Below are 72,089 nucleotides of genomic sequence, written 5' to 3' on the forward strand. Positions count from 1 at the left end.
ACTCCTTCCACTATTGGCAACTGCATTATAATCTTCAATTCAATTAATTTTGGATCCGATTATAGTCATTATTAACCATTTGTTATTCAATTAAGATTGACTCCAAAGATTATTTAATCACTTTTGGCGCTGTTTGGACTACAAGAAAATTTTTCTAATGGAAAATCTTTTCCTCAGAAATATTTTTCTTTCCGAAATTTAGAGGGAAATGATATGGTTTTGGTTAATTTAGAAGGATATTATTATAAATTGAAAGTGGTCTTAGCAGGACACTTTTTAAGATACTGCTGTTGGATCAAATATCAAGGACGGTATTTCTACCGTACCACCAATACCAATCTACATGTGCATTCACCATACAATTTCTCGAAATTTTAGCAGTTCTCGATTTCTTGGAGGAAAGAGATGAGCTTAGTGCGTGTCATAGGCTTCAGGTAGAACACGTCAATTCCAGTCTCGATGAAGAGCTGCTTCTCGCTCCGCGAGTTTCCGCTCACCCTCACAATCATGCTTCAACTACCTGTTATCATAAAATCCTCATTGCCTATCACATAAAATTTTTTTTAATATTTAAAGAGAAAATATATATGGAGACACGATTATCATCTTCTATCAAAGTTAACCCAAATAGCACTACTAATATTGAAAAGTACACTAAAGCACGGGCATATTTGTTATTTTATTAAATAATATGGGCACTTCTGTTGTAGAAAAATGCATCTTCGAAAAGATCGAAGATATGATAGAGAGGAAATTTGTGTCACACAAGTATCTTCTTTGATGTGATGGAATGACAATTTTGCCCCATAACCAAATGAAGATCGCGCCAACAAGGATGAAATGACAATTTTATCCCTACAAGAACTAGAATGCTTTACATGCGACCCATCAATGATAGGCATCTCCATGTCGCTGAGGATGATCAAAGACCATTCCAATGGCATTGCCTGGCCATTCTCTACCAACTTGATTCCCACACAAAGGCAGGTTAAAGAGCGTCTTGTGGATGCGATTAACTTCTTCTTCAGCCTTAAACATTGTCTCGAAGAGGAAGCACCAAGCTAAAAGAACCCAAATTGAACGACATTTTCAGGAATAAAATTGATCTCGTATTCAGAGAAGTTATTGCTTCTCTCTCTCTCTCTCTCTCTCTCTCTCTCTATATATATATATATATATATATATATATATATATATATATATAGAGGAAAGTGTTTCTACTCGGTCCCCTAGATAAGCTTATCTACTCCTCCCTTTAAAAAAATACAGTGGGCCCACGCTGTTTGGATGATCCAAAGCATTCATTTGATAGGTCTTAACATAGATAGGGTGTGCCCAAAAAATCAGCACCAAAGGGTCATCCTAGCCCTTCGTTTTGTAGTGCCTTGTGGTGCCCAGAATGGACACATATAAACGTCCACGTTTATATGCGTCCATTTTGGACACGGTGTGCCCAACAAAACGAAGGGCTAGGATGACCCTTTGGTGCTGATTTTTTGGGCACACCCTATCTATGTTAAGACCTATCAAATGAATGCTTTGGATCATCCAAACAGCGTGGGCGCACTGTATTTTTTTAAAGGGAGGAGTAGATAAGCTTATCTAGGGGACCGAGTAGAAAACACCTTCATGGAAAGTTTTAGGTGGCGTTTGGATAGGCAGATTTTAGACTTGTTGATTTCTTCAAAATTCTAGAAGGGAGACGAGAGAAGAAAGAGACCAGCCACCTTTTATGATTTCTTGCTCTTCTTTCCGACAACAAGAGAGCAATAGATAATCCCATTTTTCCAGGTTTTAGAAATCTCAGGATGTGGGAGAGATTTCTAAAACCTGGATTTCTTACTTAAAGTCCAAGAAATACTGACATGACAACCTCCAGCAGCTTGATCATGAACCCTCTTTTACCCTCAAAATACCCCGAACCTCAGACTACCCTCCAATGCCTTATTCGCAGAAAAAACCCCTCACTCCTCTTCTCAGTGTTTTGATAATGACAACCAAGATAACAACTATCTATCTATGGTACCAAAATTGCCAACTGATGTAAATCCCTTAATATCTGGGAGATATTTTGTTGGTAGGAAGTATATAGGAGATGTTTTAATGTAATGTATTTGTAACTATATATACACCCATCTAGTCATTGTAAATATACTGGAATTTATTCTATGTAACTTCATTGGAATTCATTAGTTATTGACCAAATTAAGGAGACTATGTAGTTGTCCCCATGTTCTGTATTTTTCCCATCCCTATTGCAGTTCCAAAGCTACTGCAATGCACCTAGCTGTGGAGGCTCATCATGTCGATTACTACGTAATTTGTAGTCACTCCATCAAGATATCATGTTCTTCCAATTTCTTTCTACTTCTTTCGTATCAAGCGCAAAAGTGGAAATATACAAAAAAGTGGTCCTGCCAAAGGGTCTGAAATATTTATCTTCACTTTGCCTAAGCAAGTAGTTGTCCAATGCTTATTTAAGTATCAGCATTAGTATTAGAACTCTTTGACGTATGTGATCAAAAGACATGCTTTCAAAACAAATCCATAGGTCTAAGGGTAATGTGATGTGAAACCACCTAAGTTAGTCACAGGCCTCATCAACTCCTTCCACTATTGGCAACTGCATTATAATCTTCAATTCAATTAATTTTGGATCCGATTATAGTCATTATTAACCATTTGTTATTCAATTAAGATTGACTCCAAAGATTATTTAATCAGTTGTGGCGCTGTTTGGACTACAAGAAAATTTTTCTAATGGAAAATCTTTTCCTCAGAAATATTTTTCTTTCCGACATTTAGAGGGAAATGATATGGTTTTGGTTAATTTAGAAGGATATTATTATAAATTGAAAGTGGTCTCAGCAGGACACTCTTTAAGATACTGCTGTTGGATCAAATATCAAGGACGGTATTTCTATCGTACCACCAATACCAATCTACATGTGCATTCACCATACAATTTCTCGACATTTTAGCAGTTCTCGATTTCTTGGAGGAAAGAGATGAGCTTAGTGCGTGTCATAGGCTTCAGGTAGAACACGTCAATTCCAGTCTCGATGAAGAGCTGCTTCTCGCTCCGCGAGTTTCCGCTCACCCTCACAATCATGCTTCAAGTACCTGTTATCATAAAATCCTCATTGCCTATCACATAAATTTTTTTTAAATATTTAAAGAGAAAATATATATGGAGACACGATTATCATCTTCTATCAAAGTTAACCCAAATAGCACTACTAATATTGAAAAGTACACTAAAGCACGGGCATATTTGTTATTTTATTAAATAATATGGGCACTTCTGTTGTAGAAAAATGCATCTTCGAAAAGATCGAAGATATGATAGAGAGGAAATTTGTGTCACACAAGTATCTTCTTTGATGTGATGGAATGACAATTTTGCCCCATAACCAAATGAAGATCGCGCCAACAAGGATGAAGTGACAATTTTATCCCTACAAGAACTAGAATGCTTTACAAGCGACCCATCAATGATAGGCATCTCCATGTCGCTGAGGATGATCAAATACCATTCCAATGGCACAAAAATTGACAGTTGCCTTTCTCTACCAACTTGATTCCCACACAAAGGCAGGTTAAAGAGCGATTAATCCTATTTTTATCCACAATGAGGGCAGTTAACTTCTTCTTCAGCCTTAAACATTGTCTCGAAGAGGAAGCACCAAGCTAAAAGAACCCAAATTGAACGACATTTTCAGGAATAAAATTGACTCGAAGAGGAAGCACCAAGCTAAAAGAACCCAAATTGAACGACATTTTCAGGAATAAAATTGATCTCGTATTCAGAGAAGTTATTGCTTCTCTCTCTCTCTCTCTCTCTCTCTCTCTCTCTCTCTATATATATATATATATATATATATATATATATATATATATATATATGAGAGAGAGATGGTTAGAATTGAATCATTATTTGGATCAACCCTCTGCACTGATTCAACCTACTTATCTGGAATGGTCTGGAGTATTTAAGCTTGAAATTAGAATGTAGGTTAGTTGTCATTTTCTAGGCATTTGGCTAGGATCATCACACGCATTTGACTTTTAGGCTATTGTCATTCATAGTAAACTGAAATCGATCAACGATCCAGACTGTATGATTACTGTGAATTATATATATATATATATATATATATATATATATAGAGAGAGAGAGAGAGAGAGAGAGAGAAGCAATAACTTCTCTGAATATAATGCTTTACATGCAAGTAGTTTTCAGTTAAATATGATTGTTTCATTGTTTGCATATAATGGTTATAATAGTTTGAGCAATGCCATTAAATGGCCCCTTTGGAAGCCAAAGAAGCCATACTGTCCTATTTAGAAATAAGAAATTAAATGGTGGCCGGTCTCCCGTGGCTTGAATGTCAAAAGTACCACCCTTGATGTTTGATCCAACAGTAGCCTCTTCAAAAAGTGGGCTGCTGTTGGATCAAATATCAAGGGCGGTACTGCCCACACAGGACTTCACACTCGGCCACCATATAAAAATTCTTTAGAAATAAGATTAAACTAAAAGTAACTTGTGTTAGTATATCAAATCTAGTAAATTCTGACCATTGGATCTAGGGTGTTAGATGTTGTAGATTGGGCAATTAAGCATTAAGGAATTATATTAGGATTATCTTTCATTAGCTTTTCCATCTATGCTTATCTTTTAAGGACATAACTAATTGACTTCCGTAACCTCTTTAACCTATTACCTATCTAATCGACTAAAACCCGAGCCCAATCCTTACCCTAGATGTGGCAGATATCCCTTTCCCTTAACAGTCCTACTACATCAATTGGTAATAAAGCTGCAATACCTATTGTCTTCATTTTCCATCCTGCATTACATTGGAAGTGCATGCTCTGGCTTAATTTGTAGTTCATCGGGCTTATATTTTTTTCCATTGTGTGAAGGTATTCTTGCGACTATAGTCAAACTCCATAATGAGTAAATAATTTCACCGATATGATGAATACTTTTATGCACAAATAAATCTGTCTGCCTACTTAAATGTGATTAATATGTGAAAGAAATATGATGATGCAAGTTAGGATCTGATCTTCCCAAAGAGCACATACTAACCCATCCAGGTAATCCAGCAATTGGCTTACCTAAAAATTAGATGGGGCATATCATTAAGCTTCATCTGAGATTATCTCTTCTGTTCCATAGCTTTGTTGAAATTCAAAGCTTACTTCTCGAAATGTTTTTGAAAGAAAGACATAGAAGACATATTTTTCATAAGAAATATTGAAATTTGAAAGCAATAAACAAATCACCTTACAAAAACTTAGCAAATTTCTCAATGGCTGGAGAAGCAATTGCAGTTTTAATCAGATCATCCAACAAGTTGAGTGGAGTACACTATGTTTTCCTCTTTAGCTCTTTAATTACATCACACAGTGTCTTGCCATTCTCCAAGAAATATAATCATATGGGTTTAGAGAATAGCAATTGCCGTGCACCACCTGTTGACCAGCAATTAGTAAGTTAGACAAACACAGTATTAACAAAATCAGTGGAACTTTTGACGTACTGCCTACGCTCTTATAATTCAGATAATATTAAAAAAAACAAAGAAATCGATACTCCATCCACATATAAAGAGCAAATAAGTTTAGACTCGTACCTCTGTTTCCTATATCACCCATTCCATTCAACATGTTAATCCTGTCAATTGAGACTTACATATAAGTACAAGGAAACAAAAAAAAAGACAATGGTATTTTCATCTCTTGTTATGGTTACTCATACCATTACTCTTTTATTCAAGCTCGTTTGTTAAGTCTGAATCTAGAGTCTGATGTGAGGTGAAACTATTAGTGATGGGTTTCCACTTCAAAATTTAGAGGCAAATAATATGAAAATCCTATCTCAAATGGTAAATGGACAGACTTAGTTGAATTGATTGAATAAAACCCAATAGGAGAAAATGAAAGGCCCTTCCATAGATAGGGTGTGTACCAAAAATCAGCCCGATAGGAAAGTGATATTTCTGAGATCAGTATTGGTGGTACCACCCTAGATATTTGATCCAACAACATCACACTTTGTAAGGTGCTGCCGGAGGATCAAATATCAAGAGCGGTACTTCTATCGTACCACTAATACCGATCTACATGCATGTTTACCCTCTTCATTTTCATGCTTTCTGTTAGCGAGAAACAAAAGGGGTGGAGATAGGACTTACACTCATGTAAGCATGTTTATAATGAAAAATATTGGATGACTTAGTTGAATAGATACTCATCTTTCGGGTAAAAATGAAAATACTCACCTTCTCAACAGGCATCCCCGTCTTTTTCTCTTCCTCATCTCATCCGCTTTTTCCTCCCTTCTCTGACAGCCCTAATGTGGAACAAGAGGAGACGAGGTGTCTTTTTATAATCTTCTAGATTGCAAATTTGATAACGCCAAGATTAATGACGTTTGAATTTTCCAAATGCGACTGTGCCCATAATATCATTTCTATTTTTGTACTCATCAATATGGTAAGACCAAATCTATTCTTATAAGTGGAAAGACAACCAGGACATTCAATGTTAAGTTCCGTGTGGGAATATCATTTCTATTTATAGTAGCACTCTTATAAGAGAAACAAAGTGGGCCCACCACATCTAAAGCATGATGTGTAAAATTGTGGGCACCACCATGTACATGGGCTCCTGTGGTCATTGCACCTACAGACCGTATCCATGGGCGTGATTGAGTCCCAGTTAAACTAGGAAATGGACAGACTTCATTGAATCGCTAATAAATCCCTGTCGTTTTTTCTTCCTAACTCCGCATCTCGTTTTCTCCCACTCTCTTAGTCCGAATCTCAAACAAGAGAAGAGGTGGAGGTGTACTTTTATTGTAGTCTTATGGGAAGTGATATTTCAACTCCCGCCACTCATATTCACGCTTTTAGTTACGGACAACAATACGGGTGGAGATATAATTTTTTTTATAATGAAAGTATTGGACAGTAATTAATGTGCAGTAACTCACCTCCTTGTTTTTCATGGAAGTTGCAAACCAGATTCAGAAAAGGATTTTGCTAGCGAAGCGTCCTAAGGGAATATTTTGATGTAGGTAAAGTTTTCATCAGATAAAACTTTCCTCAATCAATTCTAGAGAGTTAAAGGACTTGAGCCAAACATATTTTTTTTATGACATAGGTTATCCCCACCCCTTTTTTGGGTGGGACTAATCCCTATGGATGCATGCAATCACCTGTAAACTACATGCATCGGGTAACTATGAGTGGGACATGAGCCAAACATTAAAATTTAAAAGTCTTGAAAATTGAAGTATGTGAACCAGACCACAGAATTTATTCCAAAAAAAATAGAAAAATCCTTGTTGGGAAGTTTTACTTTCCAAGAAAGAACATTACCTACATCCAAACAGGCACTAAGAGTTGGTTTTGATGCCTGAAATGGGTGCACGAAAATGAAGTTTTAATACACTTGGCAGGATGAGAGAGCTTCCACATGGAAAAGAAAACGCTTTTTCTAGTAACGCCGAATGAGAGTAATGAGAACTATTTATCTGATTTTGTATCACTTATCTTCTTACTAACTATTAACTATTACCTATGAATCTTACCTATTTTGTAGCTAAGAAGGAGATTTATCTAGGACTCTTATTGAGTAGGAAAGTTGCTGATCACATATTAGGATTTAATAAAGTTTTAATTTTCTATTTTGAAGAAAATGAAAAATTATCTATTTCTCTCCATATTCTCTAGTGTTCTTCCCTAGGCATGGGAATATTTGAGTCTCTTTTTCAAGCGTCGCATAAAGGGATTAAAGTTTCTCGAAAATTGTGTTATCTTGGAGAAAACAACTTCAGAAGGGTTTGACTCTTTTCGTCTCGTACAATGAAAGTTTGCCATACGCCAACTAGATGTCTGCTAAATTTTTTTATTGCAATTTTTAAAATCATAAAGTAATTTTTTTGTATTTTTTCTGATTTTTGCCATATGCCAATCCAAAACCAACCCGACCCAATTTCAAAATTCAGGTTAGATGGGTTGGATTAGGGTCGAGAGATTTAGAGGCGGGTTAGTTATGGTTGACCATTCACAATTGGCCTCTTATTGTTGATATTAAAAGTGTATTTTTAGTGGGTGATGGGTCAAATATCTCTTTTAGAAATCAGGCTAGATGGGTTGCCTTCTATTGTTATAGATTATAGAGCATCAATTATTAGAGTTGCTACTGTACTCAAAATTAGAAAATTGAAATTAAAGACTTATACGAGGCATAAATGAGATCTAGTTAATAATTAACTACTAATTAATGTTATTATTTACAAATAAAATTTACTTAAAATAATCCTATAGATAAATAAAGAATAATCCACATTGCACCCAAAGAGGCCCTAGTACTCTTAGCATTGATTTGCACTTGTATAGAGGTTTTGTTACTGAGATAAGGGAAAAATACAGATACACCCCCTCAACTTTCTAACATTTTCAACGATAACCTTGACTTTTCAAAGTTATCAATGACACCCCATGACTTTTCACCGTCCATGAAGAAGACCCCCTGACTTTTCACCCAATAGTTAAAAATTCATCAAAGACACCCTCTGACAATTTCTTCTTTCCCGTCCACCCCGTCACGTAACAAGCATTATCGAAAACTAAGGATGTGTCATTGATGACTTCAAAAAGTCAGGGTTATCGTTGAAAATGTCATAAAGTTCAGGGGGTGTATCTGTATTTTTCCCTTGAAATAATGCAAAAATAAAAACAAAGAAATCTATCTATTCCAAATATAGAAGAGGAAAAAAGTTTAGACTCATACATCTTTTTCCTTTCTTTATGTGGGAAAACAAATTTTCTAGATTGCAAATTTGGTAACGCCAAGATTAATGACGTTTGAATTTTCCAAATGCGATTGTGACCATAATATCATTTCTATTTTTGTGCTTATTAAGACCAAAATATCCTTATACGTGGAAAGACGACCCTCACATTCAATGTTAAGTTCCACACAATATCATTTCTATTTATAGTAGCATTCTTCTTCTTTTTTTGAAATAGCGATTTGTATAAAATGAAAAGGGAGCACCTGAGAAGGGGCAACCTAGAGAACAAAAACAAGAAGGAAGAAATAAGAAAGAAGAAGAAAAGAAACAACAAAAATTACAAAATTATACGATGGGGGAAGATGATCGAACCAGAGAATACTCTCCCCCCAACTCCCTACTTGGCTAACACATCCGCCTTTTTGTTTGCCGACCTCCAAACGTGTAAAAAGACAATAACCGAACCCGCAACAAAATCCTCAATTTCATCAAATAATGCCAAAAATCACCAAGGAGGAGCTACTCCACCCTTCAACCACCGAATGACATTCAATGAACCCCTTCAACAATAATATGGTCCAAGACTTCCCTACTCAACTTCATGATCCCAAAATAAGCCGCTTTGACTTCCACCTCCGAAGAATCACACACACCAATAGGGCCAGAAAAAGCCCAAAGTATCTCACCAAACTCATCACGACAAAGTCCCCCCACTCCCACTGGACCCGGATTTCCAAAACAAGCACCGTCAAAGTTGATTTTCAACATTCCTAGCATCGGAGGCTCCCATCTTTGGATTATGTTAATTTTCCTCTCACTACTAGAGTACACTTCCCTCCAACCTTCCCAAAGATCAAAGGCTGATACAAAACAAAAGGATGGAAGACATCTAACCCACGATATGACCAATGCTATAATCCGCATGTACAGATAATAAGGTGATTTGGCCAAACCCTCAAACACCCTAGAGTTTCTTTCCTTCCAAACCACCCACCATGTAGCTAGCAAACACACATTCCACAATAATTTCCCTTTCTTTTTCCACGGCACAAACCCCCATATACTCAAAAGATTCTGAATAGTTCTTGGGAAGACCCAAGTGATTCCAAACCTCAGAAAGATACATCTCCATATGATCCTGGTGAAAGAACAATGCATGAACAAATGATCCACATATTCCCCATCATTAAGACAAAGAGGCCAGTGATCAATTAGCAACATCCCACGGTTTCCCAAGAAGTTAATGGTTTGTATCATTTGACGACAAACGGCCCAACCGAAGATACTAACCCGAGGTGGGCAATGAAAATTCCATACCTTTGCTGAAAATGCAGGAACAGAAGGAGGCATCAAACCCTTATAGAAAGATTTGACAGAGAAAATGCCGGATGATTCCACTGTCCATATTCTTTTGTCTTCACCCCCACTTTTTATATAGCACTTATTAAGGAGCCGCCGCAACCGAGATTCGTCCTCACTTTCCCACTCAAAACAAAATTCTTCTAAAGGCAGGACACCATATCAACTTACCACCACTACGATCAAAACATTCACAAACTAAGGCTTCTTTGTTAATAGCCATCCGATACAGCCTAGGGAACAAGATACTTAACTGCTCATCTTCACACCACACATCACTCCAAAACTTAATTCTATCACCACCATAGACCCTGAACCTGACCTTTAGATTAAAGGAGCAAGCTAGTTTCAAGATATCTCTCCACGCAGTCAACCCCTTTTTCTTATATTCATCCTTTGATTCCCACCCACCCAGAATACAGCCATACTTACTACAAATCACCTTAGCCCATAAATTGGGCTGCACTTCCCCAAATCTCCACAACCATTTCCCCAATAAGGCATGGTTAAACTCCCTAAACCTCTTAATGCCCAAACCTCCAAACTTTATAGGTACACATATATCCCTCCAGTTTACCAAAGTGATGCCTTTCTTCTCCTCATTCCCACCCTATTTATAGTCGCATTCTTATACGAGGAACAAAGTGGGCCCATCACATCTAAGCATGATGTGTAAAATTGTGGGCACCACGATATACATGGGCTCCTATAGTCATGGGACCTACCGACCATATACATAGCCGTGATTGAATCCCAGTTAAAATAGGAAATGGACGGACTTCATTGAATTGCTAATAAATCCCTGTCGTTATTTCTTCCTCATTCCGCATCTTTTTTTTTCTCCCACTCTCTCAGTCCCAATCTCAAACAAGAGAAGAGGTGGAGGTGTCCTTTTATTGTATACATATGGGAAGTGATATTTCCACTCCCTCTGCTCATTTTCATGCTTTTAGTTACGGAAAAACAATACAGGTGGAGATATAATTTTTCCTTATCATGAAAGTATTGGACAGTAACTAATGTGCAGTAACCATGATTTGAAATTTCAGTTTTGGCATCAATTTCGACCTAGCCGAAACCAAAATTGAATAAAGAGGCACGGAATGTCGTTTTTTGGGACCGAAATTTAGGCTGAAATTTGGTACGGGAATAAAAAATTAATATTTTCTCCAAAATTTCGACAAATTTACCAAAATTTGGACAAATTTGCTGAAATTTCAACCGAATTTTCCAAATTTTTCGTTATTTCGACAAAATTGCCGAATTTTCTGCTGAAATTTGATAGGTTCCGGGCATTTCGGTTTCGGTACATTTCGGTGTCGCTCTCGATGGAAATCCGAAATTTCGGTCGAAATTTCAAACCATGGCATTAATTCACCACCTTGTTTTTCGTGGATGTTGCAAACCTGATTCAGAAAAGGATTTTGCTAGTGAAGAGCCCTAAGGGCATATTCTGATGTAGGTAAAGTTTTATCGGATAAAACTTTCCTCAATAAATTCCAGAAAGTTAAATGAAATATTTTTTATTTATGACATAGGGTATCCCCACCCCATTTTAGGGCGGGACTAACTAATCCCTATGGATGCACGCAATCACTCGTAAACCACGTGAATCAGGTAACTCTAAGGGTGCGTTTGGATTGCCGGAATCAGGAGTCGGTATCGGTATCTGATACCGACGTAGGTGATTATGGCGTTTGGTTATGTTTTCTCAGTGGAATCGGAAACGCCACTTGACTCGGAGCGGAAATAATGTGGGAATATAGGGCGCAATTTGTTACCCCCGCCAGAGGGTGGTATTCTGATTCCGGGAATCAGAGAAAACACGCCCCCAGTCTCATCTTGATTTTTGGTTCTAATTTTAGGTTTTAAGATATCTTCTCCTCTCAAGCTTCTAAAAATGGCCTTATCTTCAACACCTCTTTCATCTAGTTCCCTGCAAATCAATTCTCTCTCTCTCTCTCTCTCTCTCTCTCTCTCTCTCTCTCTCTCTCTCTCTCTCTATTTCTGGGCTTTACAGAGACAACTCTTTCTCTCTATGTTTCTGGGCAATTAAAACCCTCCCTCCCTCTATCTCTATTTCTGGGCAATCAAACCCCCGCTCTTTTGTCTCTGCTTTTGTGATTTACAGAGACAGCCCGGTCTCTCTCTCTCTCTCTCTCTCTCTCTCTCTATCTTTGTTTTTTTGAAAGGTCTATATATGTTAATTAAGATTTAAAAGATTTGAAGTTGTTATTTGTTTAATGTATTAATTTTTTTTATGTATTAGATGTACTCCTTTTGACATCTTTTATTTAGTTGATTTTGTGCCTCTTGGATCTTCATAGAGCGGAGAAAATCAGATGATGGATCCATTTCCAAGCTGTGAGAAATGGGATTGAATCCTTGTTCTTTGTCTGGAACAGTCAATCCTCATGTATGGTGCTTGTGGGGTCACTGACCATGCTTACAAGATGATGCTTACAAGATGTTTGAGAGAATGTCACCAAGAGACCTTGTGACTTGGAACTCTAGTATTAATGGGTTTGTTTTAGGCCAAATGAGGCTTGACCCACTTTAGGCAGATGAGTCTGGATGGCATTGAATGAGGTGACTTCACCTAGCACAATCATAAGTTATCATTTTGATGAATAAAGAAAAAACAACTCTTATTCAGTGGGACAATATGTAAAATTTATTGAAAAATTGAGTCCATTCCGGCTTTGGTTTTATGGGTACCAAACGCTAGAATTGGAATCATTATCCGTTTACAAGGGGAATTGGAATTGGATTGGAATTTGATACCAATACCGATTCTTGATTCTGGCAATCCAAACGCACCCTAAGGGGAACGTGAGCGCGACATTAAAATTTAAAAGCCTTGAAAATTGAAGTATGTGTACCAGACCACAGAATTTTAAATTCCAAAAAAAAAGTAGAAAAACCCTTGTTGGGAAGTTTTACATTACAAGAAAGAACATTACCTAAGTCCAAACATGCACTAAGAGTTGGTTTTGATGCTAGAAATGGATGCATGAAGACAAACTTTTAAAACACTCGGCAGGATGAGAGAGCTTCCACATGGTGAAGAACATGCTTTTTTAATTAACGCCGAAGGAGAGTGATGCGAACTATTTAAATTTTTATGACTTATCTTCTTATTAACTATTACCTAGTTAGAAAATGAATATTATGTAGGAATCTTTTCATTACCTATGACTCTTACCTATTTTGTAGGTAAGAAGGAGATTTAGCTAGGACTCTCATTGAGTAGGAAAGTTGCTAATCACCTCTTAGGATTTAATAAAGTTTTAATTTTCTATTTTGAAGAAAAAGAAAAATGATCTATTTCTCACCATATTCTCCAGTGTTCTCTCCATATTCTCTAGTGTTCTTCTCTAGACGTGGGAATATTTGAGTCTCTTCTCCATGCGTCGCATAAGGGAATTAAAGTTTCTCAAAAATTGTGTTATATATCTTGGAAAAAAAACTTCAGAAGGGCATCATTTTGACTCTTTTCGTCAAGATGGCATTGTACAATGAAAGTTTGCCATATGCCAACTAGATGTCTACTAAATTTTTTATTGCAATTTTTAAAAGGGCGATGATTTTTTCACCCCCCTAAGGATTATGCACCCCCGGCCTTTTCACGTGATTTGACGTCAAAAAGAGTTTTCTGCCACAATTCACTTGAAAAGGGGGGCGCATAATCCTGCAGGGGGGATGTGAAAAAATCACCTCCCTTTTTAAAATCATAAAGTTGTTTTTTTTTGTATTTTTTTCTGATTTTTGCCATACCCCAATCCAAAACCAACCTGACCCAATTTCAAAATTCAGGTTAGATTGTTTGGATTAGGGTCGGGAGATTTAGAAGCTGGTTAGGTTATGGTTGAGCCTTCACAATCCGAGCCACAGATTGGGCCGGGTTAGGGTTTTGATAATACCTCTTTTTCCTATATCACCTGTTCCATTCAACATGTTAATCCTGTCAATTGGAATTTACATGTAACCATCAGGAAAGATAAAAAGACAATGATATATTCATCTCTTGTTTTAGTTACTTCTACCATCTCTCTTTTAATCAAGCTCAGCAGCTTCAATTAAGTAGTTAGAATGAATGAAAGAATTTTGGGAGAGCAGTGAAAGAATTTTGGCAAGGCTAATTGTCTTTATAATACATTTTTAACGGAAAGTGATAGTTCAGCCTTCATTTTATTTTCATTCTGTGTTAGGCTCCGTTTCTTTCGACGGGAAAATTGACATATCTTTGTTTATGTTCATTTTTACAATGTAAAACAAATTTAACGTCCATTTTTACGGTGAAAGAAATGAAGCCTTTGAGAAAATATTTACATGAAAATTGAGTTGACTAAATGCTGGAAAATCATTCTCCAATGAAAATTTTCCCTCTAAAGCTGCCCCTTTAATCTTAGGCATTCCACACAAAGTGGTATGCTGATTTAAATGTGATGTGCCTGGTACAAATATGTCCCAAAAACTATGATAATCAAGCAATTCAACCATCTAAAAATGTGTTTCTTTTTTTGGTGATTGAACATGAAGGGCTTAGAACTACAAACTTGAGTGCACTACGATTTTATCGTAAAGGCAAGGTAGTCTTTCTTGTGATCTGCTTTTCTAACTTGATTTGTCCCTCAATCTCGTGACTCATGATGTAAGTTATTTGATTATTCACAAAGGCCCTGTTTGGATTGCGGGAAAGATTTCAGGTGAAAACTTTTTACCAAAAAAATTATTTTTGCCTCCACGATCGAAACTGATAAAACTTGAACTGCTGCGGTTCAAGTTACTCTTTGGAAAAAAAAATTCTTTCCCGAGATTCTCCAAAAAAAAAATTCAGCAATCTAAACAGTGGCAAAAGGTTGTACTTTTTCTGAACAGATTTACATCATTATCTCCAGAATATGTTTCTGCACTTTCTAGAAAATTTTAATCTAGAAGGCTATCAAGATCCTCACAAGACCAATTCCTAAACCAATGAGCTGCACATAATTATTCTAGAAAATAGCGAGGATCAGAATATCAATACTCATACTAGTACTAATACTAATAGTGATAGCGATCAAGCGGATTTTAATCTAGAATATGTTTCTGCACTTTCTACAAAACTATTCATTCACACGTGAATAAGAAATTTCCAAGACAAAGAAAAATGAAAGAATAGATGAGAGATTAGAGAAAAACAGATACAAAATATTGAATACCAAAAACCCTAGGTCTAACACTCGGAATAAAGGAGAACGCAATAGGAAAGAATAAAACCTTATCTCAAATGGTAAATTTACAAATTAGTTGAATAGCTACTTGAGAAAATGAAAAACCTCACCTTCTCAAGAGAACTCCATCTCTTTTTCTTCCTCATCTCCTCCTCTTTTCCATCTCTTCTCTTTTTTTTTTTTTTTTTTTTGAAATGGCAATAATAATATATAGCAAATTTAGGAGGCCGAGATGGACCACCCATATCTACAATAGGAAGCAAGAAAGACACAGGAACGAAGAAAAAACAAAATACAGAGAAAACCCTTATCAGGGAGGAAGGTGGTCGAACCACAGAATAGAACCACCGGAGACACCACGCTTAGCTAGCGCATCCGCTTTTTCATTTGCTGATCTTCTAACATGTTGAAAGCCGATAGCGGACCCCGCAGTTAAGTCCTCAATCTCATCAAAAATGGAAAGAAATCTCCACGGAGGAGCCACATCACCTTTCAGCCAACGAATCACATTTAGCGAATCACCCTCAACAATGGTCTGATCCATCAACCTTCTATCAATATTCAAAATGCCACAATGTGCCGCCCTTACTTCCGCATCTGAGGAATCAGACACACCAATAGAGCCGTAGTATGCCCACATAACATCCCCCTTATCATTGTGACAAACCCCTCCCACTCCTGCCGGACCCGGATTGCCGGAACTTGCACCATCGAAATTAACCTTATACATGTTTTGAGCAGGGGGCTTCCACCTATGCAAAATAAGATCTCTGCGCTCAACACTAAAGCACACCTCCCGCCAACCTTCCCAAAGATCAAAAGCCGATACAAACCGAAAGGATGGGAGGCATCTCACCCAAGATATAACCAAGGTGATGATCTTCAAGTAAATCCAATGAGGATTCATGGCTTTCCCCTCAAAGACTCTAGAGTTCCTCTCCTTCCATATAGACCACCACGTAGCAAGTAAACAAAAATTCCACAAGGTTTTTCCTTTTTCCTTCCAAGGAACCCCTCCCCATTGGTGCAATAGCGACGGAATAGATTTTGGAAAAACCCAACAAATCCCAAATCGCATGAAGATGAAATGCCATATGAGCCTAGTGAACGAACAATGCATAAACAAGTGATCCACAGATTCCCCATCATGCAGACATAGTGGGCAATGATCAATAAGCCACATACCACGGTTTCTCAGAAAATTGATAGTTTGTATTCTATCACGACAAACCGCCCAACCAAAGATACAAACTCTAGGTGGGCAATTAAATTTCCATACCTTTGCCGAACATGAAGGGTTAGAAATGGGCATAATACTTTTATAGAAAGATTTAACTGAGAAAGTCCCAGAAGGTTCCTCAATCCAAAGCCTTTTATCCTCCCCATTCCTTTTAATGTAACAACCCGCAAGAAGGGCCCGCAGGCTAGAGACCAATTCCACCTCCCACTCAAAAAATGATCTTCTAAACCCAGGGTTCCACACAAGAACACCCTCATTCCACTCAAAGCAATCGCTAACAAAGGCCTCCCTATTTGAAGCCATATTGAATAATCTCGGAAATCGACACTTAAAGGACACATCCCCACACCACACATCCTGCCAGAAAGATATTCTATCACCCCTATACACTCTAAATCTAACCTTTAACTTGAAAAGAGAAGAGATTTTTAGAATGTCTCTCCAAACCGACAACCCTTTTTTTTCAAACAAGTCCAAGGATTCCCATCTCCCCATATCACATCCATACTTACTTCTAATGACCTTGACCCACCAACGATCATGCTCATCCCCAAATCTCCATAACCATTTACCCAAAAGCGCATGATTAAAATCTCTAATTCTCCTGATACCCAAACCACCCAACTTGATGGGTATACAAACCTCCTCCCATTTGACCAAAGCAATTCCTCTCTTATCCTCATTCCCACCCCACAAAAATCTCCTCTGAATCTGTTCAATCCTGAGGGAGACACTAACAGGGCATTTAAATAAAGACATGAAGTATATAGGTATATTGGACAATACTGCCTTAACCAGCACAAGCCTACCACCACGAGAAACAAGATTCCTTTTCCATGAACCTAATCTTCTCTCGATCCTCTCAACTATAGGAACCCACATGTCTTTATTCGGTCTACCAACCCCTAAAGGAAGGCCCAAATATGAGGAAGGCAATGTGTCCAGCTGACATCCCAGAATCACAGCAATTTCCAGAGCCCTCTCCTCAGGAATATTCAAAGCAAAAATTTTAGACTTGTGGAAATTAGATTTTTGGCCTGAAATAAGCTCATAGCATCTCAAAATGGCTTTTAAGTTTCTCACTTGCCCAATCTCCGGCTCACAAAATAATAATGTATCATCAGCAAATTGCAAGTGGGAGACCTCCACCTCCTCCAAGCCGATCCTGAATCCTCTAAAAAGATCAAGACCGCTTCCCTTCGCCAGTAACCTACTAAGGGTTTCCGCCACAATGATAAACAAGAAAGGGGATAAAGGATCCCCTTGTCTAAGCCCTCTAGACGACTTGAAGAAACCCTTTGGAGATCCATTAATGAGAATAGAAAACCAAGCAGATGACACACAATTCTTCATCCACGAACGCCATAGACATCCGAATCCCATACGCTGAAGAGAGTAATCCATACATCCCCAATCCACTCTATCATAAGCTTTCTCCATGTCCAACTTACACAAGATGCCTTGCTTACGAAGTTTGCGATATGAGTCAATAGCCTCATTTGCAATCAAGGAGCAATCTAAAATTTGTCTTTTTTCTACGAAAGCACATTGATAATCCGATATGATTGATGGAAGTACCCTTTTTAAGCGATCCGCTAAAACTTTAGCCAAAACCTTATAAAGGCATCCCACAAGACTGATAGGCCTAAACTCTGATATCCTGCTAGCACCTTCCACCTTAGGAATTAGAGTAATGAAAGTAGCCCCCGAACCTCTATCCAACTCCATTCCTTGATGGAACTCATGAAAAAATACCACTAGGTCACCCTTGACATATTCCCAACAAGATTGGAAAAATGCCAAACAAAAGCCATCCGGCCCGGGAGCCTTATCTCTACTCAAAGAGAAAACAGCCCTCTCAATCTCGTCGACCTCAAACGGATCCTCCAATTTCCTACTCTGATCACATTCTAAATGATTAAAATCCACCCCCTCCGGAATAGGCTTCAATATACCATCTGATGTATATAAGGCATTATAAAAGCTCAATATAGCACTCGAAATATCTTCCTTTCCGGAAACCACCGCCCCGTCCACCATCAATGAGACAATCCTATTACCCCTTCTTCTAGCACTAGCCATAGCATGAAAGTAAGCTGTATTTTTATCACCTTCCTTCAGCCACTTGACCCTCGACTTTTGCCTCCAGGATATCTCTTCATGTAGAAGAATACTTTTATGTTCTTCACGAAGACGCCCCAATTCCTCCCTAGAAACAATGTTCCCCAATCCCTCTTCCTCTAAATCTCCTAGTTCTACAATCCTACTTTCCAACCAATTCTTTCTGCAAGAGTCAGACCCTCTTTTCTCCTTAATCCATTCCTTCAACATCTTCTTAACAAATCTCAATTTTCTCCCTATTCTAACGTCTGCAGGCCCCTCAAAATTTTCAGAGGCCCACCATTTTCCCATCCTTTCTTCCATATTCGGATCCTGGAGCCATGCAATCTCAAATCGAAAAGGTGGGGGCCCCCAAGATTCTAACCTCGGATCCAGAAGAATAGGACAGTGATCTGAAACCGAATGAACCAGGGATTTTTGTATCACCTCAGGAGTCAAGCACATCCACAGTGGACATACAAGGAAGCGATCAATCCTACTATGACTCTCCCCTCTATTCCACGTGAAACGAGCCCCAGATAATGGAAGATCGATTAACTCATGCTTAGAAATGAAATCAGCGAACAAGACCATATTTCTATTAGACCTCGTGCAATCCACCCTTTCACACGCAAATCTAATTTCATTAAAGTCTCCACCTAAACACCAAGGATGGGACCATCGCGCCCTAATCCCATCTAACTCCCCCCATAACAACCTTTTCTCCACCCTTTGAGAAGGCCCATAGATCCCAGAGAAAACAACCCTCACCGTGTCTTCCACCCTTTCCAGAACAACAGACAAGGAGAACCTACCCTTCCATTCCTCGACCACATTCCAATAAGACTCCTCCCAAGCAACCAAAATCCCCCCAGAAAGGCCAATTGAACCCACAAAAGAGAAGCTCCACTGACCTGTGAGACCAATACTCTGAACAGTAACCTTATCAATAACCTCTAATTTGGTTTCTTGTAGACATACAAGACTCGGTTTACATCTTTTAACCATTTCCTTCACTTGAGCTCTCTTCGCCAAAGAACCCAATCCATTTACATTCCATGATAACGTCTTCATAAGGAAACAATTTTCACGTACTTTCTCCCCTTTCTCCCTGACTTGACACTCCTCAATGGAGAACTCTTCTCACCTCCCTCACTCTTCTTACCTCCCTCACTCTTCTTATCCCCATAATTAACACCCGATTTCAATCTAGCCAACTCTCGGAGTGACTTCTTCGAAGAATCACCCCTGTGAGACTCGTTAACCTCTCCCCCAACCATATCCCTTAATTCAATCGACCGAATCATACCACGAAACTCCGGTAATGGTCCGAGGTATCTTAACCCCACCTTCCCACTAACATCTATCACCTTATCCACTGCCCTCTCCAGTAGCTCCATGTTACCCTCAGACCCCTCAACCCCCTCTATCTCCTCGGGACTATTGGAATTTTCCCGGCCCAACAAAGATCTCTTATCAAGATGCGCATAACAAGAAGGAATAGGAGAGGATAGCAAGCAATGGTTTGGGACATCCATACCCAAAGACTCACTGATTTCGTCCTCTACATAGAAACCCATTTTTGTGCCCTGCATATTTGGATAAGGAAAAGACACCTCATTGCCACGAAATGAAAACAAAGAGTTGATACCTTTGGGGGAGTTGAAGCCAAGACTACAACCATCGCATTCCAGTTGTGATTGATTGACTTGAAATATTTTCATTAACCCACCAATACCTGGTAAGATAGGATCTTCTACGGCACTTGTGGTGCTTTTCTCTCCCGCTCGGTCCAGGCTGAACTGTACAGAGTGCTCTGAGTTACCCAACCCATCATTAATTCTCCGGAAAACCAATTCTGAAGGGATAATCCTCCGAGAGTATTCCTCACACCCTCCCCTCAAAGCAATGTTAGAATCTTCCCTACGACTCACCGATGTTCGCCTTAACTCAGCGTCACTTGAAGAGACACTATCCACTGCTCTTGAATCAGCCCTCCATTCTTCCAGGCTAATTTCATTGCCAGCAACACCATGCAAATCTGCCCCAAAGTTTATGCTCCCTTGATCTGGTGACATGTCAATCAAGGGCGGGCCATCAGCAATGTTGCAAAATTTCCTAGTAATTGGCATTTGTCTTAAAGGTGTAACAGGCCCACAACCTCTCCCTGAGTTGTTCTCCACCAGTCCAATAATATTCTCCACCAGCAGGTTCAAATGTCTTCTAAGCCCATTAATATGTCCACTGATTTGATCATCTGGCAAGCCCACCATCCTAGCGTCAATCAAGTCAACCCCCCTACCTCTGTCAACACCAGACGTCTGACCTTCCAGAAACTCCAGCCCACTCCCTTCCACTCTTTCCTCACCACAAATTTGGGAAATTTGATTTGCAAATTCTGCGCTATCGTGCGCCCCCCTGCTATCGTGTGCCTCCCCGCTATCGTGCACCACCCTATTCCTTCCAGCCCAATCCATGCTAACCTGCTCCTCCTCCCCACTACCAGACTGTTTTTCCGAACATCCATCAGCCCCAAACCCATCCTCATCATCATCCGAGCTGAATTGAGTGGAATATGTCTTCCCCCCATCCACCTTTTTGCGCGCCGACTCCATTTCGCATTTCACCCACATTGTTGCTCCGTCGATGCCTACCGGAAAAGCCACCACGACTGGGCAGCCAGAGCTTGTGGCAATCCGAACTTTGGCCCACTGATATCCTCTAGCAGCTTTGCAGGAATCATCCATCTCAATTACCCTACCAATCCTCTTCCCGATGTTTCTGAAATTCTCCACACACCAAGCTTGAGGTGGAATTCCAGAAATGAACCACCACTCCACCCTTGTCAGATTCTCAAACTTCTTCGACCAAGAGCTCAATTCAACAAATGGCGAATTTCTAGCAGTAAACCAGGCTATCTTCGATTGCTCAAGAGCAGATTCTGCCTTTAAAACAATCATAACTTCCCTTTCATCTATTTTGTAAACTTTAACAGCCCCTTCTGCAACTTTCCTTTCAAACAACCAAGCTTCCAAAGCCTGAACATTGCCAGACCATCCTTCCCCGATTTTGCCCCACAAACTACGTTCTGTTCCTTTCAAAGAGACCAATGGAAGAACCGCTCCATTGTCCGTCTCGCCAAAGACAATATTCAAAGGAGTTTTCCTACTGCCAGACTCAGGCTTATCAATCCCTTCGATACTCCCACTACTTGATGCATTCAATGCGTTGGTCTTTGGTTTTGTCGGACTCGTATCGACATTGCAGTCATACGACGACCAGATCTTCCCGCATTGCCAACACTCAACCCTTCTCTTGAAATTGTAGAACCCGCACTTGCAGCACTGCCAGTCTCCCCTCAGCTGTTCCACTCTCTTCTTTCCTATTCTATCTATTCTCTTCTCCCTGCGATTCTTCTGCTTCGCCCAAGGAACCACCATTCTCTTCTCCCCCCTTTTTTCTTCCGCAGCACAATGGAGGGAATGGGTTTTATGGCCTAGAATAGAGGGAAACAATGAAGGTTGAAAAAGATGGTGGTAGGAGGTGGAACGGCTGAGAAGGGGAAGAAGGAAATCTGCAGAGGTGGCTGAGGGTGGAGGTAGGTGGTGAAATGGGTTTATAAAAGATCAAAAATGGGAGAGGTTAAAATGAAATGGGTTTTGTGGTGGTAAGGGTGGTTGATTTGGGTAGGGAGGTCGGATTTAATGGTGGCTGCAAAAAGGAGGGGAAGAAGAGGTAAGATGATGGTGATGATGAGGTGGCCGGTCGGTGGAGGTAGAGATGAAGATGAGGCGGTGGAGGTGGTCGTCGGTTCGAGGCGCAGAAATTGCAGTGGTGGTGGTGATCGGTGGTGGTGAAAAAAAAAAAAAAAAAAAAAAAAAAAGTGGCGGTGGTAGTGATGGTGGCTCAAGGTGTCAATTCATAACATTCCTTAGGTTACGAGAGGTGTGGGGAGTAATTACATGCTGTAAGCCCTTATGGTCCCGGAGTTTTTACATGCTGTAAGCCCTTATGGTCCCTTATTTTCTCAAAAATACTGTATGGACCATACTATTGGATGATTCAAACCGTCCATATGATGGGCTACAACTTAAATAGGTTTCGGCCAAAAAATCATTTCTATAGGATGATCCCAACCCTCCAATCTATAGAATAACTGCACATTAAAGAAACCTCTATAGATAGGAGGGCTAGGATCATCCTGTAGAAATGTTTTTTTAGGCACAACCTACTTACGTTGTGGCCCATCACATGGACGGTTTGGATCATCCTATAGTATGGTCCGTACAGTACTTTCAGGAAAATAAGGAACGTTGTGACCCATAACATGGATGGTTTGGATCATCCTATAGTATGGTCCGTACAGTACTTTCGGGAAAATAAGGAACGTTGTGACCCATAACATGGATGGTTTGGATCATCCTATAGCATGGTCCATACAATACTTAATTTTGAGAAAATAAGGAACTATATGGGCTTACACCGTATAAAAAGTCCACCGAGAAACTTGGAAAAGTGCATGGATTGACACATTAGAGCTTGTATAGCCTCCTCTTATTTGTTGCACGAGAGTACACTACACTCATTCTCTCTGCAGCCTCCCTTTGCAATATTTTACTATTTCTTATTATCTCTTTCTGCTTGCATTTACTACATATCGCGTCCCCCGTATATGCATGAGACTCTTGTTGTCTGCAAACGACAATCTTGCCTTTGAATGCTTTTCTTTTAAAGCAAAAAATAAATGAAATGACGTTGTCGTTTATAAATAGACATTACTGTTACTTAAGAACGACAATGTTATTTAAAATACGTTATATAAAAACGACAGCGTTATTTAAGATAGAAGATTGGTTCCGTAGTATTGCAGTAGCTTTAAGAACGTCAATGTTATTTAAATTACTGGCATCGTCTTTTCCACTGGACCCAGGTTGAATAGGTGATTCGGTTCCTTCAAATAGGCCCATTAATGGAAACCCTAGATCCAAAACGACAACATTTTCTAATTGAACCCTTGTAACTCCTGATCAACCCGTTGTTGGTTAAGGTAGTCCACCCATTCCTTAAAATAATTAAGAAAAATACATTTTTCGCTTTGCTTCCGAAATGAAACAGTAGTAGAACGGCAGCGTTATTTAACATAACGGCAGCATCTTTTCCACTTGAGCTGGAATGAATACAGTAGTCCATTGTTCCTACATACGGACCCATTAACGGAAACCCTAGATCCAATACCGGCAATGTTTTTTAATTGACCCGTTTTAACTTCCGATCGACCGGTCGTAGATTAAGGTAGTCGATCCCTTTATGGTCTTCAATATTATGATGGCAACGTCATTCACTAATCGACCCATCTTGTTATTCATTTGATCCCAACTTTTAAATAACTTGAACCCAATAAAAGAGAATGACTGAGGTGTATTATCTTCCACAAAATCCGAGGAGGCGATCAGGGCTGTAATGGTGTCAAGAAGGGCAACGTACTGGGTCTTTTTTGCTCCACTTTTTCAGGATTCATGTGTGTCTAGAACTAAAGTCCAAAACTACCCGCACAGCGTAGTTGTTTGCAATCTTTGCCCGTATTTCATACTTTTCTCATTTGTGACCATAATACGCATGTAGATTTTTTTAACTCATTGAAAAGGCCAAAATATCTTTATACGAGGAAAGACAAAAATTACCTTGTAAAAGGATTGAAATACCCATGGCATTCAAAGATATGTTCTAAATCAAGAGTGTGTCATATGATTTCTATTTATACTAGCATTCTTGTACATGGGGGTGGAAAAAAGTGAGCCACCTAATTAAGGAGACTATAAATAGTTGTCCCCATGCTCTATATTTTTCCCACGCCAATCGCAGTGCCGAAGCAACATGGATCAAATCCCGAATCTCAGTAGTGAGATTTTCAAGTTTCCAAGCTAATGCATTCAATGAGTCAAACTTCTCTCTTGTCCAAGCTTTTTCAGCAAGCTTGATATCAAGAGAGATTTGATACATCTCTTCTCCTTTTATCAAAAAATCCTCTTGTTTCTCTCATTCCAAATGTTCCAAATTAAAGCATAAGGAATAAGCTTCCACATCGGTTGCTCCATGTTGAGTGGTGGTTATTTTGGCTGTTCTTCCAATTTCCTTCTTTCGTGTTTATTAAACACACCAATAAACACACCTACCGGGAGACAATTGGTATTCTTCTTAATTTAAGAAAAATCTAGGTCTTTGGGAGACTTAATTTATATTATGTCAATTAGTTAATGCTGTAGAATTGAGATACATCAAAGAACTTCATTTGTTTTCAGTGACTTTGGGTGTAGTTTTCCTTTTAATTAGTCTAGTGGAAACTAGTTTTGGATTCGATTCTGTTTGCATGAGGCTCCACAAATAACAGTTGCAGATTGAGGAAGGTAGACCTTGCTTACACCTGTAGGTTAATTGATCACCAGAAGTTTATTTAGGCTGTGGTGGGGGGAATGTCTACAAGTAACGCTGGCTTAAGCTATGTTTGTCAATTATGCATGACATCTTGCATGATCTATTCATTTTTCATCGTCTTCTGTGTTTTCTTTGTTTCCAATTGAGAGAGAAGGAAAAAATAAATACTCTGCATGTTAGTTGAGTATAATAAGAACCGTTAGCTGTATTGTGGAACAGGCATGCGTGTTGAAAAGCTTGCTATTTTACACAAGTTGATTGTAGATAGTAGGTATTGAAATCCTTCTTTTAAAATTGTTAAAATCTTATACGTTGTCAATCATGACAGTAGTGAAACTCATGGTAAACCATCCCACTTCACCTGTAAACTATTAGGTAGCTGAGGTTGTACAAAAACTTCTCCTTTTATATCTTGAGGACCATGAAAGTTTGTTATAAAGCTTGAAATTTTACTATAAGATGGCATAAGTTCTGATGCGTCTTCTTTTTGTGCAAATGGAATAGGAAAGAGAGAGGACTTTTTATGCTTAGTCTCTAATTAAAGGTTATTTGTTCTTAAGCAAAGGCCCCTTCTCTGGAAAAATTTTTATCTTTGTTTTTCACAGTTTGTTGTATAAGCTGCACAAAAAGAAGAGGACGGAGAGATGATTACCGCTTAGGAGAAGAAGCTTTTCTCGTTCGAAACTCTTCTAGCTTCCACCCAAGATTTCACCTAGAAACTAAGCTAGGGGAGTGTGGTTTTGAGGCTATATGCAAGGTAACATGGAGTTTTCTTCGCTTTCCCTCTCTGATTTATTAGTGATATTTTGTTTTTTTTATCATTATTTTTAAAAGGAGTTTCTGATTTTGTTTTATTTACAGTTTTTTTTCTTGGCCCAGTGTAAGATAAGAAGCCTGACGGGATCCACCGCTGGTGACATGGGGGCATGAGGAAGGACATGGCTCAGCCAGCACATGACTCAGCAAAGGTCTGGATGGATTTAGTTCTGTTTCTGTATTGCTTTTCTTCTTTTGGGGTTGGTAAGGAGTAAGGACAATGGTGACTGTTCTGCAAGTGAGTGAGTTGGGTTAGGGTTTCTAAATGTTAATTCTTACTAGGACAAAACTTGCCACTGTAATTTTGGCTTTTAAATATGCAAGTGCTGGTCATTTTGGTCATTTGCATTCCGATTCCCATCTTGAAAATGATTCCAAAAATTTTATATGGAACAATGCTAACCATTGGATCATTAGCATGCCAATTTATCTAAGCAATTGTTCATTATCAGTGGATCATCAAACTGGAATATATATAGATAGCTGTTTACTTTTGTGATGATTATCCGATTTCCATGCCATTGATCAGATAATTGAAGCATAAAAGAGGCGAGACTTTCCATGTGTACCAGGTCCTATGGTACGGCCCACCAAATAAGGATGAATTTAGTGGGTCCCAGATAAGCTTTGCTTCGATAAGCTTTAATCCTAGAATGTTGGTTAGTCGTCGTGTCGTTTTCTAGGCAAGCTTGGATGGCTAGGATCATCACATGCATTATTGAAACTGTTAAGATGCCTGTAGAAATTATTCATGTTATTGAAACTGTATGAGAAACATCATAAGAGGGGCCACTGTCATCCAGATTATTCATGGCCAGGCCTGTTGCTGCGGAAATGCCGTTACCACATTCCAAATTCTGACTAAATTTGAAATAAATTTCACTAAGCCATCCACAATAAACACGTTGGAATCTTCTATTATCAGCGGAGATTGAGAGGGACCAGAGTAATCACTTACACAGTTCCCCTCGTTAATTGTGCATTTTGAGGAATTCTCGGTACCGACATTATCGAAGCCAAGATTTACAGTTCAGCATCTCGGATCTCTGTAACTGTTCATCAACTAGGTGCAATATCGTTCCCCAGCTAGAACCATTTTCCCACCGAGAATCTTCCCCGTCAAAAAACTCCAAAAGTAGGTCTCTAGGTCTCTCTAAGATGTTTCAATAGCCCGCCTCTTGTTGGACAACGACTCCTGTTCGTTACCATCTACAACCCATTGGTGGGAACACTTTGATTCGATTCTGAGAGTAGTTTCGCAAACCATTTTTTCATCTTATAACGCCGTTAAACAAACCACCATTTTCAATGCAATAGCAATTCCACAGAAAAGAAGACACGGCAGAATTTCCCTGATTCCAAACACAACAAATTCAAAGAAAGCAATAAAAATTCTCCTGGCTCAAACTCAAATTGGGAGGAGCATATGACTATGTATTGGCAGCGTGTGGGATCCCTCACAAGCTGCCCTTTGGGAGGAGCATATGACTATGTATTGGTGGTTGCTTGAAAGGATTCAGCTCCTCTTTCAGAGAGTCATCTTTTTTTGTTGTTGTTTGGTCTGCTTTTATTTTGTTGTTGTTTGGTTGCTTTTTGTTTCTCATGTATATCTTATCCTTCTTTCCATATATCTCGTCGGGGTCCTGCCTAACCCCAGCTTACCAATCAAAAAAAAATTGCACCAGTCAAAATTCAGAGCAATAAGAAAATCAAAGCCAAGACCAACAAATATTGAAATCAATAAAAAAAGGACCAATCAAGTATACCCAATCAAATTTTTTCACTTAAGTGAGGAGATATATTGTATAGGCTATCCACCTAGTGTGGGCCATATTAGATTATCCAACGGCCAGGAATAGTTCTCTTAGGAAATCATGATCATAGGATCAAGATCTAACACCTCCAACCTAAGTTAGGGTCCACTAGATGGGTGATCAAGATCGATGATCGGATAAGATGGGTGTTATGAATTTGTAGCAGAAATTGAAATTAGGAAAAAGTTTATGGGTCTCTTTGGGTATCTCTAATAATTATTTGTATATAATCTTGCATTGAAATGGGTCTGAAGTTAAATATAATTATTTGCAAATAATGGTTATAACAGTCTTAGAAATGATATAGTTAATGTCTTCCTAAGGAGTCTCAAAATCCCATCTGCAAATAAGATTAGATTAAAATATGCTTATTTGCAAATAGGAAACTGGATTCCAAAGACGCTTACTTAATACCCACTGAATATTTTTAAAAGCTTAACGGTGGTTGGTTATTTGACAACTATAGCCCTTGTGAGTAGCTTAAAAAACAGTTTGCGGATAGATGGAAGCTTGTTGTGGTTCGGTTGAGTTTCGGATTTCCCGTCTTGAATTAGCAGTGGCTCAAGCGTCACTAGGGGAGCGCAACTTGGGTTGGGCTCAACCCGAATTGACAGGTTCAAGCTGATTTTGGCTTGGGTGGAGAAAAGACAACCCGATCGGGTTATGACTAAGGTCTTGGGCAACTCGATCAAACTGCGTCCACCTAATATTTTTTACTGTGATTTTTAAAATCTCAAAGTTATTTCTTTATAATTTTTTCAGTTTAGCCATAAGCGAATCCAAAACCAACCCTCCTCGATTTCAGAAATCAGGTTACATGGCTTGGATTAAGGGTTGGGAGATTTAGAGTCAGGTTGGGTTAAGTTTGACCCTTCCAAACCTGAGGTTCAGAATGGGTTGGATTCGTATTGAGATAATATTACCTTGGATTTGGCTGGGTTAAGTTAATTGCCTTTTATTGATGATAGTAAAAGTAGATTTTGCAGGCAAGCCCTCTTTCTAAAATCGCGTCAGATGGTTCACCTTTTATTGTTCATAAGGCATGCATGATGTTAATATCCCCCGCCCGGGGACAGTTGGCTAATGTTAAACGTTAGGATATGTCACTTTCCCACCAATTGACCGGTCTCTCTCTCTCTCTCCACACACACACAACAGGAACAGTTGGTGGGCCCAACAGAAACTGTTAGTGGAATGGTGGGCCCATCTTTAAACAACGTAGGCCCCACCCATACCACTGTAGGATAATCCAAACCGTCCATTTGATGGGCCATAAACGTAAATAGGTTGCGTCCCAAAATATCATTTCCATAGGCTGATCCTAGCCCTCCGATCTAAATAGAAACTACATCTTATGCAACCTCTATAGATTGTAGGGTTGTGATCATCCGTACGGAAATGATTTTTTGGGCACAACCTATTTACATTGTGGCCCATCAAATGAATGGTTTGGACCATTCTATGGAGTTGGTCGTAAAGTAACATTAAGGCCCGTCCACAACATAGGACGATCCAAGCCGTCCATGGTTTGGATAATCCTATTGAGTTGGTCGTACATTAACATTAAGGCCCAATCGTAGGCCCCACCGATTTTTTTCAAATTGAAGCGTACCGTCCACAACATAGGATGATCCAAGCCGTCCATGGTTTGGATCCTCCTATGGTGTGGTTCGTACAGTAACATTAAGGCCCAATTTAGGCCCCACCCATATTTTTGAAAATGAAGTGTACCGTCCAGACCATAGGATGATCCGAGCCGTCCATTTGATGGGCCATAACGTAAATGGGTTGTGCCCCCAAAAGGGTTGGCCCATCAAATGAATGGTTTGGATCATCCTGTGGTCGTACAGTAACATTAAGGCCAGTCACAACATAGGATGATCCAAGCCGTCCATGGTTTGGATAATACTATGGAGTTGGTCGTACACTAACATTAAGGCCCAATCGTAGGCCCCACCGATATTTTTCAAATTGAAGCGTACCGTCCACAACATAGGATGATCCAAGCCGTCCATGGTTTGGATCATCCTATGGTGTGGTTCGTACCAATTTAGGCCCCATCCATATTTTTGAAAATGAAGTGTACCGTCCAGACCATAGGATGATCCGAGCCGTCCATTTGATGGGCCACAATGTAAATAGGTTGTGCACCAAAAATCATTTCCGCAGGGATGATCAGAACCCTACAATCTATAGAGGTTGCATAAGATGTAGTTTCTATTTAGATCGGAGGGCTGGGATCCGCCTATGGAAAAATATTTTGGGACGCAACCTATTTACGTTTATGGCACATCAAATGGACGGTTTGGATTATCCTATGGTGTGGTATGGGCGGGGCCTACGTTGTTCAAAGATGGGCCCACCATTCCACCAACTGTTTCTGTTGGGCCCACCAACTGTTCCGCAGGGAAATTGATATTCCATCCACATATAAAGAGCAAAGAAGTTTAGATTCATACCTCTTTTTCCTATATCACCCATTCCATTCAACATCTTAATCCTGTCAATTGAAACTTACATATATAAGCACAAGGAAACAAAAAAAAGATAATGGTATTTTCATCTCTTGTTTTGGTTACTTCTACCATTTCTCTTTCACTCAAGCTCATTTTTTAGAGCTTCAATTAACTAGTTAGAATGAATGAAAGAATTTTAAGAGTCCACCAGAAGGATAAAAAAAAATGGCTGGCAATTGTCTTTATATTTTAGTTATTAAAGGAAGGTGATCTTCCTGAGATTTTTTATGGTGGATGCACATGTAGATCGGTACTGGCGGTACCACCTTATATATTTAATCAACCACCATCACACTTTTTAAGGTGCTTACGGAGGATCAAATATCAAATTGAAGTTCCTTTTAGATAAAAATGGAACAAGGTTGTTTCAAATTACCTTTTTTAGTGTAAAAACGGATTTGCTAGGGACTTTCAAAGGAAGGAATTTAGTGTCGGGCTATTACATGAGAGAGCAGCTACCTCAGAAGGTTTAAATGAACAAACCAAAATCTGCCGACAAATCAGCATGTGTGGCTGCTCTCTCATGTAACAGCCAGCCGCGAAATGCCTTTCTACAAAGTGTGGAATGCTGGTTTTCATGTGATGTGCCCGGTACAATTATGTTTCAAAAGCTATGTCATCTACGCAATTCCAATGTCTAAAAATGTATGTTTTTTTTAGTTGGACATGAAGGGCCAAGAACTACAAACTCAAGTGCATTACACTTTACCCTGAAGGAAGGGGTAGTCTTATTTGTGATCCATTTTTCTAACTTGATTTCTTCCCCAATCTCATGAGGTAAGTTATTTGTTGTCTAACCCAATAAAAGTACTGCCCCATGCTTAAATAAGCAAATGATGATTCACAAAGGCCGTGTTTGGAATTTGGATTGCAGGAAATATTTCTGGTTGAATATGAAAAACCTTAGATCTATCACCCAGATTAAAACAGATGAAAAATCCTACAAATGAAAAATGAGAACCCAATAGGAAATAATAAAACCTCAAATGGTAAATGGAGAAAAAGAAAATCCTCACCTTCTCAAGATGATTCCATCTCTTTTTCTTCCTCATCTCCTCCTCTCTTTCCTCTCAGCGCTAATGTGAAACAAGGGAGGAGGAGGTGTCGTTTTATAATAATCCTAAAGGTAGTGATACCTCCACCCCTTATTTAGAAAAAGAATCTTCTAGATTGACAATTAGGTAACAGCTGGAGTCATGACGTTTGAATTACGTGGACAGACAATTTGACAAAAGGGCCAACATATCCATGACATTCAATGATAAGTTCCCATTTAAGGATGTGGGAATATCATTTCTATTTACTAGTAAGTACAGAACGATCTTCAAAGATTTTAGAAAATCGTTCTGGAGAAGATGTCGAGAAGGACATCCCCTCGCATTGCTCTACGTGGTTGACAACTAAACACTATTCACGACAGTTTGAAAAGGATCCGACTGTTAAGAATAAAAGATTGATGGATTTTTTTGGAAAGTACTGAATGGACCATACTATAGGATGATCCAAACCAAACACTAATCATGATCTATAGATGAACTCCACATTACGGAAACCTCTATAGGTTGGAGGGCTAGGATCTTCCTATAAAAATGTTTTTTTTGGTTCAACCAATTTACGTTGTGGCCCATCACATGGATGTTTTGGATCATCCTATAGTATGGTTTACTTTTGGGAAAGTAAGGGACTATAAGGGCTTACACCATATAAAAACTCCACGCGAGAAACTTGGAAAAGTGAATGGAAAAAGTCTCTTTTCCCCTTTTGAAACATCAGAACTCGTGTAGCAACCTCGGATTTGTTGCACGAGAGCACACTACAATCATCCTCTGTGCAGCCTCCCTTTCCAATATTTTACTATTTCTTATTATCTCTTTCCGTTTGCATTTAATATATATTGCGTCCCACATAAATGCATGAGACTCTTGCTGTCTGAAAACAGCAATCTTGCCTTTGAATGCTTTTCTTTTAAAGCAAAAAATAAATGAAATGATGCTGTCGTTTATAAATAAATGTTACCGTTATTAAAGAACAGCAGTGTTATTTAAAATACGTTATTTAAAAACGACAGCGTTAATTAAGATAGTCGATTGGTTCCGTAGTAATCCAGTAGCTTTAAGAGTGGCAATGTTATTTAAAATACCGGCATCGCGACCCGGGTTGATAGGTGATTCGGTTCCTTCAAATAGGCCCATTAATGGAAACCCTAAATCCAAAACGACAACATTTTCTAATTGAGCCGCAATAACTCCTGATCGATCCGTTATTGATTAAGGTAGTCGACCCATTCCTTAAAATAATTAAAAAATACATTTTTCGCTTTGCTTCTGAATGAAACAGCAGAAGAACAACAACGTTATTTAACATACTGGCAGCATCTTTTCCACTTGAGCCGGATTGAATACAGTAGTCCATTGGATCCTACATACGGACCCATTAACGGAAACCCTAGATCCAATACCGGCAATGTTTTCTAGTTGACCCGTTTTAACTCCCGATCGACCCGTCGTTGATTAAGGTAGTCGATCCCTTCCTGGTCTTCAATATAGGGATGGCAATGTCATTCACTAGTCGACCCATCTGGTTATTCATTTGATCCCAACTTTTAAATAACTTGAACCCAATAAAAGAGAATGACTGAGGTGTACTCTCTTACACAAAATCCGTGGAGGCTATCTGGGCTCTAATGGTGTCAAGAAGGGCAACTGGGTCTTTTTTCCTCCACTTTTCCAAGATTCACGTGTGTCTAAAACTAAAGTCCAAAACTACCCGCACAGCGTAGTTGTTTACAATCTTTGCATGTATTCCATGCTTTTCTCATTTGTGACCATAATACCTGTGTATATTTTTTTACTCATTGAAAAGACCATAATATCTTTATACGAGGAAAAACAAAAATTACCTTGTAAAAGGACCGAAATACCCATCGCATTCAATGATAAATTCTAAATCAAGGGTATGGTAATATCATTTCTATTTATACTAGCACTCTTCTACATGGGTGGAAAAAAGTGAGCCCACCAAATTAAGGAGAATATAAATAGTTGTCTCCATGCTCTATATCTTTCCCACGCCAAACGCAGTGCCAAAGCATCACGAATCAAATCCCGAATCTCAACAGTGAGATTTTTAAGTTGCCATGGTTCCCTACACTTGTTAGAGGCCCAAGCTAACGAATTCAAAGAGTAGCCTTTAGTGATGAGAGGGCCCAAGTTGTGTTTCACATGCCATCTTAGGGCAAACAAGAGGGCCTTCGCTTCGGCTTCATTAGCACCACAAAAGACCACCGGACCCGAGAAGGACAACAATAATACAACACCGTTATCATCTCGAATCAACCCTCCAATACCGGCTTGACTCGGAGTGCCGATAGAGCTTCCGTCAAAATTTAGGTTAAACCAACCCACCAGAGGGGCCTTCTACTTGGGCATGATTTTCTCTCTTTTTCCCCTTTTCCATTATAACCAACTGCCAATTTGTAAGAATTTCCCTTGCACTGTAAACTATGTCAAACTTCTCTCTTGTCCAAGCTTTTTCAGCAAGCTTGATATCGAGAGAGTTCTCATACCATCTCTTCTCCTTTTATTAAAAAATCGTCTTGTTTCTCTCATTCAAAATGTTCCACATTAAAACATAAGGAATAAGCTTCCACATCAGTTGCTCCATGCAGAGTGGTGGTCATTTTGGTTGTTCTTCGAATTTCCTTCTTTCGTGTTTATTAGACACACCAATAAACACACCTAGCGGGAGACAAGTAGGATTCTTCTTAATTTAAGAAAAATCTAGGTCTTTTGGAGACTTAATTTATATTATGTCATTTAGTTAAATGTTGTAGAATTGAGATACATCAAAGAACTTCATTTGTTTTCAGTGACTTTGGGGATCATTTTTCTTTTAACTAGTCTAGTGGACACTAGTTTTAGATTCGATTCTATTTGAGGCTCAAGAAATAACAGTTGCAGATTGAGGAAGGTAGACCTTGCTTCCATCTGTAGGTTAATTGATCACCAGAAGTTTATTTAGGCTGTGGCGGGGGGGGGGGGGGGGGAGGGGGGGAATGTCTGCAAGTAACACTGGCTTAAGCTATGTTGGTCAATTATGCATGACATCTTGCATGATCTATTCTTTTCTGCATCGTCTTCTGTGTTTTCTTTGTTTCCAATTGAGAGAGAAGTAGAGATAAATACTTTGCATGTGAGGTGAGTATAATAAGAACCATTATCTGTATTGAGGATCATGCATGCTTGTTGTAAAGCTATTTTACACAAGTTGATTGTAGATAGTAGGTATTGAAATCCTATTTTCAAAGGTGTTAAAATCTGATACCTTGTCAATCATTACAATAATGAAAATCGTGGTAAAGCATCCCACGAAGCTTGTTATAAAGCTTGAAAATTTACTATAAGACGGCGTAAGTTCTGAGATGGAACAAAACTTGTATTTTGCCATCTTTGACAGTCAGCAAGGCCAGTTCTTTTTTTAGCCGATGGTATAGAGGGGATGATTTTATATACTATTGTGGAATAAAGTTTGGTGTTTTGGATATGTTCAGGACCATGAAAGCTTAGGATAAAGCTCAGTAGTTTACCAAAAAAGATTATATTAGGTACCGATGTGGGATTTTGTCTCCGGCCATCTTTAGAACATAAAGCTTTTGGTAAGGTTTGCCTTTTGTTGGTAAGTTGTAAGGCTTGCTATTAAGTTGTAAAGCTTGCTATTTCACACAAGCTAATTTAAGTATGCATGAAATTCTGCAAGGATTATGCACTGTATATTCTGTTTTGGTCTGCAATTGTTCACGGAATCAGATTTATTGCTGACTGAGCTTTCCTTTTTAGTTTTCACTTCATGTCGCTTTTAAGCATTTCATATGGAAAAGGAGGAGTTATGGTTCTTCAACTTTTTCATGTAATTGGCCTAGTATGAAAATGAAAACACCACAAGGAAAACAAAAATCAGCCTCAAATAGGTTCCTTCATCATTTCGAATTTCTTTAGTAACCGGTACCGTTGCTTGCCCCCCTGCCTACTCCAATTTTCTCTAACATATATCTCAATAATTCTTACCTAGACTGGCACATCAGCCATTTGTGGTTCCAAGTCTTGTATTTGTTTCCTCCTCATTTGTGTTTCATACTCGCCTTGAACCAGAGAACGACATCAGCCATTTGCCACTTGAGGCATGAATAACAATTTGAGTCACGAATAATGAGCCCCCCTTGATGAAGCATGTTCTACAGCGATGTTCACCTTCTGCGGTTTGAAAGAGTATGTCTAGCCACCATAATTTTTTTCGAGGGAATATTAGGTTGCCATAGGGAGAGATTTTGAGGGGCTAGGAGTAGATGGAGATAAGTAGCTGAAAAATGGAAAAATAAATCTAATTTTCCAGAAAAGAATGTCATGGCTTCCAAACATGGCCTAGGGTAATGTGATGTGAAACCACTTAAGCTAAGGTCATGGGCATTATCTTCCATAGCTCCTTCCACTATTGGCTACTGCAGCGTAATCTTCAATTCAATTAATTTAAGATCCGATTATAGTCATAATTAACTGTTTGGCTATAAATTAAGATTGACTCCAAAGATTATTAAATCTTAATAATCTTTGGAGTCAATCGGTGTTAGGTTTAGACTTAGTCAAGTGTCAGTATTAGACTTAGGCAATTTGAGTCGGGTAGATCCTTTCACCTTCACCTTCTTCATGAAAATAGTCTAAAGGATTCATTAGCCTACCACTAGTTTGGGACAAAGGCTTAGTTGAGTTGAGTTGAGTTGAGTTGAGTTGACTCCAAAGATTATTTAATCATGACTTTAGGCCCTCTTTGGACTGCAAGAAAAACATTTCTGATGGAAATTTTTTTCTAAGGAAATATTTTTTCCTACAATTTAGAGGCAAAATATATGGTTTTGGTTAATTTAGAGGGATATTGTTTTTTTTCAAATGACAAATATTATTATATAAAGGGGAACCCCGACATGGTAAAATCCAAGAATATAGAACGAAAAAAAGAAAAAGAAAACAGATCACAACACAGAGGAAACCTCAAAGAGGAGGATGATCAAACATCACATGAGATCGCTCCCCACCCCTCTCCTAGCCAGCACATCTGCCTTCTCATTTGTAAACCTCCTAACATGATTCATTGCTATATCTGATCCCCCGATTATTTCCTCCATTTCATAAAAAAGAGCTAAGAATCTCCAAGGTGGAGCCACCCCACCCTTCAACCATCGGATCATTTTGCATTTGTCTACCAAGTCATGTTGATACTCAGGAATCAACTCTAACTTAACCATATCATTCATTTTCCTAGTATTAACATGTCCTAATCAACTATTCCATAATGATAAAGAAGAATCAACAACATAAGCAAATACATTCACTTTATTAATATTCAATTTGAACATTCCTTCATACATATATCATTTCCAACAAATGTACCCCCTTTAGAAAGAATAAACTTATCAGATTCAAACACAAGTTTGAAACCATTCTTGTTAAGAATGCTTCCAGACATTAAATTCTTCATAACTTCTTGTACATGATAGACATCGGTTAGAGTGAGAAATTTTCCAGATGAGAATTCAAGTTACACCTTTTCATTTCCTTTGACTTCTGCTGTTGACGAATTGCCCATGTAGAGCACACTTCTATCTTCAACTATTTCATAAGATGAAAATAGGTTCTGGTCTTTGCAGACATGTATAGTCGCACCCAATCAATCCACCAACCATTGCCATCTTCAAGGACATTTGCCTCTGAAATCATGGCCACAAACTTTTCTTGGTCTGTTAGTGCACCCGACTTCTTATCCTTAAGAACTCGACACTCACTCTTGTAATGGCTAGATTTGCCACAATTGAAACAAGCCCCTTTTATTTTCTTGTTCTTTTTGAACTTCTTTTCAGGAATCTTATTTCTCTTGCGATTGCCTTTCCCTTGTTGGTTCGAGTCCTTGACAATTTTTACCAAATGGATTTTAGAGGATAGAGGTTCATGCTCTTCTTTATTGTCTCTTATCCTTGACCTGAGGCATTGAGCCAACTCTTCAAGAGATATTTTCTCTTTCTTGTACTTGAGACTTTTTCTAAAGTCTTTCCAAGTTGGTGGAAGTTTGTCAACTATCGAAGGAACAATGAAAGAATCATCAAGAAGAATGTCTTGCAAATGTATTTGACTTACTATATGTTGAATTTCATGCAACTGATCAATGACGGACTTATCATCTACCATGCCGAAATTTAAGAAACGACTTACGGTAAACTTCTTGGTACTTGCATCTTCCGCCATGTACTTGGTTTCAAGTGCGGTCCAAATCTCACTTGCCGGTCCCATGCTTTGGTATATGTCGAAAAGTGTATCGACATAGCATTGACACCATATGTGTGTGTGTGTGTGTGTGTGTGTGTGTGTGTGAGAGAGAGAGAGAGAGAGAGAGAGAGAGAGAGAGAGAGAGAGATGGTTTGAATCATTATTTGGATCCCCACTTTGCATTGCTTCAAAGTGCTTATCTAGAACCGTCACGAGTATTTAAGCGTTTATATGGATTGACTTGAAATTAGAATGTTGGTTATTTGTCGTTTTCTAGGTAGTTGCTTGGGTGGCTAGGATCATCACATGCATGTGACTTTTAGGCTACTGTCATCTGTTGTAAACCCAAATGGATCAACTATCTAGATCATGTTGAAAAAACTGTGAAGGACTAACCAAAAACAAATTCACAAATGCCAAACTTGGCCTAAGGGTCTCTTTTGGATATCCCATAAAATGTTACAAGCTTTTCGACATACAAATCATCTCTAACTTATCCCACAATTTAGGCATTGATTCTTCTTTCATTATATTAAACATAATATTCTGTTCTAGATACACTTGAATTGTGGTTCCTGCCTTGGACTCAATGTCTTCCCGCTTGACATCCATCACCTTGTTCGTCTTCTCATCTTTTCCTCAAAGCTCCTCAGCCAAACCTTGTTGAACAAGGATGTCTCTCACAATCATTTGTCATAGGGTGAAACTACCCTTCCCGTCAAACCTATCGATATTGAACTAAGTAGAACTCAACTTTACCACCATTTTAGATCACCTCACCTCTAGACACCACTATAAATTCAGTTGTTCTACACAAGGCAGAAAACATGAGAAAGAAGAATAGGGAACCCTCTTTCCACACACCAATAAATCTAATAAATCCTAGATTGATTCAATAATCTTCCAAAATTATAGAAAAATACTTAAATAATAAATACCGTTCCAAGGCTCCACCTCGAATGAGAATCTCTTAGACAATCTTTGTACCTTCTGTGTTATGTTCTGGCGATCACTCTAACCGCGATCCAGCCATAACACCCAAACTCGCTTCAATCAATCGCGGCCCAACAGGCAATCTCTCCAACCACATCTTTAATACCATTTTTTGAGAAATCTGTCGGGAAAAATCCGATCCAATCGTGCACAAAGAAATGAAACAATTGAAAGAAATAAAGCACAAGATGCGCATGAGATTTTACGTGCTTTGGCCAAGATGCCTATGTCTATGAGCGAGAACATTATCTTCCACTATGAGAAACAAAATACAAGGATTACAATGGATTAACTCGAAACCCACAAACCATAACCCTTTTCCTTGTCCTCTCAACCAAGACCGTACCTAATAGCAACCAAAGAGAAAAGAAACAAGTTCTATATACAAGAGAAACAAAGAAGAAAACAAACATGCTCTCTTTGTCTCCCTCCTGTTTTTCTCTACTCACAAAAAAAAACAACAAAACCCGCCTTCTTATAGGCTCTTCTCCTTAGCTTCCCCTTTTTGTCTAGTCGTAGGTTAAGAAGAGAACTCTTACACACAAGTGTTTGGAAAAATCTAAAAAATCCATTTCTTTAGCTTCCTACCAAAATTCCAACACTAGGAAAACTAGTTATATTAGGAAATATAATACGTGGGAAACAAGGCAACTCCCGACAATAGGCTAATCTAAACCTGAAACAGTTAACAATTTCACCATAAACCTGAAACTTTAGTCTGAATCCATGGTTAGATTTACCTTAGGTTTGTTACCTCTGTCATAGCAGTCCACTTCCTTAACCTATTCCCTTAGACCACCTTTAATTCCATAATCTAATTGACTAAAACCTGAGCTCAATTCTCACCCTAGATGTGACAGATCCCTTTCCCTAACTGTCCTACTATCAATTGGTAGTAGAGCTGCAATACCTATTGTCTTCCTTTTCCATCATGCATCACATTCGCTGTGCATGCTCTGGCCAAAAAAGGGGAGGTTCATCAGGCTTATATTTTTTTTACCTTGAGTGAAGGTATTCTTGCAACTCTAGTCAATCAAACTCTATAATGAGTTAATAATTTCACCAGTATAATGAACGCTTTATACAAAAATAAATCGGTCTGCCTACATAAATGTGATTAATATGTTAAAGAAATATGGTAATACAAGTAAGGATCTGAACTTCAAAGAAAGCATATACTAACACATCCATGTAATCCAGCAATTGGCCTACCTAACAATTAGGTGAGGCATATCATTAAGCTTCATATGATATTTTTCAGTTCTCTCTTCATTAAGCCTACCTAACAAATATTTGGACAGAAGGTAAATATTGAAACTTGAAAGCAATAAATACATCACCTTCCAAAACCTCGGCAAATTTCTCGACGGATGGTGAAACAATCACAGTTTTGATAACATCTTGAGTGGAGTACTCTTTAGCTCTTGAACTACATCACACAATGTTTTCCTCTTTAGCTCTTGAATTGCATCACACATTGTTTTCCCATTCTCCCGGAAAATATAATCATATGGGTTTAGAGAATAGCAATTGGAGTGCCGTTCAAACTCATAAACATTGTCCACCGGTAGACCACTTGATTAATTAGTAAGTTAAAGAAACGCAGTATTAACATATTCAGTGAAACCAGTTAGAACAAGAACTGACTTACTTTAGTGAACTTGCATGGACAGCCGCACATATATCCACAATCTTTTATATATTCAGCAATGCATTACTGATAGGCATCATAAACAACAACAAAAGTTAATATGGGTCAAGTTAAATATGGGAGATAAAGATCTAATAAGTAAGAACCAAGAAGTAACCACTTTACCGGATCTGTCCACGAAAAATAATATGCACAAAAACCTTCGAGCAAGCCAGTTGCTAACAACCTCTTGGCATTTGAAGGAAAGTTGTTCAGAGTCACTTTCTTAGAAATATTTAGTTCCATCTTTTCCATAAGAAAACATTGAGGGGTATTTGTGATTCCCAAAACACCCATTGCATTAGTACCCGTGAGGTCACTCTTAGTCAAATCAACCTCTCCCTTCCCATTTAGTTCTTCAGATGTTAGACCCAAAGATTGAATTATTTCCATGTTGTAACCGCTAATCATCCTTTCCAAAAGGTCTGTCTTGGGTTTGTGAGGGACACCTTAAGAGGGGCCACACTGTCATTCAGATTTTTCTACAAGTTGAACTCGGAGATTAGGAAGGATCCTACAGTGAAAGTTTGGAAATCCATTGCCTTGTCAAGGGTTGTGCGGGCTCCATTGGCATGCTTTGGATGAAGTCGTAAGCTTCATCGAGGCACCCGGCATGACCCCAGAGGTCGACCATATATGCATAGTGCTCCATTTGTGGCACAATGCCATAGTCTCTACTCATGGATTGGAAAAAACCAACACCCTATCCAGAAACTCTGAATGACTAAAAGATGAGATCAGGGCAAGGAATGTGACTTCATCAGGCATTAATCTCGATCCTTGCATTTCCTCAAATAGTTTGATGGCTTCTGGACAATCTCCATGAGATCCATACCCGGCAATCACTGAATTCCTTGCTGAAACATTTCTCTGTGACATCCTTTGAAAAATGTGGTGTGAAAATTTTAATCCCACATCTAGAAATCACGTATCATCTTTCCCTTTAGCAATGATGCTAGTCTGGAATCAAACCATGTTGACGAATTCGAGCGAAAAGAGTAACGAGCACATCCGATAGTAGCTAGATATTAATGAATTCCAGGCTACCAAATTCTTATGTGACATACCGGAAACACACTTCTTGCCAAATCCTTCAAACCGCATTTCAAATCCATATTTATCAAAGCTCAACCTACAAACACATCTGATCCTGTGCCATTGTTGATAACAAGTCCATGGATTTGAGAACCCAATTGCACTTTTTCTAGATTTGCGCAGGCATTGATCAGACTTCCCGCAACTTCTGAATCTGGTTTCAGTCCTTTGAGCTCCATTGCTTTGAATGAATCCAAAGCCTCCCCAATTTTCCTTTTTTGGCAAAGTCCCATGATCATGGAGCCCCAGTGTAGACACCCCATTTTGACCGAACCCGAGTTCACGTCGCTTGTGCGAAGCCTCGTCAAATTAGTGAGCTGGGGTCCCAAATTGAACCCTAAGGTAGCTTAAGGTCTCCCATAGGTCTCCGTAAAATTTCGTCGAGATCCGAGCGCGTTTGCTCAGTGAACGAGCCAAGGGAGTGAGCGTAATGCAGACCAGAAGGGGGGTGAAGCATCTGAAAAGGGGGTTGTCCACGGAAAAAGGGAGGCAAATATATCATTTTTTCATAGAAGGGGGGTGCATAATCCCGTTTGGGACGGAGCCGATTCGCGCGCTTATCAAATTTTGTGCGATCATCATTTGGGGAGTGTGAATATCAACATCCATCTTTTGTTTATATAAACCTGTAACGAATGAAAAGAAAGGGGAGAAATCATTTTCGCTGGAATTTGAGAGAGAGAGAGAGAGAGAGAGAGAGAGAGAGAGGGAGAAGAGAGGTGGAGATTTGAAGAGGTAATCTCAGATCCAGATTTGAGATTTTGAGAGAAAATCTCAGATCTAGATCTGAGATTTTCCTCGTGAGACAGAGGGAAAGAGATTGCAGAGAAAGGGAGAGTGTTTCTCGTCCGGCAACGGTGCCGGAGCTCCGATCGGCCGGCCATCACCTCCATTAAATCTGATCCTATGCTTCACCTATCGCCACCACCATCTTGAGCCGCCACATCCACCACCATCAACCTCCATTAAAATCTCCATCTTGCTCTGATTGGGCACCTGAAGTGCCTCCCTGTTGAAGCGGCGGACGAACACTTTCAGAGGCTCATTGTCGTCCTGTCGCAAAGCAATCAGAGATGCTGTCGTTTTCTTCGGCCTGCGACTGCTCATGAAGTGGCGTACCAGATCCTCTCAGAAATCATCAAAATTACTGATGGAGTTCGGTTTGATCTTGGAGTACTAGTCTCTCGCCGCGCCAGTTAGCGTCGTTGGAAACGCTCTGCAAATGAAGCCGTCGGAGACGCCGTGAAGAAGCATCATTGTTCTGAATGTCTCCAAATGGTCGACGGGGTTAGTGGTCCCGTCATACTGCGAGACGGCGGGCATTTTAAACCCTCTGGGTGCTGGAGCACCCAGGACATCATCAGTGAATGGCGTTCTGCTTGAGAACGCCCTGGAGGCGGGCCGGCTCTGATCCTTCGCCAGCTCTTCTATCCGGTGATCCATCTCCTCCATTCTCTGTAGGAGCGGATCCGTTCTGTGCTCCGCGGGCTTGATTCTTCCCATTGATCGGCTTACTGCGGAGCCGGGCTGGCTCTCCGGACTCCTTCGACGAGACCTGGACTTCACTGGTGGAGCACGGTCTTCGTGAGCTCGGGGTCTTGGTGCGGAGCGGGACCTTGACCTCTGACGGCGGTAAGGTTCTGCACGGGCATACCCCGCTGTGGGGTGATGGACTTGTCTGGTGGAGTGGTGAGTTCGATCCTCACCATGGCGCGGCGACTCTCCCCTGTGGACGTCTGGCCTTCCTTGGACAGATCGTGGAGCCTCTGGGGGAGGTTGTGAAGGCGTCTGAAGCAGTTGCTGGTACTGCCCGACGAGAGCTGTTATCTGTTGAAATAGAGCTTGAACTTGCTCCGGAGTGGGGACGGGGTTCAGGTGCTCTGAGCTAGCAGGGCTCTGCTCAGCTGTTGCAGAGGCCGCCACTACCAGCGAGGCGATTCGTTCACTTCGGGTCCTGCGAGGCAGCACGGCTTGGTCAGTCCGTGCAGCTGGCACTCGCGCATTCTTGCGGCCTGCCATTTTTTGTGAGATGTTTGAGAATGGCTTTTAGTTCCGCGGTCCCACAGATGGCGCCAATCTGTTCGACCGAAAATTGGTAACAGGTACGACAGTGGCGTAAGAGCGGAGCTGGATGACCAGATGAGCTGAGTCCTGAGGGACCGGAGTGAGAGCAATGGAAGTGACTGAGAACGAGTCCTGCTATGAAGGCTGAGTCCTGCACAAGGCAAGCGAGGTCAGAAGACCAACCCGGGTTTTACTCCGGACAGGCCCTTCGACACTCAAGTCAGTATGAGCAGGAGTGAAGGGGAGAGTCTGAGAGTTTTGGGGTGGAGAGGGTTTTTCGAATTACCCTTTGGTTTGAGCTTTGGATCCCTTTTTATAGGGAAAATCTGGTGAGGTGTCCAGGACAGGTGTCCCGGACAGGTGGCGGCCTGTGAGAGGCTGGAGTTCACCTACTCCAGGACAGGTGGCGACCTGTGAGAGGCAGGAGTTCACCTACTCCGAGACAGGTGGCGGCCTGTGAGAGGCTGGAGTTTTTACACCCCATCATCCATGCTGAAACATTTCTCTGTGACATCCTTTGAAAAATGTGGTGTGAAAATTTTAATCCCACATCTAGAAATCACGTATCATCTTTCCCTTTAGCAATGATGCTAGTCTGGAATCAAACCATGTTGACGAATTCGAGCGAAAAGAGTAACGAGCACATCCGATAGTAGCTAGATATTAATGAATTCCAGGCTACCAAATTCTTATGTGACATACCGGAAACACACTTCTTGCCAAATCCTTCAAACCGCACTTCAAATCCATATTTATCAAAGCTCAACCTACAAACACATCTGATCCTGTGCCATTGCTGATAACAAGTCCATGGATTTGAGAACCCAATTGCACTTTTTCTAGATTTGCGCAGGCATTGATGACACTTCCCGCAATTTCTGAATCTGGTTTCAGTCCTTTGAGCTCCATTGCTTTGAATGAATCCAAAGCCTCCCCAATTTTCCTTTTTTGGCAAAGTCCCATGATCATGGAGCCCCAGTGTAGACACCCCATTTTGACCGAACCCGAGTTCACGTCGCTTGTGCGAAGCCTCGTCAAATTAGTGAGCTGGGGTCCCAAATTGAACCCTAAGGTAGCTTAAGGTCTCCCATAGGTCTCCGTAAAATTTCGTCGAGATCCGAGCGCGTTTGCTCAGTGAACGAGCCAAGGGAGTGAGCGCAATGCAGACCAGAAGGGGGGTGAAGCATCTGAAAAGGGGGTTGTCCACGGAAAAAGGGAGGCAAATATATCATTTTTTCATAGAAGGGGGGTGCATAATCCCGTTTGGGACGGAGCCGATTCGCGCGCTTATCAAATTTTGTGCGATCATCATTTGGGGAGTGTGAATATCAACAGCCATCTTTTGTTTATACAAACCTGTAACGAATGAAAAGAAAGGGGAGAAATCATTTTCGCTGGAATTTCAGAGAGAGAGAGAGAGAGAGAGAGAGAGAGAGAGAGAAAGAGAGAGGGAGAAGAGAGGTAGAGATTTGAAGAGGTAATCTCAGATCCAGATCTGAGATTTTGAGATAAAATCTCAGATCTAGATCTGAGATTTTCCTCGTGAGACAGAGGGAAAGAGATTGCAGAGAAAGGGAGAGTGTTTCTCCTTCGGCAACAGTGTCGGAGCTCCGATCGGCCGGCCATCACCTCCATTAAATCCGATCCTATGCTTCACCTATCGCCACCACCATCTTGAGCCGCCACATCCACCACCATCAACCTCCATTAAAATCTCCATCTTGCTCTGATACATTTTTTTTTCTCCAAACCCACCTGGAAACCCAATCTACGGCAATCACAAACCATTCCGGCAAAGTCTGTTGTCTTCTCCTGCCGGTCATCGTCTTTTCCATTCACTACCCACCGGATCCCTCAAATCCCCTTTTCAACCTTCTTCCACCTCCTCTGTAATTCCGGCCGGTTTCCCCCAGTTCCGATACCGTGAAAATTGCGATTCCGTGGCTGCAGTGATGATTACCAAATCTCAGAGAAGAAGAGTAAAGAAGGTAATGTATGTTCACTTCGTTTCTTTCCGTTCTATTAGATCTTATTATTTTCATGCTTGCTTCCCATGTGCTGATGTTCGACCACTTCTTCATTTTGTTTGGATCAAAGAAACCTTGTTTATTTTCTCTCTTCCGGCGCCATGTAATTTTAGCTATGGCATACAATCAGCCTGTATTTCTCTTTTTATCAATCTATGTTTGGCGTCTATTCTTGTGAATTGTCATGAATTCAGTATTAGCCTGATGGGAAAGAATGAAATGGGTTTGAAACAATGGAAATAGCGTAGAATTCTAAAGATTTGTTGAAAGTGTTCAGGTTGTCTCAATCTTATTTCTCACTGATTCATTGGACATCTTCTTAGTAGAGAATGTTTCTCTAAACTCAAAATGGTTGAACTGCTAACATGCTCATTTGGAGGCTCAGTTAGCATCATCTTTGGCATTGGAAGTCGTCTAATGAGTATCGCTAATGCCTCCTCTCTTATATGCGGTTTCTGGCAAGATGCCTGGTATCAAGGTTTTCAAATTTTGGATTGGAGAGGACTGCTCTCGAGATTTTTGAAACAGGATTTGATCGCATCATGTGATTACTTGAAGAAATAAATTTGAATGCACAGTGAGATTATCAGATACTGGTTTTTATTGGAAATGATTAGGGTTCTTAAATCATCACTTGTACAAAATTATGTATGCTTTTACATGATATAGTAATATTGAGTGTGACCAACTTCATGGAATTGTTAGGTTCGTGTACAAATTTTGTTTTGAGCAAAGGGGAGTTGTTACCAAATTGGAAGACGCTTCATATTAAGTTGGCTGATATTCCATTAGTTGTAAAACTCAGTATCTATTATGGAATATCCAGGGGTGCAGAGGATGTTAATGATGTGCTATAAGAAAGAACCATGGAAATGGACAGACTTCATTGAATCGTTAATAAATTCCTGTCGTTTTTTCTTCCTCATTCCACATCTCGTTCTCTCCCACTCTCTCAGTCTGAATCTCAAACAAGAGAAGAGGTGGAGGTGTCCTATTATTGTATTCTCATGGAAAGTGATATTTCCACTCCCTCTGCTCATTTTCAAGCTTTTAGTTACAGACAAACAATACAAGCATTTCGTCACTTCCTTTAACAATACGGGTGGAGTAACTAATGTGCAGTAACTCTCCTCCTTAATTGTTTTTCATGGAAGTTGCAAACCAGATTTAGGGCGGGACTAACTAATCCCTATGGATGCACGCGATCACGTGCATCAGACTCTGAGGGGGGGGACATAAGCAAAACATTAAAATTTAGAAGTCTTGAAAATTGAAGTATGTGAACCAAACCACAGAATTTAAAATTCCAAAAGTAGAAAAAACCTTGTTGGGAAGTTTTACTTTCCAAGAAAGAATAGTACCTACATCCAAAGATGCACTAAGAGACGGTTTTGATGCTAGAAATGGATGCACGAAGACGAAGTTTTAAAACCCTCGGCCTGATGAGAGAGCTTCCACAAGGAGAAGAACACACATTTTTCAGTAACACCGAATGAGAGTGATGCGAACTATTTATCTGATTTTTTATCACTTATCTTCTTATTAACTATTACCTAGTACGAAAATGAATATTATGTAGGAATCTTTCCATTAATTACCTATGACTCTTACCTATTTTTTAGGTAAGAAGGAGATTTAGCTGGGACTTCCATTGAGTAGGAAAGTTGTTAATCACCTCTTAGGATTTAATAAAGTTTTAATTTTCTATTTTGAAGAAAATGAAAAATGATCTATTTCTCTCCATATTCTCCAGTGTTCTCTCCATATTCTCTACTGTTCTTGCCTAGATGTGGGAATATTTGAGTTGCTTTTCTAAGCATCGCATAAGGGAATTAAAGTTTCTCGAAAATTGTGTTATATATCTTGGAGAAAATGACTTCAGAAGGGCATCATTTTGATTCTTTTCGTCAAGATGGCATTGTTCAATGAAAGTTTGCCATACGCCAACTAGATGTCTACTAAATTTTTTATTGCAATTTTTAAAAGGGCGATGATTTTTTCACCCCCCCTAAGGATTATGCACCCCCGGCCTTTTCACGTGATTTGACGTCAAAAAGTGTTTTCTGCCACAATTCACGTGAAAAGGGGGGTGCATAATCCTGAGGGGGGTGAAAAAATCACCTCCCTTTCTAAAGTCATAAAGTTGTTTTTTTTTTTTTTTTTGTATTTTTTCTGGTTTTTGCCATACGCCAATCCAAAACCAACTGACCCAATTTCAAAATTCAGGTTAGATTGTTTGGATTAGGGTCGGGAGATTTAGAAGCTGGTTAGGTTATGGTTGAGCCTTCACAATCCGAGCCACAGATTGGGTCGGGTTAGGGTTTTGATAATACCTCTTTTTCCTATATCACCTGTTCCATTCAACATGTTAATCCTGTCAATTGGAATTTACATGTAACCATCAGGAAAGATAAAAAGACAATGATATATTCATCTCTTGTTTTAGTTACTTCTACCATCTCTCTTTTAATCAAGCTCAGCAGCTTCAATTAAGTAGTTAGAATGAATGAAAGAATTTTGGGAGAGCAGTGAAAGAATTTTGGCAAGGCTAATTGTCTTTATAATACATTTTTAAAGGAAAGTGATAGTTCAGCCTTCATTTTATTTTCATTCTGTGTTAGGCTCCGTTTCTTTCGACGGGAAAATTGACATATCTTTGTTTATGTTCATTTTTACAATGTAAAACAAATTTAACGTCCATTTTTACGTTGAAAGCAATGAAGTCTTTGAGAAAATATTTACATGAAAATTGAGTTGACTAAATGCTGGAAAATCATTCTCCAATGAAAATTTTCCCTCTAAAGCTGCCCCATTAATCTTAGGCATTCCACACAAAGTGGTATGCTGATTTAAATGTGATGTGCCTGGTACAAATATGTCCCAAAAACTATGATAATCAAGCAATTCAACCATCTAAAAATGTGTTTCTTTTTTTGGTGATTGAACATGAAGGGCTTAGAACTACAAACTTGAGTGCACTACGATTTTATCGTAAAGGCAAGGTAGTCTTTCTTGTGATCTGCTTTTCTAACTTGATTTGTCCCTCAATCTCGTGACTCATGATGTAAGTTATTTGATTATTCACAAAGGCCCTGTTTGGATTGCAGGAAAGATTTCAGGTGAAAACTTTTTACCAAAAAAATTATTTTTGCCTCCACGATCGAAACTGATAAAACTTGAACTGCTGCGGTTCAAGTTACTCTTTGGAAAAAAAAATTCAGCAATCTAAACAGTGGCAAAAGCTTGTACTTTTTCTGAACAGATTTACATCATTATCTCCAGAATATGTTTCTGCACTTTCTAGAAAATTTTAATCTAGAAGGCTATCAAGATCCTCACAAGACCAATTCCTAAACCAATGAGCTGCACATAATTATTCTAGAAAATAGCGAGGATCAGAATATCAATACTCATACTAGTACTAATACTAATAGTGATAGCGATCAAGCGGATTTTAATCTAGAATATGTTTCTGCACTTTCTACAAAACTATTCATTCACACGTGAATAAGAAATTTCCAAGACAAAGAAAAATGAAAGAATAGATGAGAGATTAGAGAAAAACAGATACAAAATATTGATTACCAAAAACCCTAGGTCTAACACTCGGAATAAAGGAGAACGCAATAGGAAAGAATAAAACCTTATCTCAAATGGTAAATTTACAAATTAGTTGAATAGCTACTTGAGAAAATGAAAAACCTCACCTTCTCAAGAGAACTCCATCTCTTTTTCTTCCTCATCTCCTCCTCTTTTCCATCTCTTCTCTCTCAGCCCTAATGTGAGGATTGTTGAACAAAGGAAGAAGAGGTGTCAATTCATAACATTCCTTAGGTTACGAAAGGTGTGGGGAGTAATTACATGCTGTAAGCCCTTATGGTCCCGGAATTTTTACATGCTGTAAGCCCTTATGGTCCCTTATTTTCTCAAAAATACTGTATGGACCATACTATTGGATGATTCAAACCGTCCATATGATGGGCTACAACTTAAATAGGTTTCGGCCAAAAAATCATTTCTATAGGATGATCCCAACCCTCCAATCTATAGAATAACTGCACATTAAAGAAACCTCTATAGATAGGAGGGCTAGGATCATCCTATAGAAATGTTTTTTTAGGCACAACCTACTTACGTTGTGGCCCATCACATGGACGGTTTGGATCATCCTATAGTATGGTCCGTACAGTACTTTCAGGAAAATAAGGAACGTTGTGACCCATAACATGGATGGTTTGGATCATCCTATAGTATGGTCCGTACAGTACTTTCGGGAAAATAAGGAACGTTGTGACCCATAACATGGATGGTTTGGATCATCCTATAGCATGGTCCATACAATACTTAATTTTGAGAAAATAAGGAACTATATGGGCTTACACCGTATAAAAAGTCCACCGAGAAACTTGGAAAAGTGCATGGATTGACACATTAGAGCTTGTATAGCCTCCTCTTATTTGTTGCACGAGAGTACACTACACTCATTCTCTCTGCAGCCTCCCTTTGCAATATTTTACTATTTCTTATTATCTCTTTCTGCTTGCATTTACTACATATCGCGTCCCCCGTATATGCATGAGACTCTTGTTGTCTGCAAACGACAATCTTGCCTTTGAATGCTTTTCTTTTAAAGCAAAAAATAAATGAAATGACGTTGTCGTTTATAAATAGACATTACTGTTACTTAAGAACGACAATGTTATTTAAAATACGTTATATAAAAACGACAGCGTTATTTAAGATAGAAGATTGGTTCCGTAGTATTGCAGTAGCTTTAAGAACGTCAATGTTATTTAAATTACTGGCATCGTCTTTTCCACTGGACCCAGGTTGAATAGGTGATTCGGTTCCTTCAAATAGGCCCATTAATGGAAACCCTAGATCCAAAACGACAACATTTTCTAATTGAACCCTTGTAACTCCTGATCAACCCGTTGTTGGTTAAGGTAGTCCACCCATTCCTTAAAATAATTAAGAAAAATACATTTTTCGCTTTGCTTCCGAAATGAAACAGTAGTAGAACGGCAGCGTTATTTAACATAACGGCAGCATCTTTTCCACTTGAGCTGGAATGAATACAGTAGTCCATTGTTCCTACATACGGACCCATTAACGGAAACCCTAGATCCAATACCGGCAATGTTTTTTAATTGACCCGTTTTAACTTCCGATCGACCGGTCGTAGATTAAGGTAGTCGATCCCTTTATGGTCTTCAATATTATGATGGCAACGTCATTCACTAATCGACCCATCTTGTTATTCATTTGATCCCAACTTTTAAATAACTTGAACCCAATAAAAGAGAATGACTGAGGTGTATTATCTTCCACAAAATCTGAGGAGGCGATCAGGGCTGTAATGGTGTCAAGAAGGGCAACGTACTGGGTCTTTTTTGCTCCACTTTTTTCAGGATTCATGTGTGTCTAGAACTAAAGTCCAAAACTACCCGCACAGCGTAGTTGTTTGCAATCTTTGCCCGTATTTCATACTTTTCTCATTTGTGACCATAATACGCATGTAGATTTTTTTAACTCATTGAAAAGGCCAAAATATCTTTATACGAGGAAAGACAAAAATTACCTTGTAAAAGGATTGAAATACCCATGGCATTCAAAGATATGTTCTAAATCAAGAGTGTGTCATATGATTTCTATTTATACTAGCATTCTTGTACATGGGGGTGGAAAAAAGTGAGCCACCTAATTAAGGAGACTATAAATAGTTGTACCCATGCTCTATATTTTTCCCACGCCAATCGCAGTGCCGAAGCAACATGGATCAAATCCCGAATCTCAGTAGTGAGATTTTCAAGTTTCCAAGCTAACGCATTCAATGAGTCAAACTTCTCTCTTGTCCAAGCTTTTTCAGCAAGCTTGATTTCAAGAGAGATTTGATACATCTCTTCTCCTTTTATCCAAAAATCCTCTTGTTTCTCTCATTCCAAATGTTCCAAATTAAAGCATAAGGAATAAGCTTCCACATCGGTTGCTCCATGTTGAGTGGTGGTTATTTTGGCTGTTCTTCCAATTTCCTTCTTTCGTGTTTATTAAACACACCAATAAACACACCTACCGGGAGACAATTGGTATTCTTCTTAATTTAAGAAAAATCTAGGTCTTTGGGAGACTTAATTTATATTATGTCAATTAGTTAATGCTGTAGAATTGAGATACATCAAAGAACTTCATTTGTTTTCAGTGACTTTGGGTGTAGTTTTCCTTTTAATTAGTCTAGTGGAAACTAGTTTTGGATTCGATTCTGTTTGAGGCTCCACAAATAACAGTTGCAGATTGAGGAAGGTAGACCTTGCTTACATCTGTAGGTTAATTGATCACCAGAAGTTTATTTAGGCTGTGGTGGGGGGAATGTCTACAAGTAACGCTGGCTTAAGCTATGTTTGTCAATTATGCATGACATCTTGCATGATCTATTCATTTTTCATCGTCTTCTGTGTTTTCTTTGTTTCCAATTGAGAGAGAAGGAAAAAATAAATACTCTGCATGTGAGTTGAGTATAATAAGAACCGTTAGCTGTATTGTGGAACAGGCATGCGTGTTGAAAAGCTTGCTATTTTACACAAGTTGATTGTAGATAGTAGGTATTGAAATCCTTCTTTTAAAATTGTTAAAATCTTATACGTTGTCAATCATGACAGTAGTGAAACTCATGGTAAACCATCCCACTTCACCTGTAAACTATTAGGTAGCTGAGGTTGTACAAAAACTTCTCCTTTTATATCTTGCGGACCATGAAAGTTTGCTATAAAGCTTGAAATTTTACTATAAGATGGCATAAGTTCTGATGCGTCTTCTTTTTGTGCAAATGGAATAGGAAAGAGAGAGGACTTTTTATGCTTAGTCTCTAATTAAAGGTTATTTGTTCTTAAGCAAAGGCCCCTTCTCTGGAAAAATTTTTATCTTTGTTTTTCACAGTTTGTAGTATAAGCTGCACAAAAAGAAGAGGACGGAGAGATGATTACCGCTTAGGAGAAGAAGCTTTTCTCGTTCGAAACTCTTCTAGCTTCCACCCAAGATTTCACCTAGAAACTAAGCTAGGGGAGTGTGGTTTTGAGGCTATATGCAAGGTAACATGGAGTTTTCTTCGCTTTCCCTCTCTGATTTATTAGTGATATTTTGTTTTTTTTATCATTATTTTTAAAAGGAGTTTCTGATTTTGTTTTATTTACAGTTTTTTTTCTTGGCCCAGTGTAAGATAAGAAGCCTGACGGGATCCACCGCTGGTGACATGGGGGCATGAGGAAGGACATGGCTCAGCCAGCACATGACTCAGCAAAGGTCTGGATGGATTTAGTTCTGTTTCTGTATTGCTTTTCTTCTTTTGGGGTTGGTAAGGAGTAAGGACAATGGTGACTGTTCTGCAAGTGAGTGAGTTGGGTTAGGGTTTCTAAATGTTAATTCTTACTAGGACAAAACTTGCCACTGTAATTTTGGCTTTTAAATATGCAAGTGCTGGTCATTTTGGTCATTTGCATTCCGATTCCCATCTTGAAAATGATTCCAAAAATTTTATATGGAACAATGCTAACCATTGGATCATTAGCATGCCAATTTATCTAAGCAATTGTTCATTATCAGTGGATCATCAAACTGGAATATATATAGATAGCTGTTTACTTTTGTGATGATTATCCGATTTCCATGCCATTGATCAGATAATTGAAGCATAAAAGAGGCGAGACTTTCCATGTGTGCCAGGTCCTATGGTACGGCCCACCAAATAAGGATGAATTTAGTGGGTCCCAGATAAGCTTTGCTTCGATAAGCTTTAATCCTAGAATGTTGGTTAGTCGTCGTGTCGTTTTCTAGGCAAGCTTGGATGGCTAGGATCATCACATGCATTATTGAAACTGTTAAGATGCCTGTAGAAATTATTCATGTTATTGAAACTGTATGAGAAACATCATAAGAGGGGCCACTGTCATCCAGATTATTCATGGCCAGGCCTGTTGCTGCGGAAATGCCGTTACCACATTCCAAATTCTGACTAAATTTGAAATAAATTTCACTAAGCCATCCACAATAAACACGTTGGAATCTTCTATTATCAGCGGAGATTGAGAGGGACCAGAGTAATCACTTACACAGTTCCCCTCGTTAATTGTGCATTTTGAGGAATTCTCTGTACCGACATTATCGAAGCCAAGATTTACAGTTCAGCATCTCGGATCTCTGTAACTGTTCATCAACTAGGTGCAATATCGTTCCCCAGCTAGAACCATTTTCCCACCGAGAATCTTCCCCGTCAAAAAACTCCAAAAGTAGGTCTCTAGGTCTCTCTAAGATGTTTCAATAGCCCGCCTCTTGTTGGACAACGACTCCTGTTCGTTACCATCTACAACCCATTGGTGGGAACACTTTGATTCGATTCTGAGAGTAGTTTCGCAAACCATTTTTTCATCTTATAACGCCGTTAAACAAACCACCATTTTCAATGCAATAGCAATTCCACAGAAAAGAAGACACGGCAGAATTTCCCTGATTCCAAACACAACAAATTCAAAGAAAGCAATAAAAATTCTCCTGGCTCAAACTCAAATTGGGAGGAGCATATGACTATGTATTGGCAGCGTGTGGGATCCCTCACAAGCTGCCCTTTGGGAGGAGCATATGACTATGTATTGGTGGTTGCTTGAAACGATTCAGCTCCTCTTTCAGAGAGTCATCTTTTTTTGTTGTTGTTTGGTCTGCTTTTATTTTGTTGTTGTTTGGTTGCTTTTTGTTTCTCATGTATATCTTATCCTTCTTTCCATATATCTCGTCGGGGTCCTGCCTAACCCCAGCTTACCAATCAAAAAAAAATTGCACCAGTCAAAATTCAGAGCAATAAGAAAATCAAAGCCAAGACCAACAAATATTGAAATCAATAAAAAAAGGACCAATCAAGTATACCCAATCAAATTTTTTCACTTAAGTGAGGAGATATATTGTATAGGCTATCCACCTAGTGTGGGCCATATTAGATTATCCAACGGCCAGGAATAGTTCTCTTAGGAAATCATGATCATAGGATCAAGATCTAACACCTCCAACCTAAGTTAGGGTCCACTAGATGGGTGATCAAGATCGATGATCGGATAAGATGGGTGTTATGAATTTGTAGCAGAAATTGAAATTAGGAAAAAGTTTATGGGTCTCTTTGGGTATCTCTAATAATTATTTGTATATAATCTTGCATTGAAATGGGTCTGAAGTTAAATATAATTATTTGCAAATAATGGTTATAACAGTCTTAGAAATGATATAGTTAATGTCTTCCTAAGGAGTCTCAAAATCCCATCTGCAAATAAGATTAGATTAAAATATGCTTATTTGCAAATAGGAAACTGGATTCCAAAGACGCTTACTTAATACCCACTGAATATTTTTAAAAGCTTAACGGTGGTTGGTTATTTGACAACTATAGCCCTTGTGAGTAGCTTAAAAAACAGTTTGCGGATAGATGGAAGCTTGTTGTGGTTCGGTTGAGTTTTGGATTTCCCGTCTTGAATTAGCAGTGGCTCAAGCGTCACTAGGGGAGTGCAACTTGGGTTGGGCTCAACCCGAATTGACAGGTTCAAGCTGATTTTGGCTTGGGTGGAGAAAAGACAACCCGATCGGGTTATGACTAAGGTCTTGGGCAACTCGATCAAACTGCGTCCACCTAATATTTTTTACTGTGATTTTTAAAATCTCAAAGTTATTTCTTTATAATTTTTTCAGTTTAGCCATAAGCGAATCCAAAACCAACCCGCCTCGATTTCAGAAATCAGGTTACATGGCTTGGATTAAGGGTTGGGAGATTTAGAGGCAGGTTGGGTTAAGTTTGACCCTTCCAAACCTGAGGTTCAGAATGGGTTGGATTCGTATTGAGATAATATTACCTTGGATTTGGCTGGGTTAAGTTAATTGCCTTTTATTGATGATAGTAAAAGTAGATTTTGCAGGCAAGCCCTCTTTCTAAAATCGCGTCAGATGGTTCACCTTTTATTGTTCATAAGGCATGCATGATGTTAATATCCCCCGCCCGGGGACAGTTGGCTAATGTTAAACGTTAGGATATGTCACTTTCCCACCATTTGACCGGTCTCTCTCTCTCTCTCCACACACACAACAGGAACAGTTGGTGGGCCCAACAGAAACTGTTAGTGGAATGGTGGGCCCATCTTTAAACAATGTAGGCCCCGCCCATACCACTGTAGGATAATCCAAACCGTCCATTTGATGGGCCATAAACGTAAATAGGTTGCGTCCCAAAATATCATTTCCATAGGCTGATCCTAGCCCTCCGATCTAAATAGAAACTACATCTTATGCAACCTCTATAGATTGTAGGGTTGTGATCATCCGTACGGAAATGATTTTTGGGGCACAACCTATTTACATTGTGGCCCATCAAATGAATGGTTTGGATCATTCTATGGAGTTGGTCGTAAAGTAACATTAAGGCCCGTCCACAACATAGGACGATCCAAGCCGTCCATGGTTTGGATAATCCTATTGAGTTGGTCGTACATTAACATTAAGGCCCAATCGTAGGCCCCACCGATTTTTTTCAAATTGAAGCGTACCGTCCACAACATAGGATGATCCAAGCCGTCCATGGTTTGGATCCTCCTATGGTGTGGTTCGTACAGTAACATTAAGGCCCAATTTAGGCCCCACCCATATTTTTGAAAATGAAGTGTACCGTCCAGACCATAGGATGATCCGAGCCGTCCATTTGATGGGCCATAACGTAAATGGGTTGTGCCCCCAAAAGGGTTGGCCCATCAAATGAATGGTTTGGATCATCCTATGGTCGTACAGTAACATTAAGGCCAGTCCACAACATAGGATGATCCAAGCCGTCCATGGTTTGGATAATCCTATGGAGTTGGTCGTACACTAACATTAAGGCCCAATCGTAGGCCCCATCGATATTTTTCAAATTGAAGCGTACCGTCCACAACATAGGATGATCCAAGCTGTCCATGGTTTGGATCATCCTATGGTGTGGTTCGTACCAATTTAGGCCCCATCCATATTTTTGAAAATGAAGTGTACCGTCCAGACCATAGGATGATCCGAGCCGTCCATTTGATGGGCCACAATGTAAATAGGTTGTGCACCAAAAATCATTTCCGTAGGGATGATCAGAACCCTACAATCTATAGAGGTTGCATAAGATGTAGTTTCTATTTAGATCGGAGGGCTGGGATCCGCCTATGGAAAAATATTTTGGGACGCAACCTATTTACGTTTATGGCACATCAAATGGACGGTTTGGATTATCCTATGGTGTGGTATGGGCGGGGCCTACGTTGTTCAAAGATGGGCCCATCATTCCACCAACTGTTTCTGTTGGGCCCACCAACTGTTCTGTTGTGTGTGGAGAGAGAGAGAGAGAGAGAGAGAGAGAGAGAGAGAGAGAGAGGTCAAAAGGTGGGAATATGTTAGCCAGCGGTCGCAGGGGGCGGGGGGAGGAATATCAGCGCCCCCCCCTAATTAATGTTATTATTTAAAAAAAAAAATTAAAATAATCTTATCAATAAATATAAACTAATGCACAGTGAATCCAAAGAGGTCCTAATATTCTTAGCATTAGCATTAATGTATATTTGTTTAAAATTTTTACTAGAGTTTTTATATGGTGCCTTAGCATGAAGAAACGTGCAGGCGGTACCACCCTTGATATTTGATCCTAAGGCAGCTCACTTGTTTTAAGAGGCTGCTGTTGGATCGAATACCAAGTGCGGAAATTTTGATGTAACGCCTACGCTCCAGCACCATATAATATCTCTTATAATTGAGATAATATTAAAAAAACAAAGAAATTGATATTCCATCCACATATAAAGAGCAAAGAAGTTTAGATTCATACCTCTTTTTCCTATATCACCCATTCCATTCAACATCTTAATCCTGTCAATTGAAACTTACATATATAAGCACAAGGAACAAAAAAAAGATAATGGTATTTTCATCTCTTGTTTTGGTTACTTCTACCATTTCTCTTTCACTCAAGCTCATTTTTTAGAGCTTCAATTAACTAGTTAGAATGAATGAAAGAATTTTAAGAGTCCACCAGAAGGATAAAAAAAAATTGCTGGCAATTGTCTTTATATTTTAGTTATTAAAGGAAGGTGATCTTCCTGAGATTTTTTATGGTGGATGCACATGTAGATCGGTACTGGCGGTACCACCTTATATATTTAATCAACCACCATCACACTTTTTAAGGTGCTTACGGAGGATCAAATATCAAATTGAAGTTCCTTTTAGATAAAAATGGAACAAGGTTGTTTCAAATTACCTTTTTTAGTGTAAAAACGGATTTGCTAGGGACTTTCAAAGGAAGGAATTTAGTGTCGGGCTGTTACATGAGAGAGCAGCTACCTCAGAAGGTTTAAATGAACAAACCAAAATCTGCCGACAAATCAGCATGTGTGGCTGCTCTCTCATGTAACAGCCAGCCGCGAAATGCCTTTCTACAAAGTGTGGAATGCTGGTTTTCATGTGATGTGCCCGGTACAATTATGTTTCAAAAGCTATGTCATCTACGCAATTCCAATGTCTAAAAATGTATGTTTTTTTTAGTTGGACATGAAGGGCCAAGAACTACAAACTCAAGTGCATTACACTTTACCCTGAAGGAAGGGGTAGTCTTATTTGTGATCCATTTTTCTAACTTGATTTCTTCCCCAGTCTCATGAGGTAAGTTATTTGTTGTCTAACCCAATAAAAGTACTGCCCCATGCTTAAATAAGCAAATGATGATTCACAAAGGCCGTGTTTGGAATTTGGATTGCAGGAAATATTTCTGGTTGAATATGAAAAACCTTAGATCTATCACCCAGATTAAAACAGATGAAAAATCCTACAAATGAAAAATGAGAACCCAATAGGAAATAATAAAACCTCAAATGGTAAATGGAGAAAAAGAAAATCCTCACCTTCTCAAGATGATTCCATCTCTTTTTCTTCCTCATCTCCTCCTCTCTTTCCTCTCAGCGCTAATGTGAAACAAGGGAGGAGGAGGTGTCGTTTTATAATAATCCTAAAGGTAGTGATACCTCCACCCCTTATTTAGAAAAAGAATCTTCTAGATTGACAATTAGGTAACAGCTGGAGTCATGACGTTTGAATTACGTGGACAGACAATTTGACAAAAGGGCCAACATATCCATGACATTCAATGATAAGTTCCCATTTAAGGATGTGGGAATATCATTTCTATTTACTAGTAAGTACAGAACGATCTTCAAAGATTTTAGAAAATCGTTCTGGAGAAGATGTCGAGAAGGACATCCCCTCGCATTGCTCTACGTGGTTGACAACTAAACACTATTCACGACAGTTTGAAAAGGATCCGACTGTTAAGAATAAAAGATTGATGGATTTTTTTGGAAAGTACTGAATGGACCATACTATAGGATGATCCAAACCAAACACTAATCATGATCTATAGATGAACTCCACATTACGGAAACCTCTATAGATTGGAGGGCTAGGATCTTCCTATAAAAATGTTTTTTTTGGTTCAACCAATTTACGTTGTGGCCCATCACCTGGATGTTTTGGATCATCCTATAGTATGGTTTGCTTTTGGGAAAATAAGGGACTATAAGGGCTTACACCATATAAAAACTCCACGCGAGAAACTTGGAAAAGTGAATGGAAAAAGTCTCTTTTCCCCTTTTGACACATCAGAGCTCGTGTAGCAACCTCGGATTTGTTGCACGAGAGCACACTACAATCATCCTCTGTGCAGCCTCCCTTTCCAATATTTTACTATTTCTTATTATCTCTTTCCGTTTGCATTTAATATATATTGCGTCCCACATAAATGCATGAGACTCTTGCTGTCTGAAAACAGCAATCTTGCCTTTGAATGCTTTTCTTTTAAAGCAAAAAATAAATGAAATGATACTGTCGTTTATAAATAAATGTTACCGTTATTAAAGAACAGCAGTGTTATTTAAAATACGTTATTTAAAAACGACAGCGTTAATTAAGATAGTCGATTGGTTCCGTAGTATTCCAGTAGCTTTAAGAGCGGCAATGTTATTTAAAATACCGGCATCGCGACCCGGGTTGAATAGGTGATTCGGTTCCTTCAAATAGGCCCATTAATGGAAACCCTAAATCCAAAACGACAACATTTTCTAATTGAGCCGCAATAACTCCTGATCGATCCGTTGTTGATTAAGGTAGTCGACCCGTTCCTTAAAATAATTAAAAAATACATTTTCCGCTTTGCTTCTGAATGAAACAGCAGAAGAACAACAACGTTATTTAACATACTGGCAGCATCTTTTCCACTTGAGCCGGATTGAATACAGTAGTCCATTGGATCCTACATACGGACCCATTAACGGAAACCCTAGATCCAATACCGGCAATGTTTTCTAGTTGACCCGTTTTAACTCCCGATCGACCCGTCGTTGATTAAGGTAGTCGATCCCTTTCTGGTCTTCAATATAGGGATGGCAATGTCATTCACTAGTTGACCCATCTGGTTATTCATTTGATCCCAACTTTTAAATAACTTGAACCGAATAAAAGAGAATGACTGAGGTGTACTCTCTTACACAAAATCCGTGGAGGCTATCTGGGCTCTAATGGTGTCAAGAAGGGCAACTGGGTCTTTTTTCCTCCACTTTTCCAAGATTCACGTGTGTCTAAAACTAAAGTCCAAAACTACCCGCACAGGGTAGTTGTTTACAATCTTTGCATGTATTTCATGCTTTTCTCATTTGTGACCATAATACCTGTGTATATTTTTTTACTCATTGAAAAGAGCATAATATCTTTATAAGAGGAAGAACAAAAATTACCTTGTAAAAGGACCGAAATACCCATCGCATTCAATGATAAATTCTAAATCAAGGGTATGGTAATATCATTTCTATTTATACTAGCACTCTTCTACATGGGTGGAAAAAAGTGAGCCCACCAAATTAAGGAGAATATAAATAGTTGTCTCCATGCTCTATATCTTTCCCACGCCAATCGCAGTGCCAAAGCATCACGAATCAAATCCCGAATCTCAACAGTGAGATTTTTAAGTTGCCATGGTTCCCTACACTTGTTAGAGGCCGAAGCTAACGAATTCAAAGAGTAGCCTTTAGTGATGAGAGGGCCCAAGTTGTGTTTCACATGCCATCTTAGGGCAAACAAGAGGGCCTTCGCTTCGGCTTCATTAGCACCACAAAAGACCACCGGACCCGAGAAGGACATCAATAATACAACACCGTTATCATCTCGAATCAACCCTCCAATACCGGCTTGACCCAGAGTGCCGATAGAGCTTCCGTCAAAATTTAGGTTAAACCAACCCACCAGAGGGGCCTTCTACTTGGGCATGATTTTCTCTCTTTTTCCCCTTTTCCATTATAACCAACTGCCAATTTGTAAGAATTTCCCTTGCACTGTAAACTATGTCAAACTTCTCTCTTGTCCAAGCTTTTTCAGCAAGCTTGATATCGAGAGAGTTCTCATACCATCTCTTCTCCTTTTATTAAAAAATAGTCTTGTTTCTCTCATTCCAAATGTTCCACATTAAAACATAAGGAATAAGCTTCCACATCAGTTGCTCCATGCAGAGTGGTGGTCATTTTGGTTGTTCTTCGAATTTCCTTCTTTCGTGTTTATTAGACACACCAATAAACACACCTAGCGGGAGACAAGTAGGATTCTTCTTAATTTAAGAAAAATCTAGGTCTTTTGGAGACTTAATTTATATTATGTCATTTAGTTAAATGCTGTAGAATTGAGATACATCAAAGAACTTCATTTGTTTTCAGTGACTTTGGGTATCATTTTTCTTTTAACTAGTCTAGCGGACACTAGTTTTAGATTCGATTCTATTTGAGGCTCAAGAAATAACAGTTGCAGATTGAGGAAGGTAGACCTTGCTTCCATCTGTAGGTTAATTGATCACCAGAAGTTTATTTAGGCTGTGGCGGGGGGGGGGGGGGGGGGGGGGAATGTCTGCAAGTAACGCTGGCTTAAGCTATGTTGGTCAATTATGCATGACATCTTGCATGATCTATTCTTTTCTGCATCGTCTTCTGTGTTTCTTTGTTTCCAATTGAGAGAGAAGTAGAGATAAATACTTTGCATGTGAGGTGAGTATAATAAGAACCATTATCTGTATTGAGGATCATGCATGCTTGTTGTAAAGCTTGCTATTTTACACAAGTTGATTGTAGATAGTAGGTATTGAAATCCTATTTTCAAAGGTGTTAAAATCTGATACCTTGTCAATCATTACAATAATGAAAATCGTGGTAAAGCATCCCACTTCACCTGTAAACTATTAGGTAACGGAGGTTGTACAAAAACTTTTCCTTTTTTATCTTGAGGACCACGAAGCTTGTTATAAAGCTTGAAAATTTACTATAAGACGGCGTGAGTTCTGAGATGGAACAAAACTTGTATTTTGCCATCTTTGACAGTCAGCAAGGCCAGTTCTTTTTTTAGCCGATGGTATAGAGGGGATGATTTTATATACTAATGTGGAATAAAGTTTGGTGTTTTGGATATGTTCAGGACCATGAAAGCTTAGGATAAAGCTCAGTAGTTTACCAAAAAAGATTATATTAGGTACCGATGTGGGATTTTGTCTCCGGCCATCTTTAGAACATAAAGCTTTTGGTAAGGTTTGCCTTTTGTTGGTAAGTTGTAAGGCTTGCTATTAAGTTGTAAAGCTTGCTATTTCACACAAGCTAATTTAAGTATGCATGAAATTCTGCAAGGATTATGCACTGTATAGTCTGTTTTGGTCTGCAATTGTTCACGGAATCAGATTTATTGCTGACTGAGCTTTCCTTTTTAGTTTTCACTTCATGTCGCTTTTAAGCATTTCATATGGAAAAGGAGGAGTTATGGTTCTTCAACTTTTTCATGTAATTGGCCTAGTATGAAAATGAAAACACCACAAGGAAAACAAAAATCAGCCTCAAATAGGTTCCTTCATCATTTCGAATTTCTTTAGTAACCGGTACCGTTGCTTGCCCCCCCTGCCTACTCCAATTTTCTCTAACATATATCTCAATAATTCTTACCTAGACTGGCACATCAGCCATTTGTGGTTCCAAGTCTTGTATTTGTTTCCTCCTCATTTGTGTTTCATACTCGCCTTGAACCAGAGAACGACATCAGCCATTTGCCACTTGAGGCATGAATAACAATTTGAGTCACGAATAATGAGCCCCCCCTTGATGAAGCATGTTCTACAGATATGTTCACCTTTGCGGTTTGAAAGAGTATGTCTAGCCACCATAATTTTTTTCGAGGGAATACTAGCTTGCCAAAGGGAGAGATTTTGAGGGGCTAGGAGTAGATGGAGATAAGTAGCTGAAAAATGGAAAAATAAATCTAATTTTCCAGAAAAGAATGTCATGGCTTCCAAACATGGCCTAGGGTAATGTGATGTGAAACCACTTAAGCTAAGGTCGTGGGCATTATCTTCCATAGCTCCTTCCAATATTGGCTACTGCAGCGTAATCTTCAATTCAATTAATTTAGGATCCGATTATAGTCATAATTAACTGTTTGGCTATAAATTAAGATTGACTCCAAAGATTATTAATAATCTTTGGAGTCAATCGGTGTTAGGTTTAGACTTAGTCAAGTGTCAGTATTAGACTTAGGCAATTTGAGTCGGGTAGATCCTTTCACCTTCACCTTCTTCATGAAAATTTTCTAAAGGATTCATTAGCCTACCACTAGTTTGGGACAAAGGCTTAGTTGAGTTGAGTTGAGTTGACTCCAAAGATTATTTAATCATGACTTTAGGCCCTCTTTGGACTGCAAGAAAAACATTTCTGATGGAAATTTTTTTCTAAGGAAATATTTTTTCCTACAATTTAGAGGGAAAATATATGGTTTTGGTTAATTTAGAGGGATATTGTTTTTTTTGAAATGACGAATATTATTATATAAAGGGGAACCCAGAGATGGGAAAATCCAAGAATATAGAACGAAAAAAAGAAAAAGAAAACAGATCACAACACAGAGGAAACCTCAAGGAGGAAGATGATCAAACATCACATGAGATCGCTCCCCACCCCTCTGCTAGCCAGCACATCTGCCTTCTCATTTGTAAACCTCCTAACATGATTCATTGCTATATCTGATCCCCCGATTATTTCCTCCATTTCATCAAAAAGAGCTAAGAATCTCCAAGGTGGAGCCACCCCACCCTTCAACCATCGGATCATTTTGCATTTGTCTACCAAGTCATGTTGATACTCAGGAATCAACTCTAACTTAACCATATCATTCATTTTCCTAGTATTAACATGTCCTAATCAACTATGCCATAATGATAAAGAAGAATCAACAACATAAGCAAATACATTCACTTTATTAATATTCAATTTGAACATTCCTTCATAGATATATCATTTCCAACAAATGTACCCCCTTTAGAAAGAATAAACTTATCAGATTCAAACACAAGTTTGAAACCATTCTTGTTAAGAATGCTTCCAGACATTAAATTCTTCATAACTTCTTGTACATGATAGACATCGGTTAGAGTGAGAAATTTTCCAGATGTGAATTCAAGTTACACCTTTCCATTTCCTTTGACTTCTGCTGTTGACGAATTGCCCGTGTAGAGCACACTTCTATCTTCAACTATTTCGTAAGATGAAAATAGGTTCTGGTCTTTGCAGACATGTCTAGTCGCACCCAATCAATCCACCAACCATTGCCATCTTCAAGGACATTTGCCTCTGAAATCATGGCCACAAACTTTTCTTGGTCTGTTAGTGCACCCGACTTCTTATCCTTAAGAAGTCGACACTCACTCTTGTAATGGCTAGATTTGCCACAATTGAAACAAACCCCTTTTATTTTCTTGTTCTTATTGAACTTCTTTTCAGGAGTCTTATTTCTCTTCCGATTGCCTTTCCCTTGTTGGTTCGAGTCCTTGACAATTTTTACCAAATGGATTTTAGAGGATAGAGGTTCATGCTCTTCTTTATTGTCTCTTATCCTTGACCTGAGGCATTGAGCCAACTCTTCAAGAGATATTTCCTCTTTCTTGTACTTGAGACTTTTTCTAAAGTCGTTCCAAGTTGGTGGAAGTTTGTCAACTATCGAAGGAACAATGAAAGAATCATCAAGAAGAATGTCTTGCAAATGTATTTGACTTACTATATGTTGAATTTCATGCAACTGATCAATGACTGACTTATCATCTACCATGCCGAAATTTAAGAAATGACTTACGGTAAACTTCTTGCTACTTGCATCTTCCGCCATGTACTTGGTTTCAAGTGCGGTCCAAATCTCACTTGCCGATCCCATGCTTTGGTATATGTCGAAAAGTGTATCGACATAGCATTGACACCATATGTGTGTGTGTGTGTGTGTGTGTGTGTGTGAGAGAGAGAGAGAGAGAGAGAGAGAGAGAGAGAGAGAGAGAAAGATGGTTTGAATCATTATTTGGATCCCCCCTTTGCATTGCTTCAAAGTGCTTATCTAGAACCGTCACGAGTATTTAAGCGTTTATATGGATTGACTTGAAATTAGAATGTTGGTTATTTGTCGTTTTCTAGGTAGTTGCTTGGGTGGCTAGGATCATCACATGCATGTGACTTTTAGGCTACTGTCATCCGTTATAAACCCAAATGGATCAACTATCCAGATCATGTTGAAAAAACTGTGAAGGACTAACCAAAAACAAATTCACAAATGCCAAACTTGGCCTAAGGGTCTCTTTTGGATATCCCATAAAATGTTACAAGCTTTTCGACATACAAATCATCTCTAACTTATCCCACAATTTAGGCATTGATTCTTCTTTCATTATATTAAATATAATATTCTGTTCTAGATACACTTGAATTGTGGTTCCTGCCTTGGACTCAATGTCTTCTCGCTTGACATCCATCACCTTGTTCGTCTTCTCATCTTTTCCTCAAAGCTCCTCAGCCAAACCTTGTTGAACAAGGATGTCTCTCACAATCATTTGTCATAGGGTGAAACTACCCTTCCCGTCAACTTTACCACCATTTTAGATCACCTCACCTCTAGACACCACTATAAATTCAGTTGTTCTACACAAGGCAGAAAACATGAGAAAGAAGAATAGGGAACCCTCTTTCCACACACCAATAAATCTAATAAATCCTAGATTGATTCAATAATCTTCCGAAATTATAGAAAAATACTTAAATAATAAATACCGTTCCAAGGCTCCACCTCGAATGAGAATCTCTTAGACAATCTTTGTACCTTCTGTGTTCTCTTCTGGCGATCACTCTAACCGCGATCCAGCCATAACACCCAAACTCGCTCCAATCGCGGCCCAACAGACAATCTCTCCAACCACATCTTTAATACCATTTTTTGAGAAATCTGTCGGGAAAAATCCGATCCAATCGTGCACAAAGAAATGAAACAATTGAAAGAAATAAAGCACAAGATGCGCATGAGATTTTACGTGGTTTGGCCAAGATGGCTATGTCTATGAGCGAGAACATTATCTTCCACTATGAGAAACAAAATACAAGGATTACAATGGATTAACTCGAAACCCACAAACCATAACCCTTTTCCTTGTCCTCTCAACCAAGACCGTACCTAATAGCAACCAAAGAGAAAAGAAACAAGTTCTATATACAAGAGAAACAAAGAAGAAAACAAACATGCTCCCTTTGTGTCCCTCCTGTTTTTCTCTACTCACAAAAAAAAACAACAAAACCCGCCTTCTTATAGGCTCTTCTCCTTAGCTTCCCCTTTTTGTCTAGTCGTAGGTTAAGAAGAGAACTCTTACACACAAGTGTTTGGAAAAATCTAAAAAATCCATTTCTTTAGCTTCCTACCAAAATTCCAACACTAGGAAAACTAGTTATATTAGGAAATATAATACGTGGGAAACAAGGCAACTCCCGACAATAGGCTAATCTAAACCTGAAACAGTTAATAATTTCACCATAAACCTGAAACTTTAGTCTGAATCCATGGTTAGATTTACCTTAGGTTTGTTACCTCTGTCATAGCAGTCCACTTCCTTAACCTATTCCCTTAGACCACCTTTAATTCCATAATCTAATCGACTAAAACCTGAGCCCAATCCTCACCCTAGATGTGACAGATCCCTTTCCCTAACTGTCCTACTATCAATTGATAGTAGAGCTACAATACCTATTGTCTTCCTTTTCAATCATGCATCACATTCGCTGTGCATGCTCTGGCCAAAAAAGGGGAGGTTCATCAGGCTTATATTTTTTTTACCTTGAGTGAAGGTATTCTTGCAACTCTAGTCAATCAAACTCTATAATGAGCTAATAATTTCACCAGTATAATGAACACTTTATACAAAAATAAATCTGTCTGCCTACATAAATGTGATTAATATGTTAAAGAAATATGGTAATACAAGTAAGGATCTGAACTTCAAAGAAAGCATATACTAACACATCCATGTAATCCAGCAATTGGCCTACCTAACAATTAGGTGAGGCATATCATTAAGCTTCATCTGATATTTTTCGGTTCTCTCTTCATTAAGCCTACCTAACAAATATTTGGACAGAAGGTAAATATTGAAACTTGAAAGCAATAAATACATCACCTTCCAAAACCTCTACAAATTTCTCAACGGATGGTGAAACAATCACAGTTTTGATAACATCTTGAGTGGAGTACTCTTTAGCTCTTGAACTACATCACACAATGTTTTCCTCTTTAGCTCTTGAATTGCATCACACATTGTTTTCCCATTCTCCAGGAAAATATAATCATATGGGTTTAGAGAATAGCAATTGGCGTGCCGTTCAAACTCATAAACATTGTCCACCGGTAGACCACTTGATTAATTAGTAAGTTAAAGAAACGCAGTATTAACATATTCAGTGAAACCAGTTAGAACAAGAACTGACTTACTTTAGTGAACTTGAATGGACAGCCGCACAAATATCCACAATCTTTTATATATTCAGCAATGCATTACTGATAGGCATCATAAACAACAACAAAAGTTAATATGGGTCAAGTTAAATATGGGAGATAAAGATCTAATAAGTAAGAACCAAGAAGTAACCACTTTACCGGATCTGTCCACGAAAAATAATATGCACGAAAACCTTCGAGCAAGCCAGTTGCTAACAACCTCTTGGCGTTTGAAGGAAAGTTGTTCAGAGTCACTTTCTTAGAAATATTTAGTTCCATCTTTTCCATAAGAAAACATTGAGGGGTATTTGTGATTCCCAAAACACCCATTGCATTAGTACCCGTGAGGTCACTCTTAGTCAAATCAACCTCTCCCTTCCCATTTAGTTCTTCAGATGTTAGACCCAAAGATTGAATTATTTCCATATTGTAACCGCTAATCATCCTTTCCAAAAGGTCTGTCTTGGGTTTGTGAGGGACACTTTAAGAGGGGCCACACTGTCATTCAGATTTTTCTACAAGTTGAACTCGGAGATTAGGAAGGATCCTACAGTGAAAGTTTGGAAATCCATTGCCTTGTCAAGGGTTGTGCGGGCTCCATTGGCATGCTTTGGATGAAGTCGTAAGCTTCATCGAGGCACCCGGCATGACCCCAGAGGTCCACCATATATGCATAGTGCTCCATTTGTGGCACAATGCCATAGTCTCTACTCATGGATTGGAAAAAACCAACACCCTATCCAGAAACTCTGAATGACTAAAAGATGAGATCAGGGCAAGGAATGTGACTTCATCAGGCATTAATCTCGATCCTTGCATTTCCTCAAATAGTTTGATGGCTTCTGGACAATCTCCATGAGATCCATACCCGGCAATCACTGAATTCCATGCTGAAACATTTCTCTGTGACATCCTTTGAAAAATGTGGTGTGAAAATTTTAATCCCACATCTAGAAATCACGTATCATCTTTCCCTTTAGCAATGATGCTAGTCGGGAATCAAACCATGTTGACGAATTCGAGCGAAAAGAGTAACGAGCACATCCGATAGTAGCTAGATATTAATGAATTCCAGGCTACCAAATTCTTATGTGACATACCGGAAACACACTTCTTGCCAAATCCTTCAAACCGCATTTCAAATCCATATTTATCAAAGCTCAACCTACAAACACATCTGATCCTGTGCCATTGTTGATAACAAGTCCATGGATTTGAGAACCCAATTGCACTTTTTCTAGATTTGCGCAGGCATTGATCACACTTCCCGCAATTTCTGAATCTGGTTTCAGTCCTTTGAGCTCCATTGCTTTGAATGAATCCAAAGCCTCCCCAATTTTCCTTTTTTGGCAAAGTCCCATGATCATGGAGCCCCAGTGTAGACACCCCATTTTGACCGAACCCGAGTTCACGTCGCTTGTGCGAAGCCTCGTCAAATCAGTGAGCCGGGGTCCCAAATTGAACCCTAAGGTAGCTTAAGGTCTCCCATAGGTCTCCGTAAAATTTCGTCGAGATCCGAGTGCGTTTGCTCAGTGAACGAGCCAAGGGAATGAGCGCAATGCAGACCAGAAGGGAGGTGAAGCATCTGAAAAGGGGGTTGTCCACGGAAAAAGGGAGGCAAATATATCATTTTTTCATAGAAGGGGGGTGCATAATCCCGTTTGGGACGGAGCCGATTCGCGCGCTTATCAAATTTTGTGCGATCATCATTTGGGGAGTGTGAATATCAACAGCCATCTTTTGTTTATATAAACCTGTAACGAATGAAAAGAAAGGGGAGAAATCATTTTCGCTGGAATTTCAGAGAGAGAGAGAGAGAGAGAGAGAGAGAGAGAGGGAGAAGAGAGGTGGAGATTTGAAGAGGTAATCTCAGATCCAGATCTGAGATTTTGAGAGAAAGTTTCAGATCTAGATCAGAGATTTTCCTCGTGAGACAGAGGGAAAGAGATTGCAGAGAAAGGGAGAGTGTTTCTTCTCCGGCAACGGTGCCGGAGCTCCGATCGGCCGGCCATCACCTCCATTAAATCCGATGCTATGCTTCACCTATCGCCACCACCATCTTGAGCCGCCACATCCACCACCATCAACCTCAATTAAAATCTCCATCTTGCTCTGATACATTTTTTTTTTCTCCAAACCCACATGGAAACCCAATCTACGGCAATCACAAACCATTCCGGCAAAATCTGTTGTCTTCTCCGGCCGGTCATCGTCTTTTCCGTTCACTACCCACTGGATCCCTCAAATCCCCTTTTCAACCTTCTTCAACCTCCTCTGTAATTCCGGCCGGTTTCCCCCAATTCCGATACCGTGAAAATTGCGATTCCGTGGCTGCAGTGATGATTACCAAATCTCAGAGAAGAAGAGTAAAGAAGGTAATGTATGTTCACTTCGTTTCTTTCCGTTCTATTAGATCTTATTATTTTCATGCTTGCTTCCCATGTGCTGATGTTCGACCACTTCTTCATTTTGTTTGGATCAAAGAAACCTTGTTTATTTTCTCTCTTCCGGCGCCATGTAATTTTAGCTATGGCATACAATCAGCCTGTATTTCTCTTTTTATCAATCTATGTTTAGCGTCTATTCTTGTGAATTGTCATGAATTCAGTATTAGCCTGATGGGAAAGAATGAAATGGGTTTGAAACAATGGAAATAGCATAGAATTCTTAAGATTTGTTGAAAGTGTTCAGGTTGTCTCAATCTTATTTCTCACTGATTCATTGGACATCTTCTTAGTAGAGAATGTTTCTCTAAACTCAAAATGGTTGAACTGCTAACATGCTCATTTAGAGGCTCAGTTAGCATCATCTTTGGCATTGGAAGTCGTCTAATGAGTATCGCTAATGCCTCCTCTCTCATATGTGGTTTCTGGCAAGATGCCTAGTATCAAGGTTTTCAAATTTTGGATTGGAGAGGACTGCTCTCGAGATTTTTGAAACAGGATTTGATCGCATCATGTGATTACTTTAAGAAATAAATTTGAATGCACAGTGAGATTATCAGATACTGGTTTTTATTGGAAATGATTAGGGTTCTTAAATCATCACTTGTACAAAATTATGTATGCTTTTACATGATATAGTAATATTGAGTGTGACCAACTTCATGGAATTGTTAGGTTCGTGTACAAATTTTGTTTTGAGCAAAGGGGAGCTGTTACCAAATTGGAAGACGCTTCATATTAAGTTGGCTGATATTCCATTAGTTGTAAAACTCAGTATCTATTATGGAATATCCAGGGGTGCAGAGGATGTTAATGATGTGCTATAAGAAAGAACCATGGAACAGGTATCTGAGATGAGATTTCCAGTCAGTTCAAAAGAGTGCAAATTATATGAGGAAGTTGTGAAGGTGTCAGTGCTGCTGTGTACAGGGCTCTCTGCATTCCGCTTAATGAGGTAGTTGCTATTAAGGTTCTGGACCTGGAAATGTGCAATAATGATTGGGATGAAATCTGTCGTGAGATGCAAACCATGACTTTGACTAATCATCCAAGCTTACTTCGGGCATTGCTCTTTCGCGGCAGACCACAACCTTTGGGTTGTGATGCCTTGCTTGTCTGGGGGATCTTGCCTTCATATAATGAAGTCCATGCCATTATCACAAGACTCTGGACGGGAGTGTAGATGGGTAGGGAGGGAAATAGAAGATTTGTCAAGTGCAATAGTGGAAATAAAAAAAAAAGGGTCCTGCCAACCCCCTGCTTAGCCATAAAAAAAAAACACATATATAGCCGAAAGGGTCCAAAATATTTATCTTCACTTTGTTTAAGCAAGTAGTTGTTCAATGCTTATTTAAGAATCAACATTATTATTAGAACTCGTTAACATGCTTTCAAATTAATTTCACATAATGCTTTCGGCTAAATGTGCTTTTCATTGAATCGAAACATTAAGGCTATGTTTGGACACAATGATTGTTTTTTTTCAGGGAATATTAGTTTGATAGAGGGAGAGAATTTGAGGGGGCTAAGTAGCAGAAAACAGGAAAAATAAAACTAATTTTCCCTGAAAGGAACTTCATGACTTCCAAACATGGGCCGAAGGGTAATGTGATGTGAAACCACTTGAGCTCAGGTCATGGGCCTTATCTTCCATAACTCTTCCTACTATTGCCAACTGGAGTGTAATCTTCAATTCAATTAATTTTGGATCCGATTATATTTAATCACTTTAGGCCTTCTTTGGACTGCAAGAAAAACATTACTGATGTAAATTTTTTTTCTTGGGAAATATTTTTTTCCCACAATTTAGAGGGAAATGATATGGTTTTAGTTAATTTAGAGGGATATTATTATAAATTGAAGGTGCTCTCAGAGTCTCAGCAACACACATTTTAAGATGCTGCTGCCGGATCAAATATCAAGGGTGGTACGTCTATCGTCCCACGAATACCAATCTACATGCACATTTACCATATAATTTTCCGTCTGTGACACAAGCGGCAGTGTTGTTGGAGAGGTATTTTAGATTTAGTTGTTGATTTCTTGGAGGAGAGAGATGAGCTTAGTGCGAGTCATTGGTTTCACTCAGAATTCCTCAATTCCAGCCTCAATGAACAGCTGCCGCTCCACGAGTTTCCACTCACACCCCACTATCTTGCTTCGAATGCCCAGTGCCCTAACATCCTCGCTGCCTATCACATGAAAAAAATCTACATATTTAAAGGGAGAAAATATGGACACGATTTTCTTCTTCTGTCAAGAACCCA

The 72,089-nt window shown here is 39.2% G+C and overlaps 2 long non-coding RNA genes across 2 annotated transcripts; both read right to left on the reverse strand.

Moving 5' to 3' along the window:
* Positions 1 to 26,711: 26,711 nt before the first annotated feature.
* Positions 26,712 to 31,390, reverse strand: LOC143884546 (uncharacterized). Its single transcript, XR_013252965.1, has 3 exons — positions 31,325 to 31,390; positions 30,252 to 30,292; positions 26,712 to 27,635 (listed from the first exon to the last, which is right to left on the reverse strand). It is a non-coding gene; the product is annotated as an uncharacterized LOC143884546 (long non-coding RNA).
* A 21,974-nt stretch (positions 31,391 to 53,364) lies between these two features.
* LOC143884550 (uncharacterized) lies at positions 53,365 to 58,485 on the reverse strand. Its single transcript, XR_013252966.1, has 3 exons — positions 58,420 to 58,485; positions 57,348 to 57,388; positions 53,365 to 54,288 (listed from the first exon to the last, which is right to left on the reverse strand). It is a non-coding gene; the product is annotated as an uncharacterized LOC143884550 (long non-coding RNA).
* Between the last annotated feature and the right edge of the window lie 13,604 nt (positions 58,486 to 72,089).

The sequence above is a fragment of the Tasmannia lanceolata genome, unplaced genomic scaffold (genome assembly GCF_043159265.1).
Source record: "Tasmannia lanceolata isolate RefF3 unplaced genomic scaffold, GAP_Taslan_0.1 ptg000002l, whole genome shotgun sequence".
Lineage (NCBI taxonomy): Eukaryota > Viridiplantae > Streptophyta > Magnoliopsida > Canellales > Winteraceae > Tasmannia > Tasmannia lanceolata.